At 38.5% G+C, this 72,089-nt stretch overlaps 2 protein-coding genes across 2 annotated transcripts in view; one reads left to right on the forward strand and one right to left on the reverse strand.

The window, feature by feature from the left end:
- The window catches only part of usp34 (ubiquitin specific peptidase 34), a 96,800-nt gene extending 92,958 nt beyond the window's left edge, over positions 1-3,842 (forward strand). The window contains exons 77-78 of the mRNA XM_038278007.1: positions 2,075-2,231; positions 2,313-3,842. Of these exons, the coding sequence (XP_038133935.1) occupies positions 2,075-2,231; positions 2,313-3,034 (879 nt within the window). The 3' untranslated portion in view covers positions 3,035-3,842. The remainder of the gene's footprint in view (positions 1-2,074; positions 2,232-2,312) is intronic.
- A 2,485-nt stretch (positions 3,843-6,327) lies between these two features.
- Positions 6,328-54,688, reverse strand: LOC119778700 (protein dachsous). The gene is made up of 36 exons (XM_038278048.1): positions 54,569-54,688; positions 53,647-53,833; positions 47,917-47,988; positions 47,565-47,725; positions 46,212-46,259; positions 46,045-46,122; positions 45,246-45,332; positions 43,878-43,985; positions 43,667-43,780; positions 43,408-43,501; positions 43,187-43,305; positions 42,866-43,039; positions 42,464-42,592; positions 41,756-41,911; positions 37,027-37,207; positions 36,132-36,325; positions 35,379-35,750; positions 33,588-33,716; positions 32,892-33,047; positions 28,182-28,362; positions 25,899-26,032; positions 24,483-25,427; positions 23,363-23,488; positions 20,823-21,074; positions 20,254-20,352; positions 17,032-17,204; positions 15,099-15,250; positions 14,078-14,385; positions 13,868-13,978; positions 11,170-11,355; positions 10,404-10,501; positions 10,164-10,319; positions 9,839-10,024; positions 9,693-9,767; positions 9,575-9,614; positions 6,328-7,127 (listed from the first exon to the last, which is right to left on the reverse strand). Exons 1-36 carry the CDS (start codon positions 54,686-54,688, stop codon positions 6,972-6,974), a joined length of 6,057 nt encoding a protein of 2,018 aa, XP_038133976.1. The 3' UTR covers positions 6,328-6,971.
- Positions 54,689-72,089: the final 17,401 nt, after the last annotated feature.

Below are 72,089 nucleotides of genomic sequence, written 5' to 3' on the forward strand. Positions count from 1 at the left end.
CCTTCCTTCCTTCCTTCCTTCCTTCCTTCCTTCCTTCCTTCCTTCCTTCCTGTATAGTTTATCCTTCCTTCCTTCCTTCCTTCCTGTATAGTTTATCCTTCCTTCCTTCCTTCCTTCCTGTATAGTTTATCCTTCCTTCCTTCCTTCCTTCCTTCCTTCCTGTATAGTTTATCCTTCCTTCCTTCCTTCCTTCCTGTATAGTTTATCCTTCCTTCCTTCCTTCCTTCCTTCCTGTATAGTTTATCCTTCCTTCCTTCCTTCCTTCCTTCCTTCCTTCCTTCCTTCCTTCCTTCCTTCCTTCCTTCCTTCCTTCCTTCCTTCCTTCCTTCCTTCCTTCCTTCCTCCCTTCCTTCCTTCCTTCCTTCCTTCCTTCCTTCCTTCCTTCCTTCCTTCCTCTATAGTTTATCCTTCCTTCCTTCCTTCCTTCCTCTGTAGTTTATTCTTCCTTCCTTCCTTCCTTCCTTCCTTCCTTCCTCTATAGTTTATTCTTCCTTCCTTCCTGTATAGTTTATCCTTCCTTCCTTCCTTCCTTCCTTCCTTCCTTCCTCTATAGTTTATCCTTCCTTCCTTCCTTCCTTCCTTCCTTCCTTCCTCTATAGTTTATCCTTCCTTCCTTCCTTCCTTCCTTCCTTCCTTCCTGTATAGTTTATCCTTCCTTCCTTCCTTCCTTCTTTTTTTCCTTTTTTTCCTTTTTCTTCCTCCTATTTGTTTATTTCCTTTCCTTCCTTCCTTCCCTTTTTCCTTTCCTTCCCCTTCCTTCCCTTTCCTTTTTTTTTCCTTCCCTTTCCCTTTCCCCTATAGTTTTTTCCCTTTCCTTCCTTCCTTCCTTCTTCCTTTTCCTTCCTTTCCCTTTCCCTTTTTTCCCTTTCCCTTTCCTCTATGTTTATCCTTCCTTCCTTTCCCTTTCTTCCTTCCCCCTCTATAGTTTATTTTTCCTTCCTTCTTCCTTCCTTCCTCTTTTTTTCCTTCCTTCCTTCCTTCCTTTTCCCTTTCCCTTTTTTCCTTCCTTCCTTTCCCTTTCCCTTTCCCTTTCCCCTATAGTTTTTTCCTTCCTTCCTTTCCCTTTCCCTTCCCCTTCCTTTTTCCCCCTTTCCCTTCTCCTTTCCTTTTTTTCCCTTTCCCCCTTCCTTCCTTCCTTCCTTCCTTCCTTCCTTTCCTTTTCCTTCCCTTTCCTTCCTTCCTCTATAGTTTATCCTTCCTTCCTTCCTTCCTTCCTTCCTTCCTTCCTTCCTTCCTTCCTTCCTTCCTTCCTTCCTCTATAGTTTTATCCTTCCTTCCTTCCTTCCTTTCCTTCCTTCCTTCCTTCCTTCCTTCCTTCCTTCCTTCCTTCCTCTATAGTTTATCCTTCCTCTTCCTTCCTTCCTTCCTCTATAGTTTATCCTTCCTTCCTTCCTTCCTTCCTTCCTTCCTTCCTTCCTTCCTTCCTTCCTTCCTTCCTTCCTTCCTTCCTTCCTTCCTTCCTTCCTTCCTTCCTTCCTCTATAGTTTATCCTTCCTTCCTTCCTTCCTTCCTTCCTTCCTTCCTTCCTCTATAGTTTATCCTTCCTTCCTTCCTTCCTCTATAGTTTATCCTTCCTTCCTTCCTTCCTTCCTTCCTTCCTTCCTTCCTTCCTCTATAGTTTATCCTTCCTTCCTTCCTTCCTCTATAGTTTATCCTTCCTTCCTTCCTTCCTATCTTCCTTCCTTCCTTCCTTCCTTCCTTCCTTCCTTCCTTCCTTCCTTCCTTCCTTCCTTCCTTCCTTCCTTCCTTCCTTCCTTCCTTCCTTCCTTCCTTCCTCTATAGTTTATCCTTCCTTCCTTCCTTCCTTCCTTCCTTCCTCTATAGTTTATCCTTCCTTCCTTCCTTCCTTCCTTCCTTCCTTCCTCTATAGTTTATCCTTCCTTCCTTCCTTCCTCTATAGTTTATCCTTCCTTCCTTCCTTCCTTCCTTCCTTCCTTCCTTCCTTCCTTCCTTCCTTCCTTCCTTCCTTCCTTCCTTCCTTCCTTCCTTCCTTCCTTCCTTCCTTCCTTCCTTCCTTCCTTCCTTCCTTCCTTCCTGTATAGTTTATTCTGCTCTAACTGTTCTTTCATTTCAGGACCTGAGGGCTCTGGTGTTGCTGCTCTCCATCCAGCCTCCTCCAAACATTGACCCCGCCCTCAGCCCCGCCCTGCAGGAGCTGCTGGGTCGCTGTCGTCTTTGTCTCCAGCAGCGCAGTGCTCTGGAGCTGGAGGCCAAGGACCATAAGTCCAAAGGTACGGAGATCAGAGTCGCTTCCTCCGTGGTTTCCGTTCAGGACGCTCTGCTGTCATTGATTGGTGTATTGACTGTTTCAGGTGAGGATGAAGGAGCGACGCCCGTGAAGCGCCGCAGGATGAGCACAGAGAACGACCGTGTCGGGGATGCCGCCGCTCCCCTCTGCATGGCCTCTTCCTCCTCAGCTCTGCCCGTCTGCAGTGAGTCAAAGCCTGACCACCAGGAGGCGCTGACGCCCACCAGCACCTCAGACACCGAGACGCGGGACTCCTCTTCCTTAATTGACCCTGGCACCGAGCAGGACCCTCCCTCTCCTGAACCAACGCCGGCTACTTCTAGAAATCTGGACTCCTCTTTAAAAGAGGAGAAGATGGAGGCCTCCTCATCATCATCCTCCTCCTCCTTCTCCTCCTCATCATCTTCCTCCCTGCTGCAGGAAGTAGGAGAGGGATTCGTTCAGGGGGAGGAGCCCGAAGGGCAGCAGCCCGCAGAGGCAGCCGAGGAGCAGGAAGAGGAGCGGCCAGAGGGACGGAGAGGAGGACCGCCGCCTGCCTCCTCTGGAGAGACGGAGGCAGCGGCTAAGAGCGGCGCCAGCTCTGCTCCGACGCCCCCAGAGGACGCCGCCATGCCATCAGCCCTGGGGCTGGTGGGGGAGGGGACAGACGGGAGCCACGCCTCTCCCTCCCAGGTCATCCTGAGTGGCGCCCCCCCGCCTGACATGCTGGACATGCTTCACAGGACGGTGGAGGCCACCATTGCCATAGTTACCAAACTGTCTGCTAAAGCGTCGCCGTCTTCATGATATCATCAGCTGTCCTTCATCCGCCGCCCATCGGTTTCTTTTCCTCCTGTGCTGTTTCTCCGCTGCTCTTCGTTGCCTTCTGCCGACGTCCACTCAGTCGGAGCGTAGAGCTTCCGCGGCTCCCGACATGTTTCCTGGGCGCCAAGCAGCCCCGCCCCCCCCCTCGTCGCACAAAGACCAACACATCATACGAGCTGCGGCACATTTTTTTCAAAGGGCAAAAAAAAAAAAAAAAGTTTAGTTTTTGTGCGTGTTTTATACTGAGTTGTTTTTGAAAGTGATTTTATTTTAGGTTTGCTGTAACGGGGAAAGGTTTACACGACTTCTGTCTCCTCCGTTTGTAATTTAATTTTATTGCATTTTTACTGTCTAAAAATGGTCGTCCTCTGTGCCAGTTTTGTACTTTATGAATTAGGCAAAAGGAAAGTTGCCTTGACTTTTTTTCTGTGGTTTAATTATCCAGAAACAAAGTTTACCTGTAAATGAATAGAACCACAAGAAACTTGATTCTGTAAAGAATCCACTCTAGTTATTGCCTGAAGGTGTATATGAAAAACTATCAAAGTATATATAAATATCTTTATATATATATATATATGTAAAACTATATATCTATATATAAATATATAAAAGCGGTGCTTTATTTGACCGTGGTGAAAATAAAGCCCCCCCATGTTGGACCAGCTGGAGCTTTTATTTTATTTTACAGACGTACATTCCACAAGCTGTTGATTATTTTGCTTCTTCTGCTGTGTTCTGATCTTTATTTTATTAGAGAATAAATTAATAAAAACAGTTTTAATATGAACAATGATGCGCCGACATTCATCCTGACTTCTTTTATTTCTTCTGCATAAATTCATTAACTATTCAGGTTGAATAAATTTATGCTCCTTCATTAATTCAAAACTTGTCATCTGAAGGCAGTTGAAAAATAATTTTTATTAAATTGTAACGACATATTATCTAAATCTTCTTTCATGCAAGAAAAAGCATCTGATTGCATCGAGTCATAAACTTTGCATGATTCGTTTCTCATGAATGATTATGGCGTAGACATTTGCTTTTATAATGTTTTTGAGTCTTCAGCATTCGGCACCGTTTACAACAAAAGAGCCTTTTTTTATATTCAGTCCAGCTAAAAAAAGAAATTATTTAGAGCCGCAAATAAATACTAAAGATTCGTCCTTCTTTAAAAAAATCTCCATGTCAAAATTTAGGTTTTAAAATAAAGGAAACATCTTGAGAAAAGCGAAACCTTTTCAATGGGTTGCTGAAACGTTCTTGCATAATGAAGCTGTTTTCATCCCTGAACAGCTTCATTTTGCTTCATGTTTCACTCAGATTTTTTTGTGCAGGAATCACCATTTTGTTCTTGTTAACAATGTTAAGAATTTAGCATTAATGAAGAATAAGTTGGTCGAATGAGATAATTACAGATCTTTTACAATTGTGGTAACGTTGCTCCGCATATCCATCTGGAAACCTTCAGTTGAAGTAATTTTGGGAAGGGGCGAAAATACTGGTTAGCTGATTGGCCTATGTTGGTGATAGACGGGCCAAATAAACCAATCAGATCAACGAAGCATATGACGTACTAACAGAGCGACGACGAAGAGGAGCCAATTGATAGATCAAACTCTTGCCGAAACCAGTCGGGAGAAGAGCAAAAACATCTTTTCCTCTGAGAAAAGCCTACAGAGCAGTGTTTTGCTCTTCTTTCAGTGAAGAAATACTCTGTAATTCCGATAAAACTTGCTCGATAGCCACGCTAACGCTAGTTTCATCGGCTGAAGCCGCCACGTTCTTTAGACTGAACTGTCGCGCTTCTCGTTGCGTCACACCTCAACCCGCCTCAAAGCCAACGCTGATTGGATGTTCGTTTGGTGAACGGCTCCAAATTTTCTTCAACAGAAAGTAGCCAGACTGATTTGCGAGTGAAACCTTGAAAGCTCGCGAGATCAGGATGGTCTCACGAGGCTACAGTTTTGGGGGGTTGAAATGACCATAAAAATAAAATTCATCCCTCTGAGTTCTCAGAACAAACTGCATCAAACGTCTGCGTGTTTTTATTTTTTTATTTTATATTTTTATGAAGGGCATTGCTCCATGGGAGGCGTGGCCTAGTGGTTAGGGCATAGGGCTTTGAATCCTGTGGGGAGTTGTAAACCCACTCCCACAGACTGCCCCTCTGGGTCTCTGAGAAATGACCCTTAACCCCACATTGCTCCCCGGGCGCTGCCCAATGGCAGCCCACTGCTTCCCAAGGGAATGAATTAAATGGAGGGAGTATTTTGTTGCTCTTTACAGTGTAATGACAATAAAACCTTTATAGGGAAAACCTTTCCCTATAAAGGGAGCTGTTAGGGCGGACTTTTATTTTTTTTCCCTCCAGCGTTTCATTGTCCGTTTGGACAGATGAACACTACTTTTTACAGTGCCTGCACCATCTTCCTTTCCTTGTAGGACATTTTGAGTCCACTACTTTTATCCACTAGACATTTTGACTCTCATTTTATAGGTAGTGACCCTTCAGTGTAGGTAGGTAGTTTCATGACCTGAACCCTTTTTATTTGTTTTTTTTTTAAGGAAAGAAACTAGTCCTTTGTGTGCTTTTTGCAACAAAAAGTTGAAAATCTGCTGATTTCATAAAAGGAAGGGTCATGATTTGGAGAACTACCTGGTACCAGAGCATTTGGGTCTATTGGCTCCAAAATCTAGAATATATGCAGGAAACATCAGCTTTGTATGTTGTATAACATTTTAAACTTATTGTAAGCTGTGTTTGTAGCTGCAGGAACAGGAAAATTAAAAAAAATGCAGCTGAAATTTGTAGATTAAAATTCTTAAGAAAGAAAAAGAAATTCAGCAAAAGATTATAACTGAAAGAAGGTGCTTCTGCAAACATCAGCTTAGTGGTGAGAACATTTCTGAAACGAGTCTTTTATAACTTAGCTTGAATTATGTCATAACAGTTCATCATAAGGCCCTTATTGCATGGTAATCAGCCCTGTTCTGATCTGGCAAGGTTCATTCCTGCTACTTTCCAATAATGGAGAGTAATCAGTCAAATTACACACACTTTAGTTAAACAGTAACGTTATGAATAAACCTTGAGGAAGAATGTGGCTTGTTATGGGAAGAAGTATATAATGTCAACAAACACCCCTCACTCAGGCATTGTGTGGCCTTGCAGGAAAAACAGACTGGTAGAAGTTTTAATATGATGAAGCCGAGCCTTGTTTACTGCAGCGTGTGAAAGTCAGCCTGATGCTGAATATAATAACATAAATCAGGACACAGTTCTCAGGAATATTTTTATTTAAAACCTTTTAGATTATTTACAACAACCAATAACGTCCACAGAGGAAGAACGTCTAAAATATCAACCCACTTCTGTAGGTTCATTTGCATTTCATGAATTTGAACATAAAAATAAATGACGGGCTTCTCGATTTACACCCAAAGTGTTAATTTACAAAGCAAGAAACTATTAAAACTGAGCGTGAACATATTCCTTTAAATTACTGCAGCTTGCTGATTGTGTCATTTTATATAAACTTGATTTCCAAACCGCTTTGGTGCCTAAATCTTTGACAAAACAAAGGAGAAAAATGCCCATTGATCCTGGAGCGATTTGAAACACCATCATACAGGGCAGAGTGAAGTGGAAACTCCTTATTCACTTTTCCTCCAGACGACTTATTGGAGCTTTGCATCAATGTAAAAAAAAAAGCCTTTATATAAAAGACTAAACTAGGATCCATGTTGGGAAATCTGTCCTTTCTTTAATTAAACCAGAGACAAACTTAAATGCTTTCTAACGTACAGTTCTGCTGTGTTTGGAGAAAAAAAAAAAAAAGGTTAAAGTCACAGAGGTCATTTATAACGTTATAACTGTGGGGTTTTTTTGCTTGAAAACGGAGAGATGTTCACATCAGAGAGCAGAATCCAGACTTCCACTACTCCCGCTGTTTCTGCGCTCGCTTAGATTCAGACTGTCATTGTCCTTCTTTGATGTCCTCCTGTCCTCGACCTTTCCGCCCCACTGCACCGTCTCTTTGTCTCCTGGTTTGTTCTTATCGGAGTCCCACTGCAACACAAACAGCTGATCAGCCACTAGTTTAACCCCTGAAGCCCAGTGGGCCCGGTACAGGGCCCAACTGACACCCACACTGGAAAAATGATCTAGAAATAAGTAAATATTTCTTAAATTAAGTGTATTTACCCTTAATTTGAGTAGTTAAATGAGATAGTTTGCCAATAGAATGAGAATTTTTACTCTTAAAATAAGATAAATAGATAATATGCACTTGAAATAAGACAATGTAATTGTTTTTTCTTATTTTAAATATAAATTGTCTTGTTCCATTGGCAAATGTCTGACTTACCATCTCATTTCAAGACAAAAAGCACTTATTTTAAGAAAAAATGACTTATCGAGATTTTGATTTTTTTCCAGTGCACTCATGTTTATCTATTTATAGAAAAGGCCAAAACGCAGTCACATGGTGTTTCATCCACACGCCTTTCAAATGGGGCTTTAAAATTTCAAAAACATGTTTCAAAATGATCTTTTCACAAGTACTTTTTATTTTTATAGCAGTGTAAACAAATAAAATGAGATTTAAAGTTCCAACTGACATGTGTGACTCTGCGGGAGTAATGCAACAGCAGGTATTCATTTTTAGCCACACCCACTAATGGCCGCCATAACTGGAAACTAAAGGCTCACACCTTTCAAAAGAGGGATCGGAGGTAATTGTGCGAACACTTCAGGTGATGTAACCGGCATGCGTTACATAAGTGATATTTTTGGTAAATTTCAATGAAATAAGAGCTAAATCTTAGGAGAGGAGGCTTTGTCTTATGCAGAAGATCTCCAATAATGTAAATCAGCCTATTTGTCTGACCAGATTTCATTTTATGAGTGGAAAAAAATCACATTTCCGCCTAGCACACCGCCCACTAAAACCTTTATGGAACAAAAATGCTTCAACTTATTCAGTCCAAATCTGCTTAAGGTTTGAGATGTGGATCTATGAAGTCTGAGGGTTCATCCAGAGTTTCAAATGGGGTTTTGTGGTGTTTTGCAGTGTTTATTTTGTAAAACTTTCATTTTTTCTTTGTTTAATCACCTATAAATCAGACATGGTGACATTTAAAATAGTGGTTACATACAGAAAGCCCATATTCACTGGAAAAAAATCGAAATCTAGATAAGTCGTTTTTCTTAAAAAAAAAAAAAGAGACATTTTGCCAATTGAACAAGACAATTTACACTTAAAATAAGAAAACAAAATTGCATTGTCTTATTTCAAGTGCATTTTATCTAATTATCTTATTTTAAGAGTAAAAACACTCATTCTATTGTTCAATTACTTCCTCAAATTAAGGGTAAATACACTTAATTTAAGAAATTTTGACTTATTTCTAGAAGGTTTTTGCAGTGTTCTTATCTTCAGCTACCACAGTACACTGGAAATAAGTAAAAAATTTCTTAAAATAAATGTATAAACGCTTAATTTGAAAATGTTAATGAGATAGTTTCCCAATGGAATGAGTCATTTTACTCTTAAAATAAGATAAGTAGAGAATATGTACTTGAAATAAGACAATGCCGTTGTTTTTTCTTATTTTAAGTGTAAATTGTCTCGTTCCACTGGCAAAATGTCTCTTTTCCCTTCTCAATCGAAGAACAAATGCACTTATTTTAAGAGAAAAATTACTTACCTAGATTTTGATTTTTTTTCCAGTGTATACACGTCAGATTAAATATTATCAATGTGCAATTTTATTATATCTATTATACTATATTCATTGGTCGTGCTGTTCTTTTTAGCTCTCCTTGCAGGTGATGAAACAGACAAAAGACGTTTCATCATTGTCTCCCTTTTATCTCCTCTTTCTTTCATCTTTTCTCCTTTTTCCTGCTTTTTCTTTCTTGTACTACTTAGATTGCAGTGTCCACACTGCAAAAACGATCTAGAAATAAGTAAAAAATGTCTAAAATTAAGTGTATTTACCTTTGATTTGAGTAGGCAAATGAGATAATTTGCCAATAGAATGAGTATTTTTACTCTTAAACTAAGATAACTAGATAATATGCACTTGAAATGAGACAATGCAGTTGTGTTTTCTTTTTTTAAACCTAAATTGTCTTGCTCCATTGGCACTATGTCTCTTTTATCTCCTCAATTCAAGGACAAATGCACTTATTTTAAGAAAAAAGGACTAATTTAGATTTAAATTTTTCCAGTGCATATAATCTGTAATACTCCCTGCATAATTATGATAATGTTATTTATATGGCGATAGCCGCACTGCTCCACTTGTGAAGCAAAATCTGTTGGGCTCTTTTTGGCATCAAGACAGTTATTCTTATTGCCACATTGCCAGACAAAATTCTGTCACACAAATTCAAATAACTCTAAATTATAGTTCGGGATCTGTACTTGCTTTAATTACATATCTAATTTCAGACCCTCAGGGATTACTCTCCACTTGGTTTGACAGTTTTATGGAGATTTCTTTGCTCACCCTCACAGAGGATTCCGATTGCTTCCTGAAATTCTGGTTCCTGAAAAAAAAGATAAAACATGTGATTATAAAACGAGCTTCTTGTGTTGAAATGTGCTGCAGCCTGAGGAAGACTTACGCGTAACCAACGGAGTGGCGGTTGCTGGTCAAGCTCTCCTTGTCCAATGCCTTCAGCTTCTTGCTCCTTTTATACCTGACGGCATAAAAAGGTTGAATTTGATTCGCTGTTCGAACGAGAAACCCCAAAGCAATCAGAGTTCTTACCTGACGGCAAACACGGTGGCAATGATCAGTCCCACGAGGCTCAGGCCCAACAGAACGCCCAAAGCGATGACTACCGCCATGTTTGAGGCGGGGGTGGTAGAATCTGTCACTACGTCAAAATCAGGCTTCTCTCCAAACAACAGATCCAGCTCTGCCTTCAGCTCATCAGACTCGCTTTGCAGTTTCCTGGGAAATAAATGCCATTAATACTTTGACCTTCAGTCATATAGCAATAAAATCAAAGGTTTAACAGGTCAGAGTTTTCCATCACATTTAATATATTTCAATAAAAAAAACACTTATGACTCAAAGATTAAGCTCCTACTTCTGGACTTCTTCAGCAGAAACGGCTTCTGTGTCATCAAGAGCAACAAAGCTGACCAACGTCCGGTAAGAAGCCCTCAGCGTTCGGGTGTCTGATCCATCAGAGCTCCACACCTGGATTATATTCACCGTCCAGCCCAGAACTTTACCCAAAGATCTAAAGGAAAAGAAATCTGCGTTTTAACAACAGGAATTTTTAAAAATAAGTCTGGAAATTAACAGAAATTCTACATGAACCTACTTTTCAAGCTCTGGAACCTTCTTCTCCACAACGTTAGCCGGCCGATTGATAGCGATGGTTACAACATCACTGCTGCTCGCACTTTCCTGAACTTCAATCTGCAACAGAAGGATTAATAGGATTTTACTAGACCAAAATAAACAAACAAATAAAAACATTAGAAAAATGACCCCTAAGCTTCATTTTACTGTACTTCAGCTGACTGCTCTTATATTCAGGTGATCATAAATACTTTCACTCAATCACCTTTTAGAAATTTTACTATTTCAGCTTCACTGTCAACATGGCAGCTGTTCTAAAATACACATTACGAAAAAACTGAAATAAAAGTAAGTCGATTTGATCTGAGCAGATAGGTAAGGAAATTTGCCAATGGAATTTTATTATTTTTAAAATAAGGAAAAAGCTGATTTTATTATCTGGCTTTTAACACAACATGAGAATGTGTCTTCTTTGAGTTTGTGGTTTCTTTCACTGTTCTTATTTTGGTTGAACTTGTTTTAGTTATTTATTTTATATATCCATCCATCCATCCATCCATCCATCCATCCAGGAACTTGGAGTATCCAGTACCAATAATATTTAGGAATCACTTTTGACAGCTACGTATTTCGTAAAGACTACGTTTATATAAAAGGTGTATTTTTCTGTATTTTGAGCTGGTTTATTTGACATTTCAAGCTGGGACATAAAATGTCCTCTGATTCTGGAATGACCCAAAGAAATACCACAAATATAGCAAGAAGGGTGAAAAAAAAAACCTTACCTTTATTGTGGCTGTAGCATCAAGTCCTTTGGGATCTGTAGCTTTAACTTTCAGAGTAATTTCTTTGCCCGTATTTGCAGCTGAAACCACATAGACCAGGCCTGAGGCTGGATCCACGTCAAAGAGGGAGTCCTCCGTCAGACTGTAGACCAGAGCGCTGCTGTGTCCAACATCAGGGTCAAAGGCCTGAGGGTCAATATTCACTAAATTAGAACATGGTCTGATAAATATCCTTCATTGGATTAGTGACAAACTACCCTTAAACTACCATTTTAAACTGCCTTTTAAAAATATCCTTAATCTGGAAACTTTAATGTTATTTTGTATACACAGAGTGTAGACAAAATGAAATTTCGTTTTCATCGTAAGGCTCTCATGACATTTCCAGTCCTTAAAGTGCAGCAGTGATCAAATGTAAACAGCATGGGAGAAAAAAAACATGGTGCAAAAAAAACAAAAGCATTGATATGGAAGTTCGAAACATTAACATAAATGGTGCAAATATGCAGTTTCCTGGTTTAGTGTTATCAGCGTGATGCAGAGTCTGAGACTCGATTTAGAGTTTTCTCAACAGAGTTTTAGAGAGATGGATGAAAATGAAAACTGAAATATAAAAATCATATCTCTCCTATCCTGGCTTCTCTTCATTGGCTTCCTGTTAAATCCAGAATAGAATTTAAAATCCTCCCTCTGACATATAAAGCCTTAAATGGCCAAGCGCCATCTGATATCAGAGATCTGATTGTTCCTTATGTTCCTAACAGAGCACTTCGCTCTCAATCTGCAGGTTTACTAGTGGTTCCTAGAATTTCTAAAAGTAGAATGGGAGGCAGATCTTTTAGTTATCAGGCTCCTCTCCTGTGGAACCAACTACCAGTTTTAGTCCGTGAGGCAGACACCCTGTCTACTTTTAAGGCTAGGCTTAAAACTTTCCTTTTTGATAAAGCTTCTAGTTAGAGTGGCTCAGGTTATCCTGAGCTATCTCTATAGTTCTGCTGCTATAGGCTTAGACTGCTGGAGGACATAGGGACCCCCTTTTTCATCATTCTGTTTCATCTCTATTCTCCCACTCTGCAGAATCTCTAACGTTCTGCTCTCTCTGCTTTTTCTCATAGTAGCTTCATCTGGTCTGTTCCTGTTTGGCTGTGACTCCATCCTGGAGAGAAATATCAGCTGTGCTGCTGCCATCAACACCTTTGTTCATAGATGTTGGAGCTTGGCCTGTTTTTCAGTGTAGTCCTGTTTCTCTGACTGTGACTAACTGGATGTGCTCTCTTTGTCCTCTGGCTCGGAGCTCGTCTGCCTGGCTGTGTGTATCCTGGACAGGGCCGCCTTTTACAGCTGCTTTTTGTATTTCTGCTTCTGTCTCCTTGAACCCCAGTCGGCTTCTTCCTGTTTCTTCCTGTTAAAAGGGAGGTTTTCCTCTCCACTGTCGCTACAAGAATGATTAGTGTGAGGGATTGCATTCAAGTCAATGAGCCAATGCAATCAACTGGTTTTCCTTACATAGAAAACTTTGAATGAATCTGACTGGATGATCTGGTTGAATTGTAAAGTGCCTTGAGATGACGTGTGTTGTGAATTGTCGCTATAGAAATAAACTAAATGGAACTGATAACAACATCACTTTTATCCACACCATTTTCATTTAACCCTATTTTCTGTATTAAAATGTTTTTATGTGATATTCTAACATTAAATTGTGTTTTTAATAGCTGTAGCTACGTGGCTGGGGAAGCTAAAGCCATGTAGCTACATCATAAAGCTAAATGGATCCAAAAGCTGAACAGGTTTACTAGGACTGATTGGGTTCCCTTTACACTCAAAATAATAATGCAACCACTTTTGGTATTTACCTAATCATATTTAGTGACTTTAACACAATTGTTTTATGTCCTACCCTGCTTACATGAAACAACTATGTTAAAGTAACTAAATATGATGCCAAAAATGGTTGCATTATTTTTTTCAGCGTACATGGACCAGGATTCATAACTGATACATGTGACTATAGGGTGTCATTCAGTTCAGTTTATTTATATAGCGCCAAATCACATCACATGTCATCTCAAGGCACTTTACAGAAACTAATCAACCAGATCAGACAGTCAAACTGATTCAAAGTTTTCTGCCAAAGGAAAACCGGTTGATTGCTCAACTCAAAAGCAATTTCTCACTCTAAGCTTATTGTAGCGACAGTGGAAAGGAAAAACTCCCTTTGAACAGGAAGAAACCTCCAGCAGAACCAGGCTCAGTGTGAGCGGCCATCTGCTGAGGCCGACTGGGGTTCAATCAGGTAGAACAAAACCTCTGAGTAAACATTTAATGTCCCATGAAATCTGCCGCCCGTGCAGGATAAAGCTGTGTCAGCTGGATGTTTGGACATCATTTAATGTTAGTCATTTTTTCTAATTCCTGCGCTGTTTCTCATCTGATGAGGGAAACATGCCAGGTTGTCCTCAGTGGTCACATGATGAATGGAACAGAGATAAAAGATGGTGAGTTTCCTTCATTCCTGACAGTCAGATATGAGTCATTTTAGAAGACACGGTGACCATGAAACTTTAATGGGCTACTGGGAGGGTTTCAGGTCAAAGTTCACAAAACCACAGTGAGTGCGCCTTCGATCACACGTCACTGACGAGATAAACATCTTTTTCCAAACCAGTGGAGGCTGGTTGGAGGTGTATGTATTTACCTTGACCTGGATCACTGGGGTTTTGTACGGTGCAAAGTTGAACACAGAGGCTTCATATTCCTCTGAGGCGAACTCTGGAGGCTCATTTACATCCTCAACATGAATTCTGACCTAAAAAAAAAACAAGAAATATATATTTTTATCTGAGAGCTGCAATAAAAGAGCTTTATGATCAAATTGCTGTCATGTCCTTCAGCTAAAATTAGTTACCAGCGTCACTGCAGATGTTGGTGGCGTCCGTGTGTCCACGGCTTCTACCTCCAGGATGTACCACTCCTGCTGCTCTTTGTCAAGCTCTTCTTCCGTCAAGATTTCTCCATCGCTGGTGATGGAGAACAGGTTGGTGTGTGTTTTCAGGGCATAGGAGACCCCGTACAGGGTGCTTCCTGAGTAGGCCAGGACCTGCCCCACTGAAACCTCTGCTGGCTGGTTCTCCTGCAGGCTGAAGTTGTAGGAGGAGCTCTGGAAGGCCAAACCTTCTGCCAGACTGGCAATCCTTATATCCACCATCACACGAGCTAAAAGGTGAAAGGTCATAGTCAGTCAGTGGTTCCTAGCTTTGGTCCAGTATTCATGACCTGCATGCGTTAGAAGCCGCTCTGTTTCAGAACTCCTGATTTAAAGGATTGCATAACCTCAATGATGTGCACCGTTTTCTTTTACCAAGATTAGATTCACTACAATGCTACCAATCTGCTGCACAAAGGTAACAAAAGAACAGCGGGGCATCATTTTTGCTCTAAGAGATTTTAAAAGAAAAAGTCCAGTCATTTCAGACAGTGGAGAGGAAAAAGTCCCTTTTAACAGCAAAACGAGGCTCAGTGTGAGCGGCCATCTGTTGAGGCCGACTGGGGTTCAAGCAGACAGGATAAGGAGGGTTAAACGCAGAGGATGTATTTACCATGTAAGAACAAAATGAAAAATGTTCTAATTCACTGTAAACGACCTTAAGTTAGCTTGACAATACAAGTTTTCAGGGTTTTGCTGAGCTAAAGAACCCTAAAGTGGAGATCCACTCTGCAGGAAAAGCTGCTGATAGGACTTAAACACCCTGCAAGTGGATTGGGTCTGTAATCCTCTCCTGCAGTAAACATCAAATTCCTGACCTGGAAGATGGTGTTCATGCAGAGCGTGAGGATGAGACGATTTAAGATTTGCTGTAGAGCTCAGCAGCTATGTCCTCATTCATCAAAAAAATAAATAAAATCCAAGCAAGAGCAACGGTGCTAACCCGTGGCGCTGAGCGGAGGAGTGCCATGATCCGTGGCCTCAGCGGTCAGCAGCAATCTGGTGTCTTCAGTCACATCAGAAAGGTCAGAGGTCAGTGTCACTTCCCCTGTTTCACTGTTTAGAGCCAAATATTTGGAATTTCCTTCAGAAAATCTGTAATCCCAAAAAAAAGAAAACGCCCCTGATTAGAACATGTTTTTTAATAAGAAAGTGAAAAGTTAATTCAATAAGAAGTTTATGTATTTGAACTACAGGACCTTGGAGAGGGCCTATTTAGCTGCTATGTGACAAAGAAACACAAAGTAATAAGGAGCTGTGGAAATGACAGAACATAATTATCAGTTTTCCGAATGTTTTAACATAAATATCTCAAAATATAAAGTGTTTTGATCTTTGATGAAACATTGCTTTTTCTAAACCATGTTTGGTTGTAGTGAGGTATTTAGTTTTCATGTCTTTAACATGTTTTCTGTTCTACGCAGCAAAAGCTCATCATGAATAATGATCAAAAAATCATAAAGGAAAAAAAAGGGAGAGAATTTAGAGCAGGAATGGAAAAAGAGAATCTATCAAATTTTCTGATGAAAAATACAAGAATATGGAAAAGAAAAGGTAAATAATATAAAATCTATATGTTTCTGCTTTTATTTTAAATGATGTCAGCTTTCGTCCTCCGTAAAGCTCATTCTGATTGGATAGAAATTTGAGCAGACAAAAATTTGGGAACGATGATTAATTTGGTGTTGATTTAATATGTCTGTATTAAATTTTAGCAGCTTTATCACTTTGCCCCTCAGTCTCTAACACAGAGGCTCCCAAATATTTAAAAACAATAGAAATGCAACATACTGGAAATTCCCCCAAAATACATAAAATAACCTTTCTGTGTTTATTTATAGATATAAACTAACTATATTGACTTTTAATTAGATTTATTTCTTTAAAAGACATTTACCGTAATAATTTAATTCATTTTTGAATAAAATTTTTATTTATTTAATTGGTAATTTAATTATTTAATGCTGAATTTTAAAATATAATAATAACAATGTTTTAATCACGTTGTATATAAATAAATACAATGAAAAAGAAAGACACAAAATAATAAATAAATGTTAAAGCTACTTATTTTTAATCCATTCACATTCACATTTCATACAGATGGATTCTGTTTGCTGATTTGGCATTTCTGAAGCAAATCAGTTGGACTTTAATTGAGGGGTATTACAAGAGAGGGGGATAAAGTTTATTTATTTATCAAACTAAGAGCGCTTTAAATGTAGTTCACCATAATTCGCTGGTGTACATTCCCAGTCATCCAATTCAAAGTAATTCCAAAAAAGTAAAAAAAACAATCCACTAGACTTTGTTTACAAGTTTGAAGACGTTTCCCTTCCCATCCAGGAGGTTTTTAAATTCAAAACGTCAGAAATAGCGTTGAGTTTGAGGTTTTATACAGTAGCCCAACAAAGGCCTGTTTTTGTTTAGAAAACACGCAAATCGAAGCAGACAAGCAGGTTCATCCCTTGGAATGGGGGTCGTTTGACTTCTTTTGCTAGCCAGCAATGCACAATACCTGTCTATGTCTCTTAAAAGGGGGTCGTTCAAGGGAATTGTTGGCCTGGCTGAACAGGCGTGGTCTTCTGCTCTCCAGTGATGGGGTTTCAAAGGGTTGGACCTGTTCGTCTGTTTCAATTTGCATGTTTTCTAAACAAAACCATGGCTTTGCTTGGCTACTGTATAAAACTTCGATATCAACGCTATTTCTGACATTTTGAATTTAAAAAGCTTCCTGGATGGGAAGCAAAACATCTTCAAATTTGGAAAAAGTCCAGTGGATTGTTTTTTTATTTATTTTTTGGATTCACCATAATTCCATACTTACTGTTGGCCTACAGATGTGGTCTTTAGTGAACATAAAGCTTTGAGCAAACCTGTAGGTGATGAGCGAGTTGTTCCCGGCGTCGGGATCCGAGGCGCTCAGCGTCAGCAGCAGCTTCCCCTTCTCTGCGTCTTTCTGCAGGATGCTGCTGTGGTAGCTGCTGGGGTTGAACTGCGGTCTTTCGTCATTGACGTCGGTGAGGCTCACTCTGATAGTGGCGATATTCTAGAACACAAGGTTTGATTTAACACAGTGGTTTGCACACTGACACAGAATGGCTGCTCGGACCAGCTAGACTCTCTATTGGCTTGTGTCACTATGAGTGCAGTAGGAACAAAATAAGACCAGATTGTACGAATTGATAATAAAACCATGAATCAACCATTTAAAGGAAAAGTTTGGTCATATTTAGCATTCAAACTTCTGAAAGTACTTTAAATATAAAATTATTACATACTGTTCAATCAATTAAAGTGTTTTTAATTAAGAGTAATTTTCTTTTTAATGTGTTTTACTAGAGACATCCATGGTTGTCAAAGAGCACTACTGCCACCTATGCTTATGCATTCCCACTTATTGTTTTTCTCTTTTTATTTTTCTGACTCTATCTAGCCCCGCAGTTTTCAACTGATTTCAACAATCTTGGTATCAAAACGTTCAGCTTGTTCAGGAGAATCCTGCTATGTCTTTTGATAAAGATATTTTTGTAATTTTCGCGATATTCAGCTTTTTCTGTGTTTTTTTTGTCCCATTGAAATGCATGTAGAATTCTTACATTTAGGCAAAATTCAGTTAAAACATAATCTTTGACTTTTAACTACTTCAGCATACTTTCAGCTAGAAACACCATTCAACTTTTAAAATGTTTCCGTATCTTTCTGCTATTACTCTTTAAGTCGGCTTTTTCTAACTTTTACAGTTTTGCTTCTGTGATGCTTCAAACTTTAAAAGAAAATGTAAAGATTTTCAGATTTATAATGGAAGTCTATGGACGGCATTCTTCAACTGTCAGAGTGCGTGCTCTAGCTTTTGAGCTTTTCTGATTTTTCCAAACAAATTCTTCTCACTCCCTCATTTTTCTCTCAATTGAAATACATTTTACATCAAAACGTAGGGATTTTTCTCAGGATTCAGGAAATGTAACCCTCATTTGTGTGGCATTTACAGTTTTCCTGCAGTTTGGCCCAGACCACGAAGAAGTCCACACTTCCCCAATAGAAATTCAATGAGAGAGTTTCCAAAAATCACATCTGAAAATCCAACACGACATATGTTTTCGTATCGCTCCCATTTCTAAACTGTTTGATGTACAAACATGAAACTTGGTATAGAACATCTTCAGACCCTTCTTGCACTCACATTGAAATCATTTTTTCAATATCATTTATGGTTTAGCTGTTTAGCTGACTTGTTCGGGCATAGGAAAACGTTGATTCTGAGAAAATTCCTCATACTCATAAAAAACAAATTTTTACATCGTTACTGTGGCCAAATAGTTTTTAGTAGAAACATGAAAGTTGGCACAGTCGAAGCCGAAGGATGGCTGATGCCAACGGTGAAAGAATTTTTAAAATACCTTTTATGGTTTTGGCTCACCACTCGTTTGTTCGGAGGGGAAGTTTTGCTTTTGAGAGCTCAGCTCTACCATGGAGCTGCATGTTATTTAATGAGACCAGCAGGTGTGACAAACCTTTCTATTTCTCCTTATCATTAAGGTTGTGAATGAGCTACAGCCATGAAAGTTACCCCAGTCTGAGACAAAGGATAGCTGTCGCTTAGACTGAAAGAATTTTTTAGATACTATTTTCGGTTTGTCTTCAGCACTCGTTTTTTCTGAGCTGTTTTTCCCATTCAAAAAAGCCTAAGAGGAAAGGAATGATAATGCAGCGATTTTCTCTCTGTCACTGACAGGCTTGTTAAGAGTTGTCAAGGTAACCGGGCTTTAAAGGGATTTTAGCTCTGCCACTTTAAACAGCACATTTTAATCTAATGGAGGGAGACAACACTGATTTAACATTTGGAAATGGATACTGTATGACTACTGGCCATGACCCTTCCCTTCACACACAACCCTGGTAGACTTTCAAAATAAAAGCCCCTACATTAAACTCATATTTTTTCCCAGCATATGGCTCAACATTATGACCCAAACTCAAACACTTTTTAAAACTAGACTCTAGGGGGCTTTTCAAAACACACCCAACAGCAAATTTCAAAATAAAAGCCTCCCATTGCCACTTCATCTACTGCCCTAATAACAGAGGAAAAGAGTGATTTACCGATTGGAAAGTCATCCAGTATCACTGCTGGTTCTGACACTTTTCTCAACACACAACCCTGCTAGACTTTCAAAATAAGACTCCAGTGACCCTAAAAAATAAAAGCCTCTATATTATACTCGTGTATTAATTGATGCAAATGGCTCAGCATTATGACCCAAACTCCACCAGCTTGTTTTCTATTAGACTCTAGGGACCTTTTAAAAAACACAACCCAGAGCAAATTTCACAATAAAAGTCTCCCATTTACACTCTAATACAGCATCTATTTATCCATAACATGAAAAACCAGTGATTTCACATATTGAAATGGATTCTATGTCACTGCTGGGCATGACCCTTCCCTTGACACACATCCATGGTAGACTTTCAAAATAAGACTATAGGGACTCTACAAAATAAAAGCCTCCTCCTTATGCACACTGATTCATTGTGCCATATGGTCCGTATCTATGACCCGAACTCAAGCAATTTCTTTAAATTACACTACCAAGGCCTGTTGACAATACACCTAAGTGCACATTTAATAATGTAGCTCTAACATTTCCACTGTAATAAAGCATCTGCTAACCTCGTAAGCAGATGCTGTACTCCTGTCAACTTCCAGGTAAACAGATACTTTTGGACTTTTTCTTCTGTTTAAAAAACTTTAAATATTTTGCTTTTAAGATGAGTGTGTTTCTGCTATTATTCTGCCAAATGATTCTACCCTACCAAATCTTCAGATGATTCTACTGTTTTCTGCTGTTTAAGGTTTCTGATTACTTCCTATTGCATTTTCATATGTTCTTCCGGTATTTTCTGTTTATTTTCCTTTATGTAGTTTCTTTAGGTAATTTTTCTTTTTTCATTCAGCATAAAAAAGCATTCCCACTTTGCTGTTTCTCCGAAACAGCTTTTTCTAGTCGTTTTAGGTATGCATAATGATCAATTGATTATTCCTTACTGACCGGACTTTTCCTCTAAATGGAGGCTGAATTGCAGCCATCTCTCACCTCTTTCTGAGGGCTGCCTTTATCTGAGGCCTTTAGAACCAGGTCATATGTTTCAATGCTTTCTCGGTCCAAAGAACCAACAGCCAACAGCATCCCATCCTGTAAAACAAGACACCTCATCAAGATCCACAAACCTGGAAACAACAACATTCATTTTAAGAGAAATCTCTGGCTTTTTGCTGAAATTTGAGAACTTTATAACCATGCTGCTGTCATTTTTACATCTCTGATGTTGCTGCTATTTTCAAATATCCATTACTGTAAAAATGTCCATTGCTGTTTATTGGTTATTTATTCTCCAGGTGCACAGTTTTATATTGTTAGAACACTTTACAGTATTTTATTGTTTATCTTTTAACTCTTCACTATAATGTTATTGTTAGACATTTTTCTAAGGTCCACATTTGTGTAACAATTTTTTCTATAATCTTTTTTCTGCTGTAAACACCAGAATTTCCCCATTGTGGGACAACAAAGGGATTTTCTATTCTATTCTATTCTATTCTATTCTATTCTATTCTATTCTATTCTATTCTATTCTAAATATGAACTAAACCTCAAAGACTCACCTCTCTGAATCTGAAGAGGGGGTTGTGGGAGGCAAGCGAGAGGGTGACCTCTCCATTCGGACCGATGTCTGCGTCTGTGGGCACGATGGTGAATATTTCCCCTGGTTTCTCTTCTGAATAATCCCCCTCAGGGAACTCTAAGGGGTAAGGGATGCTTGGGAACTGTGGGCTGTTGTCGTTATAGTCAAGGACGGTAATTTTGAGCTGAGCTGTGGCGCTCAGACCGCCGCTCGCCTGATCCACAGCTACAACCTGAAAGAGGAAGGATTTACGCCTTAAACTTTACTGGGAAATATATTTATACTGAAAATGAAAAAAAGATTTTGTTAAAGTAAAACAAAAACAAAACAAATCAAAAAGGAATAACACTGCAGAGATTCTCTGAGACGTACAGCTCATGTTATCACAGTAAGTGTGCAGCGGGTGGAAAGTTTATCAGTATTACTGGATACTTGTTTATCTACACATTTGTGTCCTTAAGCTGTTTATTTAATAAAGTTGAGGAAAGCCAAAAACTTTATGGATATACAGCTGCCAGAGATAAACACTCCTCTGTACTAAGTCCAAACTGGGCGAGGTACTGCTGCCCTCAACACGTCACACAAACAAATGTTACTAGCTATTCTACAGTAAGAAAAAATATTTAAATTAAATTAAAAAAGAGGATTGAAAGAAAGTGAAGTCCAAACATGCAACGCTGATAGAAATGACAAAAAAAAAAAAAAAAATACAATAATAATAATCCAAGAGCTCTAGCTCTACAAGTCTCAGTGTGTCAGATTTCACAATTAACAACAGGACAATAAAAAGAAGGAACAGGTACAGTTTGTTTGGAAGAGTTGCTAAGAGAAAAAATGCCTTTGGAAAAAAACAATACGGCAATAAAAGCTGCATCTAAATGATCTATGGCCAACAGAGAAGGTGCTTTGAGCAGACAAGGCCAGGGCTGGGATTTCTGCTTCCTGTAATGCAGAGTGACAGCATATCCGCACCTCAAATGCTTTATTATCTCTCCCATGTGGTGGAGGGGAAATAGGGTGAAGCTTGTTTTTTTTAACCTGTAGTTCTCTGCCAACTTGGATGACTATAAAGTCCTTTTTCCACCGATAATAACACCATATGTCGAACAGCTGAAGGAAAGATGTATAATGAATAGTTGGTAAAATGGCTCAACGCTTAGAGCTTTTAAGGTTGCTGTAATTAAACCTCTGCTTAAGAAACCGTCTCTTGACCCAGATGACTTGGTCAATTATAGACCTATATCCAATCTTCCTTTCTTATCTAAAATTCTTGAGAAAGTAGTTGCCAAACAAGTTTGCGATCACTTCCACCATAATGAACTTTTTGAAGAGTTTCAGTCTGGCTTTAGAGCTCATCATAGCACTGAAACAGCTCTGGTGAAAGTCACTAATGATATTCTCATGGCCTCATGTATCTGTGCTCGTCCTGTTGGATCTCAGTGCTGCATTTGATACAGTTGACCATAATATTCTTTTAGAAAGACTTTAATATTTTGTTGGAATTAAAGGAACAGCACTAGACTGGTTTAAATCGTATCTATCTGATCGATTTCAGTTTGTTCACATTTATGACAAATGTTCCACATGCTCAAAGGTTACCTGAGGACTACCAGAGGGATCAGTGCTAGGACCAATTCTCTTTACTTTATACATACATGCTCCCAATCGGTAGAATTATTAGAAAGCAGGGGATTAATTTTCACTGTTATGCTGATGATACCCAGCTATATCTGTCTATAACTCCAGATGAAGCTAACCCATTACATAAATTACAGGCATGTCTTTAAGACATAAAAACCTGGACTAAAAACTTGGATCTGCTGGAGGTTTCTTCCTGTTAAAGGGGAGTTTTTCCTCTCCATGTGTTGTGAATTTGGCGCTATATAAATAAACTGAATTGAATTCAATTGAATTAATAATTAACAGTGTAGAATCAATTCTCCATTTTGGATGCCTGAGGTAAAGGGGTCTTGTACTGTATTATGACTTTGCAGATTTCCATGCACTGGCTGCAAAAACAGGTGTTCTAATTCGGTTATTTTATTTCTTTTGACTTATATTTTAAACTGTTAACTGAGGTTTCATCGGTTTAATTTTGTGGTCCCGACTGTTTTATTTGCTTTACTACCTGTTTTTATCTTTACTTGCTTTAATTCTGCTTTAATTTTTCCTTTATTTTATTGTTTATTTCATGTAAAAAACTTGAACTTATTTAAATGTTACTTAACTTTATTTATAACAAGAAAAGGACTGGAGGTACGATGCTGCACATAGGCACCAGGTGTGAAAAGAATGAGGAAACGTCAGTGTTTAGGTTTAAAAAAGTGCCAAAAAATATTGGATTTCATGATTTGGGACCTGTGTATTTGAACATTAAAATATGTTTTTTATTATTATATAGACCCAGTAGATAAACGCTCATGATTCATAAACGTAAATCTGAAATGCGGTTTTATTTTCAATAATTGTAGACATTACAGGAAAACCAAAACACATGCTATACAGAAGAAACCCCCTCACCTGTAAACTGTAGCTGTCCCGTGTCTCTCTGTCCAACGCTGAGTTTATCTTTAGTGAGACAACCCCTTGTTTATTAATGTCAAAAATATCGCTGGTGTAGACGAAGTGGCCATTAGAGAATCCACCCTGAGCAGGAAGAGATGTGTGTTAATCATCCATCAGCGACTAAGCAGTAATACTTCCTTCTTAGAAATGAAATCCTTCTGCGAATCTGAGAGACAAACAGCAACAGTTCCAGCAAATCAATTCTTCATTATGAAACACTTTTATGGCATCTGTTGCTACTCCTCTGTAACCCTAAGTGACTCTAACCTCTGACCCCTCAGATCCTATCCCACAGCTAATTAACATGCAACAGATGGTGATGAAGATTCTCAGTCATTCAGGTCATAATCATTCCAAAAATGTTAGAATTATAATAGCAGGAAGTAATCAACTCAGCAACAACAAAGCAGCGATAGAGTTGATTCCTTCCTATTCCTTTCTTCCTTGCTATCATCTCAATCCTCATCACCATGCAGGGGACCCCTTACGACTCCCACCTTTCAGAGGCATAGACCAGTATCGGGTAGTGCAGGCTTACAAAGACCTCTACAACTCCCCATTTCTAAGGTGCGGACCTGTTCTTTCGGTTTGCATGTTTTCTAAGCCTAAACAAGGCTTTGTTGGGCTGCTCTATAAAGCTTGGAACTAGCTGTGGGTCTATATACGGCTGAGGCGGTGAGGATATGGGGGCAACTTTGTGCAACAACGGAGGGACATGAGGGCCAAAAACAGCGGGGATCCAGGTGGAAAAAGGGTCCCAGCGTTCTCGCGCACCTCATTCTTCTAGCTGGTCCATCTCTCACCAGTCGCTTTCCACAATGGTGGTCAGACAAACAAAACAAGTTGGTAAGGTACCAAACATGAAATACGCATAGAGTAGAGTGGATGTAGATTTGACCAATCAGAGGCCTCCTGTCTGCGGTCACCTACAATTTTGAAGAGGTGCACCAGAGTGTTACCGGCAGGGGTGGGGGGCACATTTGCATTCACTGTGAAAGGCACGCAACCACCTGGTTTCTGAGTATAAATCAGCCTTCAGATTGGGATAAGGCTAACAGCAGCCTCTGTAACTTACCTCATCTGCGTCAGTGACCTCCAGCGTAAGGATGGATGCGCCTCCTGCCAGGTTCTCAGAAACCTCCACTTCATAGCTTCCCTTACTGAACATAGGAGGGTTATTGTTGACGTCCTTCACCTTCACCACCACTGAGCTGTTTCCAGACAGTGAGGGCGAGCCGCCATCTGAGGCATGAACCGTCAGAGTGAACAGTTTGACCTGGCTGTAGTTCAGAGGCTGGGCAAGTTTTAGGACCCCGCTGGCAGCCTCCAGCTCAAAGGCTGCAGGCACGGACGGAGGGTCTTGCTGGGAAATACTGTAGGTGACTCTCCCATTCACACCGTCGTCCTTATCAGTAGCTGATAAGGAGTGAAGGGTCGCTCCCACCGACTCTGTTTCTAAGACCTCTAGCTGATACTCCTGCTCAGAGAACTTGGGTGGGTTATCGTTGACGTCCGTCACTTGGACCTGCAGCGTGGCGGTGGCAGACCTGGCAGGACGACCCTGATCTTCAGCCACCACCAGGAGCTCGTACTCCGCCGTCGTCTCCCTGTCAAGCTGAGCGGCCAAGCTTACCAACCCAGAAACAGGGTCGATGGAAAACCTCCCCTCTCCTCCTCTCAGGGAGTATCTGATCTCCTTGTTGAAGCCGCTGTCTTTGTCTGTGGCTTTGATTTCCGCGACGTTGGATCCAACCTCTGCATTTTCTGGGACAGACTTGGACACATTGGAGGCAAATTCAGGGTTGTTGTCGTTAATGTCAGTGACTTCGACCTTCACAACTGCAGTGTCACTGGTGGTGCCGTCACTGATGGAGATCTCCACTGAATAGTTGTGTGGAGCTTCATCGTAATCCAGCTTCACTTTGGTTTTGACTTCACCGCTTGATGAGATGGAGAACTTGTCGCCTTCCTTTGTAACTGCAAGGGTCACAGTCTCAGGAGGGATTGCCAGGAAACGCACCTGAAACCAGCAAAAATTTTCACATATCAAAAGCTTTTGCCTTCCATTACAGACCTCTAGTGTGGCCCCACACTGGTAAGGCTCAATACTCTCCATTATAAAATCAAAGTGGGAGGCTTACCCATAATGCAGCAGCACTTTTTTTTTATAGAACCATAACGGTCAAAATTGCAGCTTCAATGGAGCAATATTTCATTGATGCCCATTATTTTTTCCGAAGGAAATGTTTATGTAATTAAAATTTCAACAACTACAGGCTTTTCTTTTAAAATAACAGATATTTTTGCATCACATGGTCGTTATTTGATTGGTTTTAAGCTTTTTCATCTGACTCTGTTACTCCAGCCTTTGACATCAGGCTGATTTCCAGGCTAGCATACCAAGCTCACATTGTAGATTAATACGACTGGCCTTGCTAAAGACCTCTTCTTTCATTTGTGTGAAAACCTGTTTCTGAAATGTTGAACTTACATTCAGAATGTGAACTCCTGGATCCTGCTCCTCCACTACTGTGCCTTGGTAGAGTTTTTCTAAAAAATGAGGCTTTAAGGTTCCAGGAGCAGTAACCATCACTTCTGCTGAGGCGGAACGAGATAATCTACCTCCTGGTAGAGAAGAGAGAGACAAACAAATGAAAATGATTTGGATATTTTTTGTTTTATGTGTGTGTTTTGTCTCACACATGCTTTTAAAGATGGATTTAAGAAAAAAACGAAAAACAAAAACGTCATCAGGAAGCAAATTGATCCATAAATAAACTCTGTCATGCAACAGCAGGTAAATGATTTACAACTGGCTGCAATAACTATTTTATAACCTCTATAAATTTGCAATTTGCATTTGTTGTTGAATTGGGGAGGTAAGTGAGACACTTTGCCAATTGAGCAAAACAATTTGCTTTGAAAATATAAAGAAAAAATAATTGTATAGTTTTATCTCAATACTTATCTGGCTATTCATACAGGTGCTGGTCATAAAATTAGAATATCATGAAAAAGTAGATTGATTTCAGTAATTCCATTTAAAAAGTGAAACTTGTATATTATATTCATACATTACATACAAACTCATATATTTCAGATGTTTATTTTGTTTAATTTTGATGATTACAAATGACAACAAATGAAAATCTCAAATTCATCATATCAGAAAATTAGAATATTGTGAAAAGGTTCAAAATTGATGGCCCCTGGTGCCACACTCTAATCAGCTAATTAACTCAAACCACCTGCAAAAGCCTTTAAATGGTCTTTCAGTCTAGTTCTATAGGCTACACAATCATGGGGAAGACTGCTGACTTGACAGTTGTCCAAAAGACGACCATCGACACCTTGCACAAGGAGGGCAAGACACAAAAGGTCATCGCTAAAGAGGCTGGCTGTTCACAGAGCTCAGTGTCCAAGCACATTAATAGAGAGGCGAAGGGAAGGAAAAGATGTGGTCGAAAAAAGTGTACAAGCAAGAGAGATAACCGCACCCTGGAGAGGATTGTGAAACAAAACCCATTCAAAAATGTGGGGGAGATTCACAAAGAGTGGACTGCAGCTGGAGTGAGTGCTTCAAGAACCACCACACACAGACGTATGAAAGACATGGGTTTCTGCTGTCGCATTCCTTGTGTCAAGCCACTCTTGAACCACAGACAGCGTCAGAAGCGTCTTGCCTGGGCTAAAGAGAAACAGGACTGGACTGCTGGTGAGTGGTCCAAAGTCATGTTCTCTGATGAAAGTAAATTTTGCATTTCCTTTGGAAATCAAGGTCCCAGAGTCTGGAGGAAAAGAAGAGAGGCACTTCATCCACGTTGCTTGAAGTCCAGTGTAAAGTTTCCACAGTCAGTGATGGTTTGGGGTGCCATGTCATCTGCTGGTGTTGGTCCATTCTGTTTTCTGAGGTCCAGGGTCAACGCAGCCACATACCAGGAAGTTTTAGAGCACTTCATGCTTCCTGCAGCTGACCAACTTTTTGGAGATGCAGATTTCATTTTCCAACAGGACTTGGCACCTGCACACAGTGCCAAAGCTACCAGTACCTGGTTGAAGGACCATGGTATCCCTGTTCTTAATTGGCCAGCAAACTCTCCTGACCTTAACCCCATAGAAAATCTATGGGGTATTGTGAAGAAGAAGATGCAATACACCAGACCCAACAATTCAGAAGAGCTAAAAGCCACTATTAGAGCAACCTGGGCTATCATAACACCTGAGCAGTGCCACAGACTGATCGACTCCATGCCACGCCGCATTGCTGCAGTAATACAGGCCAAAGGAGGCCCAACTAAATACTGAGTGCTGTACATGCTCATACTTTTCATGTTCATACTTTTCAGTTGGCCAACATTTCTATAAATCCTTTGTTTTTATTGGTCTTCAGTAATATTCTAATTTTCTGATATGATGAATTTGAGATTTTCATTTGTTGTCATTTGTAATCATCAAAATTAAACAAAATAAACATCTGAAATATATGAGTTTGTATGTAATGTATGAATATAATATACAAGTTTCACTTTTTAAATGGAATTACTGAAATCAATCTATTTTTTCATGATATTCTAATTTTATGACCAGCACCTGTATTATTTATCTACTCAATTTGAGGGTAAATACACATAATTTCAGACATTTTTACTTATTTCTAGATTGTTTCTGCAGTGCGGGATATTTTTTAATCCTTCACATGCTGAATAATAATCACAGTTATTAGCTCCCTGGTTGGAGTGTCTGAGGTTTTTCTATTAAAACTGATGTGATCTACCGTCTCTGGCTGTGATGAAAAGATGGAACTGCAACTGCCTGTCGTCCTCCAGTGGGATGGTTTTAGCCAGAGTGATCTCCCCAGTGCCGCCATTGATGGAAAAATATCCGTCGCTGTTCCCAAAATCAATGGAATATTGGATCTCCCCATTTATTCCATCATCTGGATCTTCTGCTTTGACCTTAATGTTGATAAAAAATATTATATGTAAATTAAAAAAAAGAAACACTTCAGAGCAGCAGATCGCAAGCATTTCAGCCTATAACTCAAAAAATAACAATACAAACTGGTGACCCCCTAAACTAAAAATACTTAGAAATAAACCTGCTATATTTATACACTGCCTGGCCAAAAAAAAGGTCACCACCTGGATTCAACTAAGCAAATAGGTAGGAGCCTCCTATTGGATAATTACTGCATGGGCGATTATCTTGCAATGACTTGCTTCTCATTTCCTAAACAACCATGTCGAAAGACACATCCTGTGGTCATGGAAAAGATGTAAGTCTGTTTGAGAAGGGCCAAATCATTGGCATGCATCAAGCAGAGAAAACATCTAAAGAGATTGCAGAAACTACTAAAATTGGGTTAAGAACTGTCCAACGTATTATTAAAAACTGGAAGGATAGTGGGGATCACACTTAAACGTGTGGTGAGATCAAATCGAAGAAAAACAACAGTAGAACTCAGGGCTATATTTAATACTGAAAGTTAGAGCATTTCCACACGCACAACGCGAAGGGAACTCAAGGGATTGGGACTGAACAGCTGTGTAGCCGTAAGAAAACCACTGATCAGTGAGGCTAACTGGAAAAAAAGGCTTCAATTTGCTAGGGAGTATAAAGATTGGACTGTGGAGCAATGGAAGAAGGTCATGTGGTCTGATGAGTCCAGATTTACCCTGTTCCAGAGTGATGGGCGAATCAAGGAAAGAAAAGAGGCAGGTGAAGTGATGCACCCACCATGCCTAGTGCCTACTGTACAAGCCTGTGGGGGCGGTGTTATGATCTGGTTTGCTGCAGTTGGTCAGGTCTAGGTTCAGCAACAGTATGTGCTCAAAGAATGAGGTCAACTGACTACCTGAATATACTGAATGACCAGGTTATTCCAACAATGGACTTTTTCTTTCCTGATGGCACAGGCATATTCCAAGATGACAATGCCAGGATTCATCAGGGTCACTGAAAGACTGGTTCAGGGAGCATGACACATCATTTTCACACATGGATAGACCATCACAGAGTCCAGACCTCAACCCCATTGAGAATCTTTGGGATGTGCTAGAGAGGGCTTTGCGCAGCGGTCAGACTCTACCATCATCACTGCAAGACCTTGGTGAAAAATTAATGCAACCCTGGATGGAAATAAATCTTATGACATTGCAGAAGCTTATCGAAACAATGCCACAGCGAATGCGGGGCGTAATCAAAGCTAAAGGCGGTGCAACAAAGTATTAGAGTGAGTGACCTGTTTTTTTGGACGCAACTTTTTTTTTGGCCAGGCAGTGTATATACAGTTAAAAAATTATGTTCAATTTTTAAAAATTATTTAAATTAAATTAAATAATCATTTTAATGTATTCTTATTTATTTAATGGGAAACTGAATGATCTTATTGTGACTTTTTGAATTCAACTGTAGATTTAATGTTAGAATCGTGTATTAGTTGAATAAACAAATCTACATCTACGTTAAAAAAACTAATGGTTTTATTTGTTTTAATCAATTTAATTTCTTTGTTTTATTCTATTTAACTTTTTTATACAATTTAAACTTTAATTGGTATGTAGAGCATTCTGTCACGGGGCTTTATAAATAAAGCTGAGTTGAGTGCCTGAGGTGGTTTGCATTTATGAATTAGCAAACCGCTTGTGTAAACCTTTGGTTGTTTGCCTTTACTAATATTCAGATAATATTCTAATGACCAAATTGCTCATATTCATTGGTAATGGCTATGCTAATTTAAACATTTAGCCTACCAAATTGAAAGTGATTTTCTAAATTGGAAACTCAACTGCAGTTTTTGCGTCGCTTTTAGAAGTTTTGAAAGTGAGTTACAAATTAACACACAAATATATCTCTGGTCTTTTTGGCCACAAAAGAGACATAGTACAAAGCAAGATGGTGGAAAGAGATTCTTATATCAATGGTAAAATAATATTAATAAAGAAAAAACTTTAGTACAGCCTACAACAAATTTATATAATGCAATACATACCATCTTTATACACTTAAACCAAAACAACAACAACAAAAACTAATTTAAATAATCAACATGTTTATAACAATATAAAATATTTAAAGAGCCTGCAAAGAGACATGTGAGGATTAGGGGTGGGGTGCAAGGCTAAGGAAAGCTACTCCTCACAACAAGGCTTTATTCCCTAATGGCTTAGAACCTCATTTTCCTTTAGCGATCACTTTCAATTGGCCGTAGAACACACAATCTGCTCATTTTAATGGAGTGGAAACAAACTGGTGTGCATGTCTTAGAATTTGAATAGCAATTTTTGTAAATTACCTGCAACCTGCCCACTTATTGCATTAAATAAAAAAGAGACACGTGAGGATTGGCGGTGGGGTGCCGGGCTACTCCTTACAACAGGGTTTTATTACCTCATGGCTTAAAACCTCTGTTAAGTTTATTCAATGCTGATTATAAAATTAATGTGTGTTTATGAAACATTTGTGCGAGGGGATGCTCCACTCCTGTCTCATGATTCAGTCAGGAGACCATCCTGCCTTGTCATTCTGATGGAGTATTCTGTCTTCATGAACTGATCAATTGTTCTGTCAGAGCAATACTCTGTTTATAACCATGTGTCATGTTCTGTTAATAAAATGCTCTGCGAAGGAGGTCCAGTGGGAGACAGTGTGTTTGAGTCTGGGGTTCAACTGTCTCTCCTTTCTGCAGAAATTGTATCCATAATTGTGTATTTCAGTTCTTCTTTTGCAAAAACCTACATTTTATGAACCCGACATTTTGGTGCCAAAACCTGGGAGTCAAGATCCAATTGTCCAGGACCGTGTGGGACCAAGGCCAAGAATCTGTCGACAGCCATCCTCCCTTCGCCGGACGGGGCCAGTTTGGTCCAACCCTGCCCTGGGCATCTTGGTGACGACTCCAGAGGAACTGATTCTACACGAAAAAGGGTAAGCCTGAAGCTTTTTATCAAAAGTTGGTCTAGGACGATTTAAGTTACAGCTGTAATCGCAAGAATATTTGACGAGACCAAGTCTTGTTGACGGATATGGCATCTGGGTATTCTGTGCGTTAGAGTATGGGACTCTATGTTGTTCTCAAGATAGTAAGGTTTGCAGCTGCCGCAGCAGGGATATTTGACGGATACGACATCTGGGTATCCGGTGCGTGCGAGGACCTGAAGTTGGAGACTCCAAAGTGTACACGTAACGATAGGTGTTTTGTGTCTATGTTGGTTAAAATAAAAAAATATAATAGCCCTTAAAATAGGTGGGGTGCAAGGCTACGGAAAGCTACTCCTCACAACAAGGCTTTATTCCCTCATGACTTAGAACCTCATTTTCTTTTAGCGATCACTTTCGATTGGCAGTAGAACACTCAATCTGCTCATTTTAATGGAGTTGAAACAAACTGGTGTACATGTCTTAGAATTTGAACAGCAATCTTTGTAAATTAGCCGCAACCTGCCCACTTATTAGCCTCGTGAGACCATCCAGATCTTGCGAGCTTTCAAGGTTTCACTCGCAGATCAGTCTGACTCTCCGTTAAAGAAAATTTGGAGCCGTTCACCAAGCGAACGTCTAATCAGCGTTGGCTTTGAGGCGGGTTGAGGTGTGACGCAACGAGAAGCGCTACAGTTCAGTCTAAAGAACATGGCTGCTTCAGCCGATGAAACTAGCGTCAGCGTGGCTATCGAGCAAGTTTTATCGGAATTACAGAGTATTTCTTCACTGAAAGAAGAGCAAAACACTGCTCTGGAGGCTTTTCTCAGAGAAAACGATGTTTTTGCTTTTCTCGCGACTGGTTTCGGCAAGATTTTGATCTATCAATTGGCTCCTCTTCGTCGTTGCTCTATTAGCATTTTATTTGCTTCGTTGATCTGATTGGTTTATTTGGCCCGTCTATCACCAACATAAACCAATCAGCTAACCAGTATTTTCGCCCCTACCCAAAATTACTTCAGTGGAAGGTTTCCAGATGGATATGCGGAGCAAATCCATCTGGCGGAGTCAGGTTACCCACTTATTGCATTAAATAAAAAAGAGACATATGAGGATTGGGGGTGGGGTGTGAGGCTGCTCCTCACAACAGGGATTTATTACCTCATGGCTTAGAACCTCATCTTCCTTTAGTGATCACTTTCAACTGCCAGTAGAACACACAATCTGCTAATTTTAATGGAGTGGAAAGAAAGTGTTTGCACACCTTAATATTTGAAAAGCCACCTTTGTAGATTAGCCACAACCCACCGACTTATTGCATGAACTGAAAAAAAAAAGCTATTTAATTTTTGTCCCCCTTATTTGGAATCTTTAAAGATCAGGCCCTTGGTGGCTTGTTTATCCCCCTTTGGAAAACTCTGCTTTAGAGAACTGCATTTAACAACTGATTGTATGGAATCTATCAGTTATTCAGTGGTTCTGATTTAGACATAAGATGAGATGTCTGACTAAAGAAGAATAGATTGAATGTCTTCATTTAAACACAGGTTTATGTGAACTGCCTCACCTGGACAACCGGCATCCCCACCGTCTGATTTGCAAACACCTTTCCTTCATACATGCTGCTGGTGAAGTTTGGGCTGTTGTCGTTTTCATCCAGGAGGTTAATGGTGACTTGGGCTGTTGCACTATGGTAGGGAGCATCGGTCTCCTTTGCTTCAATCTTTCAAATAAAAAAAAACAAGAAAATAAATCAAGACAAAATATACAAATACCACTATGAAAGAATTTAATAATCTACTACATATGCTTGGAACACACATCAAATCCATTTTTTTTCTGACTAGTTCTACCTCTTAATAATTATTTAATTATATAACATTACTAATACATTTTCAACTCTTTCCCTTATTCTCTCCCACCAGAAACACATACACACGAACAACTCAGCTAATAAAACATAAAATAAGAATACGGATAACATTATCTTTCTCACAACTTAAGTTTTGTTGGACAGATTTTCTTTTTCCTATTTGAATTTTAATGTGTAATCGTTCTATATTATATGTAAATATTATGTATTTTATTATGTTTTGTGTTCTTAATATTGTTCTGACAAGTATATAATTGTGGAAATGTTACTTGGATAATAAAACAAATAATTTGTATCCATCCTTGCTCATCTGAGAGAACCAAGCATCACATAGTAAAAGGCGTGGCTCAGTAGAGCTAATCCTGAGGGATAATCTATAGTTCTATTCACCTGAAAGACAAATGCTTTGGTGACTTCTCGGTCCAGAACTTCAGGGTTTCTCACTCGGACCGTCCCATCAGGGCTGATGGAGAAGGGGGTTGATTCTGGAAGAATTTTCAAGGTTCCCACAAATCCTCCCTGAATAGAAGAAAAATCATTAAATAATACAACTTTTATTCGCCCCACCTTTGGTTTTCAAGAATAACCCCAGATATTTTCAACAGTTGAACAAAAGAAAGTAAACTGCAGTAAATTACATAGTAATGAGTGGAAAAAAAATATTGAAAATGATTGTCTACATTAAACCACCAAACTGTTTATTTAGCCACAAATTATACTCCAAGGCTGAGTTTATCTTTAGTGAGACAACGCTTTGTTTATTAATGTCAAAAACATCGCTGGTGTAGACGAAGTGGCCATTAGAGAATCCACCCTGAGCAGGAAGAGATGTGTGTTAATCATCCATCAGTGACAGTAATACTTCCTTCTTAGAAATGAAATCCTTCTGCGAATCTGAGAGACAAACAGCAACAACTGACTCTAACCTCTGACCCCACCTTTCAGAGGCATAGACCAGTATTGGGTATTGAAGGCTAACAAAGACCTTTACAACTCCTCATTCCTAAGGGCCAGAGCTATTCTTCCGGTTCAATTTGCAGTTTTCTAAGCCTAAACAAGGTTTTGTTGGGCTGCTCTATAAAGCTTGGAACTCAATGCTAATTCAGACATTTTGAACTAAAAAACGCTTCCTGGATGGGAAGCAAAACGTCTTCAAACTTTTAAACAAGGTCCAATGGATTTTTTTTTTTTAACCTTTTTGGAAAAACGTATAACTGAGTTTCTGATGAGGAGGGATTATTCAACCTGGTGATACAGTTACCATAAAAAGGTGCTTGTAAATACAACCAGTAGTAAAGATGTGCTGAACATTAATAGTCAATAAAGGAGCTTTAATTCTGTGGTGAATTTGACTGAAGTTGAAAACCTGCTGACTCAGCAGGAGAAAGGTTTGTGCAAAATGAAGATTAAGTGTTTATTTGTATATCATTTTTATTTCTAGTGTAAAAAAAAGATGTAAAACAATGATTTAAAACACACTGATTTCTAGTGTGCTCCTGTTTCCTATAGGAGCCTGTGCAGCTTAGCAACCGGTTGTCCAGTTGCAAATGTCTCTAGAGGGAAGCATGTTGGTCTGCAGGCTTAAAGGCTGATTTATACTCAGGTTGTCTGCATGTTAGTCGCAGTTAATGAAAATGTGCCCTTGTGAGCCTGTCAATTTTGATTTATGCCTAATATTGAAGCGTGGTCTGCTGTACGTTATTCCACGCCACAACGCAAGAGGGACATTCAGGAACTAGCTGTGGGTCTAGATACGGCCGAGGCGGTTAGGAAGTGTGGGCAACTTTGTGCGACAACGGAGGGAAATTAGGGCGAAAAAGAGCGGGGATCCAGGCGGAAAAAGGGTCCCAGCGTTCTCACGCACCCTGCTCTTCTAGGTGGTTCAACTTCACCAGTCGTTTTCCACAATGGCGGTCAAACAAACAAAACAAGCCGGTAAGGTACCAAACAGGAAATATGCATAGGGTAGAGTGGATGTAGATTTGACCAATCAGAGGCCTCCTGTCGGTGCTCACCTACAATTTTGAAGAGGTGCACCAGAGTGTTAGCGGCAGGGGTGGGGGGCACATTTGCATTCACTGCGAAAGGCATGCAGACCACCTGGTCTCTGAGTATAAATCACCCTTCAGAGTGGGGTAAGGATAACAGCAGCCCTGCTAATCATGAACTTCGGTAACTAACCTCATCTGCGTCAGTGACCTCCAGCGTGAGGATGGATGCGCCTCCTGCCAGGTTCTCAGAAACCTCCACTTCATAGCTTCCCTTACTGAACATAGGAGGGTTATTGTTGACGTCCTTCACCTTCACCACCACTGAGCTGTTTCCAGACAGTGAGGGCGAGCCGCCGTCTGAGGCATGAACCGTCAGAGTGAACTGTTTGACCTGGCTGTAGTTCAGAGGCTGGGCGAGTTTCAGGACCCTGCTGGCAGCCTCCAGCTCAAAGACTGCAGGCGCGGACGGAGGGTCTTGTTTGGAAATACTGAAGGTGACTCTCCCATTCGCACCATCGTCTGGATCAGTAGCTGATAAGGAGAGAAGGGTCAGGAAACGCACCTGAAACCAGCAAAAGTTTTCACATATAAAAAGTTTTTCTCTTCCATTACAGACCTCTAGTGTGGCCCCATACTGGTAAGGCTCAATACTCTCCATTATAAAATAGAAGTTTACCCATAATCCAGCAGCAGTTTTTAATAGAACCAAAACAGTCAAAATTGCAGCTCCAATGGAGCAATATATTATTGATGCCCATTATTTTTTGAAAAAGAAATTTAAATTTCCACAACTGCGGGCTTTTCTTTTGAACTAAAAGATATTTTTGCATCACATGGTTGTTATTTAAGTGGTTTTTAGCTCTTTCAGCTGACTCTGTCTTTGACATTAGGCTCATTTCCAGCCTAGCATACCAATCACACAGTGTAGATTAATACGACTGGCCTTGCTAAAGACCTCTGCTTTCATTTGTGTGAAAACTTGTTGCTGAAATGTTGAACTTACATTCAGAATGTGAACTCCTGGATCCTGCCCCTCTGCCACTGTGCCATGGTAGAGTTTTTCTATAAACTGAGGCTTTAAGGTTCCAGGAGCAGTAACCATCACCTGCGCCGAGGCGGAACGAGATAATCTACCTCCTGGTAGAGAAGAGAGAGACAAACAGAAATGACAATTATTTGAATTTTTTTTGTTTTATGTGTGTGTTTTGTCTCACACAATTTTTGTAAAAATGGATTTAAAAAGAAAAATAACGAAAGACAGGAAGGCAGAAACTTTCCTGTCATCAGGAAGCAAACTGATCCATAAATAAACTCTTTCTTGCAACAGGAGATAAATGATTTATAACTGGCTGTAATAACAATTTTATGACCTCTATAAATTTGCAAACCGAGAACAAAACACCTAACATGACAACACCTCTGAAACAGTTTAAAGGACATTTCTACACACCAACTATTATACACAGCAAAAGACTGAAAGTTTTCTTAAAATATGCAGATTTGTTGTTTAATCGGAGAGGTAAGTGAGACATTTTCCCAATGGAGCAAAACCAATTTGCTTTTAAAATAGAAAAAATTTATGTATAGTTTTATCTCAAGAGTATATTATCTATAATCTTATTATACAAGTAAAAATACTCATTCCCTTGGCTTATAATATTATTTATGTACTCAAATTGAGGGTAAATATACATAATTTCAGACATTTTTACTTATTTCTAGATTGTTTCTGCAGTGTGGGATATTTTTTAATCATCCACATGCTGAATAATAATCACAGCTATTAGCTCCCTGGTTGGAGTGTCTGAGGTTTTTCTACTAAAACTGATGTGATCTACCGTCTCTGGCTGTGATGAAAAGAGGGAACTGCAACTGCCTGTTGTCCTCCAGTGGGATGGTTTTAGCCAGAGTGATCTCCCCAGTGACGCCATTGATGGAAAAGTATCCGTCGCTGTTCCCAAAATCAATGGAATATTGGATCTCCCCATTTATTCCATCATCTGGATCTTCTGCTTTGACCTTAAAGTTGACGAAAAATATAATATGTAAATAAAAAAATGAAACACTTCAGAGCAGCAGATCCCAAACATTTAGACTTAGAGACTTAGACAGAACTTTATTGATCCCTTGGGAAGACTCCCTCTGGAAGTTAAGGTTACCAACAGCTTAAAGGGCAAAAAAGTATTAAGTTAAATTAAGTTAAAATTAAGCAACAAAAAAGTATTAAGTTAAATTAAAATTAAGCAAAATACAAATACAAATAAATATGGGGGAAGTTACTCCAGAGAAGCAGCAGACACAACTGTGATACATTCAGGCTCATTCCCAAAAACATTAATAGTTCTAGCAATTAATGGACAGGCAGTTAGACTTATATGCGAATCAGGAGCCTGTAATACTTGTGGTAAAGATAATGTAAATGCTAAAACCATCTAAAAGGCTAATCTTTGTCAAATCAGCAAATAATCAAACATCCTAGGAATGCATGTCAAGGGCAATAGAAATAGAAGACCTTCAAACAGGAAAAAGGTTGCAAGGTTGCATGTTTTTGTAGTAATATCACTAACTCACCCCATTAATCTGTTAAAGTGAGACTTGGTGGAAAATTAGTCATTGCAATTTTCCCCACGCTGGGGGGAATGAAGGCTGTATGAATAATACATGTAATGGTGTTGCAACTAAATCCTTCTGTGTTTTATACAACTTGCTTAGCGTTTTCTGTTCCATGTCTATTTTTCCAACTATGGAAACAGCCTTATAAAATTCTGTTCAATGTAAAACCCCAGGTTCAAGATTTATCATGTGTTAAAATAACTCAGCATTCTTTGCTATCACAATTTGATAAAAATGATTTCAAAGATACTCCAAATGCTTTGTGATCTACAGGAAGAATTGATGTAGGACTGTTGACAACTGTAGATTCAGTTAAAATAGTTCCTAAATCAGGCCAAGGATAAAACAATATCTGCTAAAATGTAAAGCAAAGGACAGTATAAAACCAGTTATAAAAATTTTATCGGGTGCAGAAATAAGTCTGTTGTTTGGGCCATGTTATTTCAGAAGAAGGTAAAAAGCTACAAGAATGTCTTTTTAGAATTGTGCAATTACTGCAGGGCTTAGATTCCACATTATGAAAAAAAAACTCAGCTTTTCTTAAGTTTTTTTTATGACACACTAATAGCTACGTATGTCAGAGTAGCAGACAACAATTCACAAAGCTGAATGTAGAACTTTTCTCAGCAACTGTCTTAGCTTTGTAAAATTATCAAAAAACCGTGCATCCAAATAGTTGACGGTTAAGCAAGTTATATGACCTCTGTGTTGTTACAGTCTCATGGTGATAGGCTCATACCTGTAGTGTCCTACTGTTAAGGGTTAAAGACAACCCGTGGAAACAATAGTTCCCTCATATTCTTATTTTTTATCTTTATTATATTGTGTAGTTGGATGTGTGTATATATATATATATATATATATATATATATATATATATATATATATATATATATATAAAACTGTAACTTGAGCGTGTAACAAAAGTAATTTCCCTCTGGAATTATTAAAGTATTTCTGATTCTGATTCTGATGGAAAGCAGCAGCTATTTTGAGCCATGAGTTTATCATGTCTCCAGAGGGGGGATATTGAGTATAGTACAACAAGTATTTAATCCAACTGCAGGATTAAATAACTACTTCTAAAATTTTTGCAGAGCATGTCTCACATGTTGCGAAGAACATGTAATCTGCCCAGAGCTCCTTTTGTTTTCCCTACAGGAAGGCCTGAAGGCTGGAGACCGAGTGCTGATTAAAATCATCAAGGGGAAAATTGGGCAGGTGTGAAAGACCCTACATTGTGCAACTAGCAACTCCAACCGCTGTGAAGATCCAGGAGAGAGACACTTGGATCCACCAGAGTCATTGTAAGCTGATTAAAGACTTTCCCCAACAGGAAGCCCAGTTACCTTCACAGGGACCCCACGACTAAGGTAGGGATCTGTGGTGAGGCCCAGTTACAAAGGGGTTAAGCAATTTAGAGCTTTTCGTCTCAACGCTGGTGAAGAAACCAACCTAACCCAATCCCTTAGCGTCCTGGTTAGTGGGTGCTTCCTTGGAGGGACTGGTGAAGATGGGAAAACTAAAGTGGCTCTGCTGTCTGATGATGACCATTGGACTGGTGCTCTTAGGGACTCAAACTGACTGCCAGAAACAAAGGAAAAACCAGAATGTTTTTTGATGGATCCACAGCAAGTCATCCCTATGGTGCCAATATGTGGTGGCAGCATTCCAAGCGCGTAGCTGAAGGTTTGAATAAAACGGACTGTTATGTTTGTACTCATACAGACTGCTCTGGATGAGTTGAAGATTTAAATAGGCTTTTACCTACTCAAGGGACAGATTTTTGAAGCTTTTTACATTCTTGATAAATCTTACATTTTTGCTTAAGTTTTACATTTTAATCCTTTTTATATTTTTGTTTTGTTTTTCATATTGATCTTTGATTACTGAATTCCCTATCTGCAATGCATTTATAATGTATGTAGTAAAAATCTTTTTAGGAGTGCTATGTGCTAATGTTTATATGCACAACAGGAGGGAATGTTAGGTTTATTCAATGATGATTATAAAATTAATGTGTGTTTATGAAACATTTGGGCGAGGGGATGCTCCACTCCTGTGTCATGATTCAGTCAGGAGACCATCCTGCCTTGTCATTCTGATGGAGCATTCTGTCTTCATGAACTGATCAATTCTTCTGTCAGAGCAATACTCTGTTTATAACCATGTGTCATGTTCTGTTAATAATATGCTCTGCGGAGGAGGTCCAGTGGGAGACAGTGTGTTTGAGTCTAGGGTTCAACTGTCTCTCCTTTCTGCAGAAATTGTATCCATAATTGTGTATTTCAGTTCTTCTTTTGCAAAAACCTACATTTTATGAACCCGACAACCTCATCTTCCTTTAGTGATCACTTTCAACTGCCAGTCGAACACACAATCTGCTCATTTTAATGGAGTGGAAAGAAAGTGTTTGCACATCTTAATATTTGAAAAGCCAACCCACCGACTTATTGCATAAACTAAAAAAAAAATAAATTTAATTTTTGTCCCCCTTATTTGGAATCTTTAAAGATCAGGCCCTTGGTGGCTTGTTTGACCCCCTTTGGAAAACCCTACTTTAGAGAACTGCATTTAACAACTGATTGTATGCAATCTATCATTTATTCAGTGGTTCTGATTTAGACTGGGGATTTATATTTCGGCAGGCATTCACTTTTGGGGATAACACCGGGATCTGGACGGGACACAATTTTTTTCTGTGGGAGTGGGACGGGACAGGAGTGAAAATCCACTCCCGTCTCAGACTCTAGTCTGAAACTTGTTTACCACGCTTTGGAAACGCACAGCACGATCACGTGACCAAACTCCCGCGGTAGATAATAAAGTCTTAAACTCACTGCGAGTAATTCTACATCTGGGCTGCATATCTGCTGCTTCACGTGAACATGAGCCGAGCCGCACCATCTCTCATTCACAAACACCGCCAGACCATGACACATATAATATGGAATATGGTAAATAGAATTATAAAAATATCTAAACACTGTGGCTATAAGGCATGCAATATAATAGACCTATATATACAGTAAGATATTGAGGCTGTAGAATGATAATCCCTATGGTCTAATGTAATAAAAAAGTGATAAAAAAAAATAGAAAAACATTTAAAGCTACAGTGTGTAATTTTCAGCGACATCTAACGTCCAGACTGCAGACTGCAGCAACATAAACATCTCCCCCCCACCGCTTCTCCCCCCCAACAGTACGGCGAGCGTTACGGGACAAAATGTCTTCCATGACGTCCGCATCACCTACCTTCTCAAGTGATGAGGTTTGTTTACATAGATTATTTTACAGATAGTATTTCATTAGTCTGTGTGTTCAGTACCGTCTCAGTTCATCTCTCTCAACTTGCCGTAGTTACTTTCGAGCGTAATGGGCGATCTCGCAATCGCTAGTTTGTTGGCTCTGCGCTGCCGCAGCGCAAAGATGTCTGCCTCCATGGCTGCGAGACCCGCTCCTATGTAATTATAAATAACGAATTCTAAGGCAACGCAAATATTAAGGTTAAGAGGCTGAGCTCGTAGATGATGATAAATAACATAGTTATGTATAATATATTACATTTCTGACTGTATATCCCTGTAATTATTACACACTGTAGCTTTAAGGCGAGAATAATAAACTCAGCCACAGCTGGGATCGAACCCTCAACCTTCAGAACTGCAGACCACTCACCCTACTCTCTATGCTAACTGCTCGCAACACGTAACACCCCTCCCAGTTTGCTATTTGAGCTATCTAATCCTGACTCATGGGACGCCGAAATGGACTCAGACTGCCACCTAGTGGCTATAGTAGTCACATGTTTTTCACGCAATTCGTGAAACACGGGGAGCGTGAGTGAAGTGTCCATTTCAAACCAGCGCCCACTGTAAGATGAGATGTCTCACTAAAGAAGAATAGATTGAATGTCTTCACTTAAACACAGGTTTATGTGAGCCGCCTCACCTGGACAACCGGCATCCCCACCGTCTGATTTGCAAACACCTTTCCTTCATACATGCTGCTGGTGAAGTTTGGGCTGTTGTCATTTTCATCCAGGAGGTTAATGGTGACTTGGGCTGTTGCACTATGGTGGGGAGCATCGGTCTCCTTTGCTTCAATCTTTCAAATAAAAAAAAACAAATAAATAAATTAAGGCAAAATATACAAATACCACTATGAAAGAATTTAATAATCTACTACATATGCTTGGAACACACCTCAATTCATCTTTTTCCGACTAGTTCTACCTCTTAATATCTATTTAATTATATAACATTATTAATACATTTTCATCTTAACTCTTTCCCTTATTCACTCCCACCACAAACACATACACACGAACAACTCAGCTAATAAAACATAAAATAAGAATACGGATAATATTATCTTTCTCACATCTTAAGTTTTTTTGGACAGATTTTCTTTTTCCTATTTGAATTTAAATGTATAATCGTTCATTATATGTAAATATTATGTATTTTATTATGTTTTGTGTTGTAAATATTGTTCTGATAAGTAAATAATTGTGGAAATGTTACTTGGATAAAAAAAATAAAAATAAAACAGATATTTTGTATCCATCCTTGCTCATCTGAGAGAACCAAGCATCACATAGTAAAAGGTGTGGCTCAGTAGAGCTAATCCTGAGGGATAATCTATAGTTCTATTCACCTGAAAGACAAAAGCTTTGGTGACTTCTCGGTCCAGAACTTCAGTGTTTCTCACTCGGACCGTCCCATCAGGGCTGATGGAGAAGGGGGTTGATTCTGGAAGAATTTTCAAGGTTCCCACAAATCCTCCCTGAGGAATCATTGACAAAAATAGAAGAAAAATCATTAAATAAATCAACTTTTATTCGCCCTACCTTTAGTTTTCAAGAATAACCCCAGATATTTTCAACAGTTGAACAAAAGAAAGTAAACTGCAGTTAATTACATAGTAGAAGGCAAAAAAAAGATTGTCTACATTAAACCACCAAACTACTTCCTTTTAAATTTTTATTTAGCCACAAATTATACTGTTTTACAAAATTCCTTCTTAAAAATTGCATATAAATTATACTGTAAAATCCACCTGGTCCAAATCAGTGACAACGGCTTTGAACACCACGGCGTCGGCGGGGGAGTTCTCCAGCAGGGAAACGTTGTACTTAGGCTGATCAAACTTTGGAGCTTCGTCGTTCACATCTTCTACTGTGACAGAAACAATGGCTGCAGCCGTTTTCAGTAGGTCATCCGTCTGGGCCGCCTGCAGACATCACAATAACACCTGGTTGGTTCTATCTATGGCCCAAAGGCACATTACATCCAGTTTTATACTAATTCATATAACAAATGACAACTGTACATTCTTTATATTCTCCCACTGGCTGGGTGTAAATGAAAACATAATTACCTTAATGTTGACAGAGATCTCACCGCTGTCCATGTCCTCCCTGTCAAAGGCCGTCACCACAGACAGAACTCCAGTGCCAGAGTTGATGTTAAAGTTTGCTTGGTACTTGGCAGGAGAGACTAAAAAAAACAGATTATTGATTCATCTGCTATATTTCTACTAATGGAAAAATGTCTGCAAAAGCTGAACTCGTAGATTAAACACAGATGGGCTTGCCATACCAGAGCTGATGCTGTATACAACAGTCATGTTGATTCCAGAGTCTCCATCTTGGGCCTTTATTGCCTCTGGTGTGATTTCACTAAGTTGTCCATCCTAACACACATATTTAAGACCAACACTTCTATGTTAGGTCTTTTGAAAGTAAACCAAACAGTTTTGTATGTAAAACTATGTGTCTATATAGAAAATGGTTTATTTAAAAAGACTATGTCAGTGAGTCAGTGGTAAAACTCATGCAACTGCTGGAAAGAGACTCACCTGGTTCTCTGAAATAGTAGCCTGGTACAGACTGTGGCTGAAATAAGGATTCAAGTTATCATAGTCTGTAACAATTATCTCAACAGAGGTTGTGTTTTGCCGTTTGTCTACGTCCTGCAGAAAACAATGGAGAGTCGATTTATCACCAAAAGATAAAGAGGAGGTACTTATGATGGAACTAAATGAATGAAGAATGTATAAATATGCTTACCTTGGCAGTGACAATAAAATTATACTTTGGGGCAACATTGTAGTTGAGTCGCCTCTTTACCCTAAATACCCCCGTGTTTGTTATGTAAAAGTCTTCAGATTGTGGTTCCTGAAAGAAAATGTTAGCATTAAATGAAATTGTAAATTGATCTCATAAGTGAAAACAAATAGAATGGCTGGAAAGTAAAATGTTTGTTTTTCATGTGCATTAATGTGGTAGGAAAAAAAAAACAATTCCCTTTTAGATACATTATGAGTGCTGAGTTTTATTCATTCGGGCCTCAGAGCTGCAAGGCAACAAAGTGTCTGAGTGAGAGGAGTGTTTAAGATAAAAAAAAAATAATAGTTCTCATAACAAGATAGACTGTTTCTCAGGGATTATTTCATAAGTGTTATTTTCCAAACTGTCTGTCTTTGTTTGAGTAAAGATGTTTGGAGACCTTCACAGCCTTTCTACAGGGTTTTATTTAGGGAAAAACAAATGCTGTCTAGTTCAGAGCATCATGCTGTGAGGGCTGATGTGTCTTGTTCTTTTTTCTTTGCACAGTTAAATAAAAAGCCAACTGAATGAAATCCATTGCTCTAAGTGGAGTGAATAGCTGACTACCTTTTCCCCACAGTAATTAAGCATGCAGTTTTTTCTATGTTTATCGTAAAGGTATAGTGGAGGATGTTCTTTTTCCAGGTAGATCATTAAAATAATTGATCCTCCTAATTGTCAATCATTCTGGTGATATGTTTACCTAAGGCCGTCCTACGTGCGTGTCCCCATTTTGACTTACCGTGGGGAGTCTGACATAGTGGAAAAATTACAAATATTCTATTGCAAAGCAAACTTGTATGAGCTATGAGAACACTAACCTTTAAACAAAGCGTGCACGAGGCAAAATGGGCTTGTGCATGCTTTCACACGCGTTTCATAGACGTTCCCTCTTGGGAGCGGGTACAGGGTTGTGCATGTGCATTTTTTTTTAAGTAGAGAGGGCGGGTCTTTTCAAAAATTCCCCCAAATCCTCCACTATACCTTTAAGCCAGTGTTGATCTTTTAATGGTTTGTTCAAAATAACGTTGACATTTTTTTCCAGTGTTTTTTTTATTGATCTATTCATTTACACACTTAAATCCTACAGGCAGACAAAATTAAATGGTCTTTCCCATTACTGATAACTCTTGGTTGGGTTGTCAAGATATTTATCATGTCTCCATCATCATGCATGATCACGTTGACCTGATCATATGTTCTTTAACAAGTTAAGCACTATATCTTTCTACATGCTATTATTTTCTATTTTCTAAAATGATTATTGAAATAAAAATATGTTTTGCAATGGTCTTAAAATCTAAATGCTGTTGATTTTAATGTCCTTACAAAGGAATATTCGAGGGTGTTGAATTGAGGGCTGCTGTCTTTATCAACAGCTGTCACTTGAAGAACCTTAGTCTCAGGGTTTGTAATCTGAAAGAACAGACATCAGAATGATTAAAGCAATTCATTAAAGCAAACCAAGAAAAACAAATCATACAATTACTTCTTATTGGTTGAGATTTCATGACATAATGACATGAAAACCTAACGACGTGTCTATTTTTAGATCAAAAAAAGGGGTCAGTTTATACAGCGTTTAATCCTCCAGGGAAGGAGAAATTGGGAATATCTATAAAAGAAAGAAAGTGCTTGGGAGAATATTAAAGAGATAAAGCTTTTTTTTCACTTGGTTGTTTCTTTGAGAAGAAAGGTAAGCAGCTGAAAGCAGTTTGAGTGAAGATGTCTCAAAGTGGAGGCAGCAAATTGGAGCTTTATTCTGACAACGTAGACCCAAGTTATAGCTCCCAATCCTCTGACTTAAACAGTCCCTTCACTGCAAAAATGTCTAAGTAAGTCAATTTTTCTTAAATGAAGTAAATTTTTTACTGATTTGCGCAGGAAAGTGAGAAACTTTGCCAATGGAATAAGAAAATTTACATTTAGAATGAGAAAAAACAACAACCGCAACCTCTTATTTCAAGTGCATAATACTGATTATCTTATTTTAAGACGAAATACTCAATCCATTGGTAGATCATCTTATTTACCCACTCAAATTAACTGTACATATAGTTATTTGAAAAAGATTCTAAATATTTTAAGATAGTTTTTGCTTTGTTTGTAATAGATCAAAGTGACTTACCTCTGAAACTGTTGCGTTATAGAAACTCTGCTGAAATTCTGGGCCGTTATCGTTGATATCATTGACTGTCAGTCGGCGCTGTAAAAGCAGAATGGGAGAAGCTATTTCATGTTGCTATTTAATCATTTTTATAATCTCTATGCTACAGTTATTCTAATTTTACCCACCTTATTATCCTGGCCACACACCAACTTGTAGTACAACACTCTATCACTCTGCAACACAAAAACATAGAAGGATTTAACTTCTGCTGGAACAGGTTAAAGAGCAAAGCTGGACATGGGCTGAAAGGAAAAGGCTGTCACTTCAGCACAGATCAGTCAAGATATACAAAAGTGCTTTAAAGGTATACTATGCAACCGGTGTTGATTTTCCAGCGAGGCTCCCCCCAGAGGGCGAAAGTAAAAGTGCACTGTCGTAAATATGCACAGCTGTTCTCCTGGTTTCTCCGTCAAGCCAGGCGCGGTTGTTTTGAGCTTAGCAGACAGGCGAACGCAACGAATGACTAATGCTGCGTTCACACCGCAGCTGGCGCGACAGAAGCAGCGAGTTTACATGCAAAGTCAATGGTTAACGCGCGTCAAGACGCAGCAAAAGGTCCCGCGGCGCGTTTTGAGCAGCAGGCGCAGCACGTCTGAGCAGCTGAAGCAGTGCGTCGGGCGCGTTTAATCATCTGAAGCAGGGAGAGAGACACAGCGCTGATGATCAGAGGCTATGATCTCTCCTCTTAAACAGTTTATTGACGCCTAAATTAACTTAAAATGCAGAAATCTGCCGGCAGAATATGCAGTTTGGATTATTTAGATGAAAAACACCTACCAGCTGCCGCGGTGAACCGCGAGGAGGCGACCCGGCCAGAGGCTGCTGATGAAGGGATTCCTTCTGTCGGCGCACCGCTGGTATGTGGGGGTCTGAGCGGCTCCGACAGAAAAAATATTGAAGGCAGGATAATAATCTGAATGAACTGACTGCACTGATTACGTTTTCAGGTGTATTTTCTCATTTAAACACATATTAAAACTACTTTATTCCAAATGATCACAGCAAATATAGCTGCAAGGCAGAGAAAGGATAGTGAAGCTACAGCCAGAGCAGCAAAGCTGCTTCAGCCGCGCGTCAGAACTAACTGGTACAAGCAGCAAAAAGGAAGCAGCAGACGCGATTTTGCTGCTTTTGCTGCGTGAACGTAGCATAACTGCACAAAGATCGCCACTGTGCTAGCAACGAGAATGCTTTTAACTGGGGGGTGTAGCAGTTCTCGCCGTAAAGCAAGACTGACTCTCACGAGACTTCTGAGCCTGTGGGTGCGGGTCGGTGCTCCTGCAATTGCAAGTGCAGTATTTCCCCCACAGACCACCAGGGCGGCCGAGAATACCTTTGTTCAACCTGAAATGACTCATTTAATAATCCAAAACGTTATGGAACACATTAATTAACTGAAAAATGTTGCATAGTGTGCCTTTAAAACAAAAATATTTAGAAAACTTCATTTTAAGTAGAATTAAAATGGGACAGTTTACATCAGCCAGTTTGTCTGCGTCGAGTGGCTTCTTGGTACGAACAGTTGCTGTGCTTTCCCCTGGAGTGTAGATCAACTCCAGAAACTGAAGATGGTCGAAAATGTCCACCTCCAGGGTCAGACTGGTACCAGGTGGAATACCAGTCACCAGCTCCACATCACCTGCAGCAGCAGGTGATAAACAATCAGAAAAACTGAATCACTTGGAAATGTCCTTATTACTCACCTAATTCACAGTATATGTAACATTAAATGATCTGTTTTTTAATGATGAAAAATAACAGACTCAAGCAATGCATCAAGGTGGCGTTGGACGAACCGTGATACTGATTAAGAAGTTTTAAACATCTCACCTGAATATTCTTCATCCACAGCACCCAGATGCTTTGCTTCAGAAACCGAAACACAGTTAATGGTTGTAGTGCCTACAGAAAAAGAGAAAAATCAGTTAGTTTATTTTAACCAAAGTTCAGTGTATTATATGTGTAATGAATATTTATTATGATAAAAACAGCATAACTTACACCCAAAAAGGGTCACACATTCCCATTGTTATGAATTGCATGAAATTCATGGTTACCTTTATGTGACTTAAACAATAAATAAATAAATAAGTCATATATTTGAGATGAAAACAAATCGATTAGTATTAATTTAAGTATACTTTATTAAGAGCAAATACATAAACCTCAATAATCAGTTTTTCAAAAAAGTAAGCTTTATTAAAATAACCGATATGTAAGGTTAACAATTATTATTATTAATTATTAATATGCTTAGATGTGACTGATACAATATCCTAGAAAGTTTTTTTTTTGAAACAACAGTTTATCTCCATTGTAGAAAAAAAGAAAAAAAGCAAACCAACGTTTGTGCATCTGTAGTAAAAAAAAAAGAAAATCTACCCTTTTTTAGCACCAGATCTTTTTGCACTGGGGCAGTTCAATTTATGCACAACACGTGTGATCTCAAGGCATTTACATAGACAATTCAATACATAGATTCACTCCTCAAATATGTTTTTTATGTGCAGAAATCAATGTCTACAATATCCATGGGTTTCCATTCCAAAAGAAAGTAGCACCTATGAGCTGTGGATTGGATAATGTCAACATTGTCTCTAAATAAAATAGAAATAAGTAAATCCTAAAAACATAATGAAAAAAACAGTCTACTGGATATGTTTTCTAAGTTTGAAGACTCTTCCCATCCAGGAAGCTTTTTCAATTCAAAATGTCAGAAATAGCGTTCAGTTCAAGGCTTTGTAGAATTGTTAGTCTGTAATACTCGAAACCTGTCTATGTCTCTGAAAGGGGGCGTGGTTAAAGGGGATTGTTGTTGTCGGATATTACAGGCTAACAAAGAAACAAAGCGACCCCCACGGGAGAAGGGGTCCGTCTGACCCGTTCGTCCGTTTCAAGTTGCATGTTTCTAAGCCAAAACAAGGCTTTGCTTTGGTCCACTCTAAAAATCCTTGAACTCAATGCTATTTCTGAAATTTTGAACTGAAAAAGCTTCCTGGATGGGAAGCGAAATGTCTTCAAACTTGAAAACAAAGTCCATAGAAATGTTTTTTTTTTTTTTTTTACTTTTTTGGAATGACTATGACCTGAATGACTGAAAATGTTCACCAGCAAGTAAATCCTGATTAGTCCTATAGGATTAACTCCCGAAATGACTATAGCTCATGTTTTATTTGACATAATCTATTTTTCCTATCAACCATTTACTCTTTAGTTTACACTTAAAGTGGAAATATAGTAAGAAAAAAGTGTGTTGGAGGTGAAATACCCCAAAAAGGTTCCTCTACCTTTCATTTGTTTTTGGCATGTGATAATTTTACGCTTTTTCTTTTTATAATCACTGGATATCAAGTGTATATTTACACATCCCAAATTAAAAAAACATTTTTTTTAAAGTTTTTTTTTTATACTAAAGTACTTTACTTGTCCAGAGCTGCTAAGGACCCCCAGTCCTCCCCACCTTAGGTTTGCTATATATTTGTGAAAATTGCAGTGAGGATAAAAGTATTAAACTCTCAGAGTTTGTGAAACTGTAAGCTACAGTGTTATTCCCAGCCGAAACCCAGTTCTCAGTCTATGGACTATGCTAACAAAGTCCATAGAACGACACTTACAAGCTGGTACTAGATCGAAAAAACGTTTTAGGTTAGTTAGGATTACCAAGATAATTTCTTTTTCATTAGTACTAGCAAAAAATAGTCCAATTTTTTTTTTTTTTTATAAAGGCAGACAATCTACAGTAGGGTCAATCTACAGTAATCCTATTGTACAAACAGGAAAATGAATAAACACATGCATGCTTTGCTGTCGAATCAGAGAGTTCATGAAATCAGCTGGGTTTCCTTAGTTAGATTTGCTTTTAGGTGGAATTGTTTCTGTAAAGTGCCTTGAGATGATGAGTTGAGAATTGGCTCTACATAAATAAACAAAATTTAATTAAACTGAATATGTATTTAAAAAATAAATCACTGAAGACCAAATTTTTATAGAGCACCTGCTAAAAAAATTTACATACATGCTATATGTATAAATAGATATGCTATCTAAATTTTTCATACATAGATCTGCTTAATGAGCAATTTGAATATGTTGAGTAGTTAATCTTATCTTAAGTTATATACAGGTCCCCTAAATGACAACAGGGACACTTAACATATCAGCTCTACCATAATACAGCAAAATTAGCATGGAAAAGAGCATGAATTATGTGATTATCTGTAATGTTGGTATAAGAATGTCAAAATGAATGACTATTTCTTTTTGAGTATTTTTGCGAATTTATGGTTAATATACAGGTGCTGGTCATAAAATTAGAATATCATGAAAAAGTAGATTGATTTCAGTAATTCCATTTAAAAAGTGAAACTTGTATATTATATTCATACATTACATACAAACTCATATATTTCAGATGTTTATTTTGTTTAATTTTGATGATTACAAATGACAACAAATGAAAATCTCAAATTCATCATATCAGAAAATTAGAATATTGTGAAAAGGTTCAAAATTGATGGCCCCTGGTGCCACACTCTAATCAGCTAATTAACTCAAACCACCTGCAAAAGCCTTTGAATGGTCTTTCAGTCTAGTTCTATAGGCTACACAATCATGGGGAAGACTGCTGACTTGACAGTTGTCCAAAAGACGACCATCGACACCTTGCACAAGGAGGGCAAGACACAAAAGGTCATCGCTAAAGAGGCTGGCTGTTCACAGAGCTCAGTGTCCAAGCACATTAATAGAGAGGCGAAGGGAAGGAAAAGATGTGGTCGAAAAAAGTGTACAAGCAAGAGAGATAACCGCACCCTGGAGAGGATTGTGAAACAAAACCCATTCAAAAATGTGGGGGAGATTCACAAAGAGTGGACTGCAGCTGGAGTGAGTGCTTCAAGAACCACCACACACAGACGTATGAAAGACATGGGTTTCTGCTGTCGCATTCCTTGTGTCAAGCCACTCTTGAACCACAGACAGCGTCAGAAGCGTCTTGCCTGGGCTAAAGAGAAACAGGACTGGACTGCTGGTGAGTGGTCCAAAGTCATGTTCTCTGATGAAAGTAAATTTTGCATTTCCTTTGGAAATCAAGGTCCCAGAGTCTGGAGGAAAAGAAGAGAGGCACTTCATCCACGTTGCTTGAAGTCCAGTGTAAAGTTTCCACAGTCAGTGATGGTTTGGGGTGCCATGTCATCTGCTGGTGTTGGTCCATTGTGTTTTCTGAGGTCCAGGGTCAACGCAGCCACATACCAGGAAGTTTTAGAGCACTTCATGCTTCCTGCAGCAGACCAACTTTTTGGAGATGCAGATTTCATTTTCCAACAGGACTTGGCACCTGCACACAGTGCCAAAGCTACCAGTACCTGGTTGAAGGACCATGGTATCCCTGTTCTTAATTGGCCAGCAAACTCTCCTGACCTTAACCCCATAGAAAATCTATGGGGTATTGTGAAGAAGAAGATGCAATACACCAGACCCAACAATTCAGAAGAGCTAAAAGCCACTATTAGAGCAACCTGGGCTATCATAACACCTGAGCAGTGCCACAGACTGATCGACTCCATGCCACGCCGCATTGCTGCAGTAATACAGGCCAAAGGAGGCCCAACTAAATACTGAGTGCTGTACATGCTCATACTTTTCATGTTCATACTTTTCAGTTGGCCAACATTTCTATAAATCCTTTGTTTTTATTGGTCTTCAGTAATATTCTAATTTTCTGATATGATGAATTTGAGATTTTCATTTGTTGTCATTTGTAATCATCAAAATTAAACAAAATAAACATCTGAAATATATGAGTTTGTATGTAATGTATGAATATAATATACAAGTTTCACTTTTTAAATGGAATTACTGAAATCAATCTACTTTTTCATGATATTCTAATTTTATGACCAGCACCTGTAAGCTACTATTAAAACCTCAATGGACGTTTTAATTGATAGTACTGACATTCCATTTTAAGTATCACTACTGCCACCCACAGGTTTAGAGTGGAACTGCTTTTTCCGGTGGCTCTGAATTACATCCACATAAGAACAAGAAGTCACATGTAGGCGTAAGCCCCCCCAGCTAATAAGAGACATAAATATATATTTGACCTACTTTCTTAACATATATTTAAAGCCAATGCTATAGATAAAAAAACAATACCTAGACAAAATACTCTAATAATCCACTGACGCCAGACATTATTTGTGATTCAAAGTAAATCTGCTTCTGTTGAAAGTTCTGTTCAGACGCCCTGTCTGAGTCTGTTACTTATTATTCAAATTTTTTAAGATAAATGAAAAAAAAAATATATAATTCAGTTTGGTGCTGGCTCATCGCGTTGACAATTCAAATGACTTTACAGTGGAGTCACAATCACCATATTGTTTTCTCAAACACGCATATCTTCTACATTTCTCTTATACATTTCTCTAAGGTCCATAATTGAGTGACCATTTTTCTATAATCTTTTTGCTGCTGTAAACATCAGAATTTCCCCATTGCTGGACAATAAAGGGATTTTTTTATTCTATTCTATTCTATTATAGAACCTATAAAACCTATAAAAATCTCTATGGAAATTGAACTAGATCTACTATCTATTCTATTATAGTTAGATAAGCAGAAGGGAATTTAGATTTAAGTGCCTTGCCCAGGGGCACATGGATATGAGACATTGGAGAGCTGGAATCAAACCCACAACCTTTAGGAAACAGCAACTCTTCCAGCTTATCCACAGTTTATGGATTTGAGGAACCTCAGATTCCGTTTTTTCAGTTACACAACCATACGTTTCACAACAGAGCGGGGTTATAAATAAATTTAAGATTTTAAAGGAGTATAAATAGCGAGAAAAAAATACACCTAAATAAATTAAGTTAACAAAGTAGATCAGTCAAATTTATCGTAGAGGCACATTAGTTATTAATGCTTGCAAGAATAAGAACAGACAGAGATTGATTAAACCAGATACCTTTTTATAGAAGGAAGAAGGTGCCATAAAACTACATACAGAGAGAAAACAGCAATAAAAACCCAACCCCTGATTTCTAAAGGAGGCCAGTTTGCTCTGAAATAAGCAACAATAACAAAACTATCATATCAGGGCAAATCTCTACTTTTAAAGAGTAAAGGAAACCAGAGTGATCTGGAAGTGTGCACATATTTCACGCTGGACATTTTTATGTAGAGTGTACAATTTAGCACACTCAAAATAACAGCCAGAATCCTGATGAAAGCCACAGTTGGCTTTAACAACAACAGGATAGCCAATTTATATAGTTTAACTAACGTGGGATAAAGAAGACACGGCACCAGTAGAACAAGTGGAGTGTGTCCATTTTGAACCTTGAACCTAATAGATAAGGAGAGACTTCTGTAAGGCTGAAACATTCAAATGAAAGGCTCTACTTCCTGTTCTTGACATAAAATATTGATATAACACTAAAGAATTTAACCTTAGATTTAATTCTAGACCCTTTTTTATAACCTCATTACTCTCTGGCCTTCTGCTTTCCTGCATTCAGAACAAGCCTGTAGACACAGTGTTTATGCAGATAGTCTACTCACCTATCGGACTTCCATTAATGACAGGCAGCCACACAGCGACAACAAGAGCGACGCATATCCGACTCCAACCAGCGCCGTCCATGTTGGTGTAGTCGTGTTCTCCCGTCCCGACAACTGAGCTGATCAGGTGAATCTCAGCTGCTATGAGTGATGAACAGTTTCCATAACCCTCCTTCCAACCAATAACCTTTTATGATGGGCTATAAAATGTTACAGTGATGTTGGACAGTATCAAAGATCAAGGTACACGAAGAGTTGCATTTCTTCTAAACAGAATCTATTACCTTTCATAAAGGCCTGAGTGAAAATAATCCTCGCTAACTTTAGGTCATTGTATATTTATTTTACATCTCAAAAATATGAGCAGTTTGTTTGAACAATGATGTTATTTTAAAGTGTTTTAAATTCAATAATGCCATAATCATTGCACTTAATTTTGATGAATTATACACCCACTCTGAAGATCTAATATTCCAAAAGATTTGGACGTTGAAGCTAACTTTTGTTTACAGTAATGAAGCTTAAGCGAAAATTCAACCTGGAAGACTCTTATCAGCTACACCCCAACCACTTGTGATGCCCCTAATTCAGCTCCAGCCAATTTGCCAATTTGTAGCCACATCGTTGCCAAAGCCAATCATCTTTCAAGATCCCCTTTATTTAGCTCCTGGCCCTGCTTTTCTCTCCTGCACACAGGCAAACTTTCACCCACCTCAACCCAATCCCCTACCTCATTCTCAGTTCTACTCACCCTGTGGCTTATTCCACCACCAGAGTCCGGGACCAGGGGAAGACGAGGAGACCAACATGCACCGGGAACAGGTCTGACTTACTGCCGGCAATGTGAACCAACCTCCTGCTGTGGTCACATAGAGAATGGACAACCCGTAACAGAAACCTGTGTCAGCCAAGATAGTTTTACAACATCCAGAGCCTTATAGTACTCAGGAAGAATCTCATCCACCACCAGAGCCTTGCCACTGAAAAGCTCTCTAACTACCTTGGTTACTTCAAGCTTGGCTGCTTGGGGGAGTGGCGGCATAGTGGTTAGGGCATAGCGCTTTCAATCCTGAGATTGTGAGTTCAATCCCCCACTGCAACAGACTGCCACTCTGGGTCCCTGAGCAAGATCATTAACCCCACACTGCTCCCCGGGCGCCACACAATGGCAGCCCACTGCTCCCCAAGGGGATGGGTTAAATGCAGAATGTTAATTTCATTGCTCTGTACTTGTGACAGTGTAATGACAATAAAATTGAATTATTTATTTATTTGTATGATTGAAAATACCTCTAAGTCCCCAGCCTCCTTGGAAGACCTGATGATGGGATTGAGGAGATCCTTGAAGTACTCTTTCCATCACCAACATACCCAATCGAGGTCAGCAGCTCCCCACCCGCAATGTAAACAATGTTGGTAAAGCACTGCTTCCACCTCTTAAGGAGTCGGACAGTTTGCCGGAACACTTTCGAGGCTGACCGATAGTCCTCCTCCATGGCTTTTGCCTCTGTGACCACACATGCTTCAGCATGCTAGGCCTGCCGGTACCTCTCAGCTGATTCCAGAGTCCAATTATTCAGTTTTTCAATTCAGTTTATTTCTATAACGCCAATGCACAACACATGTCATCTCAAGGCACTTTGCAATTCACCAGATCATACAGTCAAATTGATTCAAAGTTTTCCATCTTAGGAAAACCAGTTGATAACATCGACTCATTGACTCGAATGCAATACCTCACACCCCCAACTAGCTAACAAGGCCAGGTAGGCCTTCTTCTTGAGCTTAAAGACATCCCTTACTTTCAGGGATTGCATCTGCGACAGACCCTAGAGACTTTACGAACACAGCTACGAATGGCCACATCAACAATGTTTCCCATTCTACTTTTAGAAATTCTAGGAACCACTAGTAAACCTGCAGATTGAGAGAAAAGTGCTCTGTTAGGAACATAAGGAACAATCAGATCTCTGATGTAAGATGGAATTTGGCCATTTAAGGCTTTATATGTGAGTATTTGAACATTCAGTTTTCAGCTCCTGTAGATTAAAGACAGTATGACTAACAAGAAATAGGTTTTATTTGTCCTTGTGGGAATTTTCTTGACATTTCCTCATTTGTACCATAAAGTCGAATCAGACAGAGAGGGTATAAAGGATTTCATTGTTTTCAGATATGAGTCAGGAGAAGGGCAGGAAAAACTTCACACCATTATGCGCTTTGCCTTGGTAATTAAAGGACGGTGGCTAAGATGAACAAACACATGGCAAATTTATAAACAAATAGAAAGTAGAAATGGTAATTCAATCATAAAAATAGAGGGTTGAAAACAAAACTAAAGGTGTTATGGTTTTCGTTCTGTTCCAGCTTTATCTCTGAGTTTTCAGTGGTCTAACCCCCTGAACCCTACGGACCCACCGGCGGGTCCAGCTGCTACGTGACCTCGTAATTCTACCAAACCCCCAGTATTGATGTAAAAAACATATTTGGCACAGTTTGGTGTCATTTATGGATAAATGTGCCAAAATGGCCTCTCCGCCTAAGAAATTTCTCACTAATACCATTCTAAAATAAATATGATTCATCTGATTGAGTCCAAATTTGGTATATTTTTATACAACATTTAGATTTGAAAGTCTGTACTACTTTTTTGTGCTATAAATAATAGTTTGGTAGTGTTTTGCAATGTTTATTTCAAAGAAAATTTTGGCGAGGTTCAAAAAATGCAAAATATTTTGTATTTTGTCCCTAATATTTCAGGCAGGGTCTAATTTCTGTTCTTGTATTCTAGTTATTTTTGATTGTATTTTTGTTCTTTTGTTCAAACCTGCTCCCAATCTGCTAATTAGCCTGGTCTTTGTTTCTCTCTCCTATTTATTCTCCTCTTTGCTGCTCACTCTTTGCTTGTTTGTTGTCATTTCTTTGCCCCCTTTTTGTTAGTATTACTGGTTCTCAGTTTTTGTGGTTTTGTGGATTTATGTTTTGGGTTTTTGCTTCTGTTGAACTTTTTGATTAATTAAATATTCAAGAATTCACTTCAGCTTTTTGTGTCTGCATTTGGGTCCTGACAAACCTCCACCCCCACCTGACAAGAGGTTTTCATTTTACCATCACCATCATAAATATAATGTATAAATGGTAAAGATACCAAATTTAAATCAAAACATAAAATCTTTACAAACTAAATCTAAACAATTTAGAAAGGGAAAATAGATATTTTATTAAGGTATTAAGCCCACTGTTATGTAGGTTAGTGTAAGTCACTCGTAACATGACTGGGCAAGTTAAATGAAAAATAAAGGCTAGGTTCAGGTGTTAGGGTTAGCGCTAAACTAACTTGGCAGTGCAATATAAATGAGTCAGGATAGGGTTAGGCATGAAGAACAGTGTTGTTAGGCATACACCGACATGGCAGAGCATTATGATCTAATTATTATAACTTTGGAAGAGGCCCCTCCCGGCTGGGTGTGGCCTTTTTGGATACATTGGGAAGCTTTAAATAAATCGGGGCCATTTTACTGTTCGCACAGATATGGCTAGGAGTAGACTGTAATTTCTGTTTATATCAGTAATTTTGTTAAACATGACTGGAATAAATTCTGCTAATTCTGAAAGATGTTTTCTTTCTCTTTGTACACTATCTGAGATTCATTCCTCCTCAGATTAGAACCAAGCGATCAAACACCTTTTATAAATGGCTTAGATGCAGTTTATAAATGAATATAAAACATGGATGAAACGATCTGTTGATTATTAATTAATGGTCTCTTTAACATTTATAAATTATGTTTTTTTGTAAATTGTTACCAACTATACAACACAAATGCTGAACAAGAGAAAGTACTGCCATCATAGAAAATAGAGAGAAGTAAAGAGCAAATGTGCAGCAAATAAAACAAAAACAACTTGCTGCTAACACATAAAAGTTGCCAGAAAAAAAGGAAAAGAAAAAGTGCTGCAAAAAAAATGTCAGTGAATGAAATGTCAGTTTGGTTTTCTTTTTCTCAGAGCTCCACAGTAAACTGGCCTGGTTTAGAAATCAGGGGTTGGGCTTTTCACACTGTCCCCTTTGTGTTTGATGTTTCTACATTATTCTGTAGAGGCCGAGGAATAAAAAGCTTGCACATCTCTGCTAGGAAAGAAGAGGCTAATTAGATCACTGGTTTGATCAATCTCTGTCTGATATCATTCTTGTAAGCATTAATAATGAAATAAGGAATGTGTCACTACAGTTATTTCAACCAATCTCCTTAACTTTATTTATTTAGCTGCATATTTTAAGATATTAGGATATGCCCCCCAAATAAACTATATATTTCTTTCCATCCATCCATCCATCCATCCATCCATCCATCCATCCATCCATCCATCCATCCATCCATCCATCCATCCATCCATCCATCCATCCATCCATCCATCCATCCATCATCGTCTGTCTGTCTTTATATTTGTTCTTCGTGCTCCTTTAACATGTTTCTATGTTAAGGTGATGGAGATGGAGGCCAAACTTTAGGTTTAGTTTTACCTGGCAGGTCTGGGTATTTTTCTGATACTTCAGTGTTTAATCTGAAGAAAGTCATAAAAGTTAACGATTTTATGTAATTTAAGAATAACACTGTATTTATTTGCAAATACCTAAAAACAAAAATGTTCTTGGCAATGGATGAAGAGAAGGCAAGATACGTTTATTTGTATAGCACAATTCAGCGCACGGACAATTCAGTGCTTTAGATGAATTAGATTGAAGAAAAATACAAGTACCGTAGTATAAAAGCATATAAAGATAAAAAAAACATGTGTCAAACAAATAAAACAGTAGGGTCTCATTCTTAAATTAATAATACCTCAGTTAAGGGTTCAACTTCAACAGCCAAAGGCAGCTGTAAAACAAATAGGTTTTTAATTCTCACTTAAAAGTTGTCAGCCTTTCATCTATTTTCCAGTCTTCTGGAAAATTTGTTCCAGATCAGTGGAGCAGAGGAACTAAATGCTGCTTCTCCCTGTTTGGTTTTACTTCTGGGTGGACAGATTGGACATTATTCCTTCAATCCTGGAAATGTTCTTCAGGTGATTAAAGGCTGACAAAGAAGCTGCCTTTATGTGCCTCTGAAGTCTGTTGTGACTCAAAGTTCTACTTTTTTTTCTGTTGCTATAATTATGTATCTATTATTATACATATATATATTTTTAAATAAACCAAATTAAGTTAAACAGGAAAAAAAAGGTTAGAAATGTCTGAGCCGGAGTTGAGAACCAGTAAAATATGAAAATATATAGGGTCTCCTGAGAGGAGCCAAATGTAGGACAGACAACACAAAACAACTAAGTGTTGGAACCTATTCAAATTGGTGGAACAGGGCACATGAAGTTAAATTAAAATAATTGTGTCTATAAATCAATAAATATTTAAGATTTTTCATTATATGCTCGAAACTCTTCAAATCTGAGCGTATATAGCTAATATAATCCAATCTTAATGACAGATTTCGAGTGACATACTTGATCAACATTCATTCCTCTTGGTTGAGTACATAACAATATTAGAGTATTGCTTGAATTGTTTAGTTGATTTTGAATAAAGAAGAAATCGCCTTAAACAGAAAAGAATCATCCAGCTTAGACCAAAATATTCTTAATTGCTATGACATACCCACAAAAGCACTGACATTGGAGTTTCTCTTTTTTATTTTTACTTTTTATGTTAAAAAATGATAGAGAAAATTCAGGAACTATGACTTTACAGGTAAGTAAAGTGCATTATATGTCACATTGAAAGTGGATTATTTTAAAAAAGGATAAAGGGTTATTTATCTTATTTTTATGAGCCAAAACGTTGTATTCTAGCAGGAATGTTATATTTTTACCACCTGTGTGAATGAAAGGGTCCATCAAATTTACAGTCAGCAGTAAATTAATCAGCACTGAGATTGTCACTAAAAGTTCAGGATGTTGCCTGATATGCTATTTACAATCAACTAGGTGTGGCAGAGCATATAAAACAAATTATTACCTCATGGAATTTCTGACAAACGTAAGAGACACGATATCTTCTGATCCAACTACAGATAGATCTGTATGCATAATCTCACTGGGGAATGTTAAGGCCATTTAGCTGCTCAGGGTTTTGGTGAATTTCATATCTTGTTTTTCCTGTTTTTTACCAACACATAAACCTGCTAGTAACTTTAAATTCCAACTGCAACAACTTTCCTTTGACCTGTGTCCCAAGGGACTAACCAGCAGTTTATCAAGGCCTTTAATTTATTATTTGGTGACTATTCATGACAGAAAAAAAAACATTACGCAGTACGTAGAAAAAATATCACCTAAAAAAAAAAACAACAACAAAAGAAACAAATAAGGTTATGGTGAAGTTATAATTACCGTATCTGGATAAATGATCTCTAAAAATGATTTTTCTCTTTAGACGTTTGGCAGTCATAAATTTAAACTGTTTCCTAGGTTAGCATTCAAATTAACTGTGTACTTTAGATTTCTTTTTATTTGAATGAAGTTGCACATTAATACATTTAAAAAAAAAATCTGTTTAGTTCAGGCACAGGCGTAACTTTCTGAAGGACTGGAATGGACATGTCGCCATCAGTAATTTCAATACATTTTGGCCCTCAATGACTTTGGCCCTCAACAATATGTGAAACAAATTTCTAAATTAGTTTTTGCTGCTTTGGAAGGAGGATAATCACTGATGTAGCTGAAAGGGAAAACATTCATCAATCAATCCACATTTTTCTGGATTGATTGATGAATGAAACTGAAATTGTGTGCATACTAGATAGGCATGATATATTGCTGTTGACATCGGAATCGGCTGTTATTGATCCTTTTTTTTATACATTAATGTCTAACTACTCATACATATAAAGATCAGTGTATTTTGGTTCTTTTGAGCTCATTTTTGGAAAATACAAACCCTACTGAATGTGTTTGGAGTAACTGTGGGTCCATCAGCCAACACACTTAGTGTCCCCACCAACTTTCATCACAAAATTACACCATAGAGTTGTAACTTTGTGACAGTTGAGGGGATTCAGATTAGTAAGTAACTTGCTCCCAGGAAAAGAACCGGTGGGGAAGCCTCGAGGCGCAACTGCCTTTTTAGGGAACATAACTTCCTCATTAAACAGCTTTAAACCTGGGTTTGAATGGAGACTAAGCCATTCTCAAGCACATAGGAGCTCATTTTGAGCCTGGATCCAGATTTATTTTTGATTCTGTTCATGGTGGAGGATCCTGCTTCACAGCAGCAGGTTGAGCCAAACATCCTCTAAATGTGCAGGGTCATCTTTGAGCACGCCATTTCACTTTTCTTTCACCAGTTCACCGCAGTTCTTCCAGCAGTCCACACTTTCTCTGCTCACTTTTTCTCATCGTCTTCTCCTTCTTTCCCATCGCCCGGCTTGCCACAGGTTTGCCTGCTGTGTCTAAAAGTAGTAGCAGCAGTTTATTTTTTCTTTGACATGACTTGCCTGTTACCTTAGCCTTTCCTTCTTCGCTAATCTTCTGTCACCAATTTATCTTAATTTTCTACTCGTACTCATACTTTTACTCGTCTTTAACTCGTGTCCTCTTTATTGGATTTATGTATCCATTCAACCAGAAATCCCTCTCCCCACAAAATTTCTCCTGCTTTGCTGGGATATGCTTAAAGCATATTCACTTTTATCTGAGATCTCGTTCTTTCAGTCAGGGTCCAGATTTCCTGACCATAGGTAAGGGTAGGAACATAGACTGTACTGTAAATTCAGAGCGTTGCCTTGCTGTCAGCGCTCTTTTCACCACAACTGACCAGTGCAGCATCTGCAGCATCTTTTTTTGGTCATTACACAGTCACAAGTACAGAGCAACGAAATTAACATTTAATCCCTCCCCTTGGGGAGCAGTGGGCTGCCATTGTGCAGCAAATGGGGACCAGTGTGGGGTTAAGGGTCTTTGCTCAAAGAACCAGGGTGGCAGTCTGTGGGAGTGGGGCTTGAACTCAACCTCTGGATTCCGGGGGCCTCCAAAATCCAAAATCCCCAAAGGAATTGGCCAGTTGTTCCCAACTGTTTTGTTCAAGGAGTCCCCAAACCTGGAACAGAGAAGCCACCTTCTTTTATTCATGATCATACTTAAATTGTTACCTTTCTCACTGTGGGAAAACGAAGGATATTTATGCTATATTTTTATTGTTTGAAATCTTTAAATGAGTTTACAATTAAGATTTACTGTATCCAGAGAGTCACCAATATCATGACACATTGTGCAGAAAGACTGATTTAAAGGGTATGCAGCTAGAAATGTCTGTTTTCTCTTGATTTTCATTAGCTTACAGGAGGGAGTTGTAAAGCAGATGCTTTATCAAAAGATATTTTTTGCTGCCATCTACTGACAGAAACATGACATAGCAAAACCTGAAGGTTCTAGGCTATATTGAAGGTTTGAGTTACCACTCAAATGTTCATTGAGGTACCCACCTTTCTAAAAAGTTTTGAGATGGCTTTTGAACAAATTGACTGAGTAAAGTAAATGCAAGCATAGAGGCGACTCATTTCTTTGATGGGTGCTAAAGCTTTAAAGGATCTGTCTTCTTGGGTCCTGTAATCCGCTGGTTCTGACCTTAAAACTGACTGTTTGCAGGAGTGTAGGGACTGAGCTGGCCAGTGATGTGTTCAATAGCCTGCGTCCACGAAAAATAAAATAAAATAAAAAATGCCTGTCCTGGGACATATCTGAATGTCAAAACTGGGATTTTGAAATCTATTCTAAAAGGGAATGTAAAGATCCCTATATATATATATATATATATATATATATATATATATATATATATATATATATATATATATATATATATATATATATATATATATATATTCAGTTCAATCAATTATTCAGACACAGACTTTTATTGTGCTGACACAGACGTGCATGCATTGACAAACACAGCATGGTGCAACTGGTTTTCCCTGATTTGATGTCTCCTGTATAAAGCACTCACTTTACCGACACCCTCACTCCTGACCAGAAGAGAAAATTTAACAGGCAAGTAAAATATTTATTTTTTGAACATTTTTACGATGGGTTTCATCTAGGGCGGTGGTGGCCTAGATAGCATAGGGCTTTGAATTCTTAGGTCATGAGTTCAATCCCCCACACTGCTGCATGGGCGCTTTAGTGGCAGCCCACTGCTCCCCAAGGGGATGGGATAAATGCAGAGAATTCTTTTTGTTGCTCTGTACTTGTGACAGTGGAGTGACAATAAAGTTGAATTATTATCTAAAATTTTTTGTTCACTTCTATTTAAATTTTAATCAAAAAAGTAGTACCCACACAATTTAAGAAGTGTTAATGACTGAGTTCATAATTATGTCCCCCCTACCTAATGTTTCTCTTTTTTGTACAGCATAATGCTACCCGCATTGTCAAAAGCAGTTGTTTTCTGTGTTTTTTTTTTGTTTGTTTTCTGTATTATGTCTAGAGTTAGGTTTGATTAAAGTACTTATTATTCATAGGTTACTTCAATTTTTTACTTGGCTTTTTTATAGATTGAAGTTTCTTCTATTATTGTTACACACAAAGAACATGTCTTGTAAATGGAAATGAAAAACAAAAGGAAAACCAAAAACTAGTGTTAGTTAGGTTTTCATTCTGTAATTATTAAGCATGTTTTGTAATTCTTGATGTTTGGGATTTTCCACAGTTCTGTTTGCTTGCTTTTTGCCAGGTGTTTTCTCTGGTTTGCTTCTCTTGTTCATTTGTTGGTGTTTTTATTGGTTCTGTTCTTACTCTCCCCAGTTATCATTGCTGTGTTTTTCCCTGGTTAAACATTTTAAAGAGAGGTTACAATTAAGTGATTGATTCTTTTTACCTGTGTTTCCAAAGTGTCTGCACCTGTGCCTACCTCTGCCTAAACATTTTCTATATGGTTAATATTAACTGGACTCTCTGTTTTATCTCTTGTCTCCATACCTGAGTTATTTGCATATTGTCTCTCAAGTATTGTTGACATTCTCATTTGATAAATATGTTCATGCAACAGTTCAGTCCATACCTGGAAATATTCACCACAGAGCGGTTATGGGAATGGTCCGGTCATAATCAGAATTCAAACTTCTGAAAGTACTTTAAATATGAAATTATTCCATCTTGTTCAATAAATGATCAGTGTTTTTAATTAAGTGTAATTTTCATTTGAATGTGCTTTACTGGAGGCATCCATGTTTGTCAAAGAACACTACTGCCACCTACTGGTTAGTGACGTCACGGTGCGGTATCGGCTGTTGATCAAGTCCCAGTGCTGTATCTGGTGTTTGTCACAACGCGCTATTATCCAAGTCATCTTGAAAACATTCTTCTTCCAAATGTTGGCTACATATTACGTGTTTTTTCTCTGGCCAGAAGTTGGATGGCAAATCCTCCCTCTTCAAATTGGCGATCCAACGACCAACCCGTCCGTGGAGGATCAGGAATCAGAAAGGTGAAATAACTCTTTTTTTTCACTTTTACCCGATGTATTCCAGCATCCAGCTGCCATGCACGTGGGCATTGTCAGTTTCACTATAGCTCTGGTGAATTTCAATGGTGAAGTCCTCTGGAAATCTTCAATAATTGTTTTTTTTTCTTTTATAACAGTGTCCTGTCTGGCAATGTGGCAATAAGAATAATTGTCTTGATGCCAAAAAGAGCCCAACAGATTTTACTTTCATAAGTGGAGCAGTACGGCTATCGCCATAGTTTTCCACTTGAGTTATGCATATTAATAGCTTTATTATAATTATGCAGGGAGTTCTTCAGGAAATCTTCAATAATTGTTGTTGATTGCAGATGTGTCTAGTAGTTCCCATTGATTTAGCTTGTAAAGCGGGGAGAATGGCGCTAGGCTTACCGCACCGTGACGTCACTGCCGGAAGATGGCAGGAGGGAGGGGCTACTATATTTGGGCAAAAATGGCCGCTCCCAGACTCAGTGATCTCTATGAAAATTATTGTATTTATTTATTTATTTATTTTATTGATTAAAGCAAAATTCATTAAATCACTGCGAAAGTATTAGTTTTAGGTATAAATAATGATCCATTGACTATTGCTTGCTGACAGGACTTCTCCTTTATAGGTCCAGGATGTGATGGTGTTAGCTTTTATTACTGGGATTTTCACACAAAGCCAAACAGGTTAAGAGGGACCGCCTGCTGAGTAGCCTCGCTCAAACTCCAACCATCAACATCCGGACCGCACCCCCTTTGAAGACAATAGTTGTTTAGGACATTCTTCATTAAGCTCTCGTCTCCCATTCCATGTTTCACCCACCTGCATCCCATCTCTCCCTTCTTTCCCAGACTTTGCCTTTCCCACTCATCCTCTGGCTTATTCCACCAACCGTGCCCCGGGGGAAGTCTACTCTAATCCTTATGCTAAGTTATTCATCCAAGCACATGTCAACTTGCAGCATCCATAGTCTGAGCACCAAAGAACTTCTTTTTATTCATCTCAATAAAATCGTTGACTGTTTTGCTCCATCTGAGTCTCTCCAGGTTGAAATAACACAAAATCAACAATAACTCATACAACCACCTACTAGAAACAAGGCATGCCATAAATGAAAACCTTTGCATGTTATTGCTGTATTTTGTCAATTAAAGAGTTAATTAACTGATTTGCCTACAGATGGCGTCCATGAGCTGGATGTCTCTATCACTGGCTGTGCAGCTTTCAGCTTTTCAGACTTTGGCTGTTGTGGACCAGAACCAGCTAAATGATCTTGTACAACAAATCCTCAGCATGTGAGTGAGCTTTTAAACATCCGCTAGATAAAGTGTTTTTTTTTAAGTTTTATATACCAACTAGAGACTGACACGGGAGTGGATTTTCACTCCTGTCCCACAGAAAAAAATTGTGTCCCGTCCCGATCCCGGGCCAGAGTAGAAATCTAAATCCTGTCCCGTCCCACTCCTGGTGAAATTACTCCCACTCCCATTCAGAATGACTCCCGCTCCTGTACCACTCCCATTCTTGTTGTCTTCAATAAGATTTCTGCCAAGCTTGCGTTGCAAATCAAACTTTTCGAAGTCGAGTTCGCCACTAACTGTTGGTCCCTCCATTCTTGTTTTTGAGCGCGGGTGAAAAACTCAGAGGGGAAGCACTGTTGGTTTTTGAGTCGTGTAGTTTTTTTTGACTCTCATTATAGTGTAGGCTTCAAGGAAAAAAACTACAAAATGGCGGCGCTAGTACTGGATTTTTTTTCTTTCCATTTTATTCTATTTTTTGGCATCGATCCTAGTTTTTTTAGTTACTATTGGTTTGCTCCCACTCCCATCTGCTCCTGTTAATGTTTAATCCTGTACCGTCCCAATCACGTGAACGTTACTAATACTGACTCCCATCCCACGGGAATCCCAGGACCCGTGGGATTCCCGAAAAAATGTCAGTCGCTAATACCAACAATGCAACTTTACTGCTTCACAGCTTTCCAGACCTTCACGAGTTAAATTAATCTTTTTATAAGTAAAAAAAAACAAAAAAACATTTCATAACGGGAAGAAGTTAATTTTCCATTTTCTTGTTCAAACATCTTGTGATCAGCATGTAACTTAATTGTCAAAATTCATTTAATAAGCAAGTGCGCTTACACATAATCATGTTTTGATGCTAAGCTACAGGCCAAGTTACACTGTAATAAAGCTAGGATCACAGCCCTACAGGTAAGTTCCTGTTTATAAGCCCACAATATTTTGGAAAAAATGAAAAGCAGAAATAAAATTGGAACAAATATTTCATTTTACTTATTCAGTGTACATAATTTGGTTATTTGTTGAAGTAACTCTCATCTGATAACTTTGCTTTTAATAAAGCATGTGAGTGAATATTGATAGAATTCCAAAAAAGCAAAAAAAAAAAAAAATCCACTGGACTTTGCTTCAATGTTTAAAGATGTTTCAATTCCCACCAAGGAAGCTTTTTCTAGACGGGAAGCAAAAAGTCTTCAGACTTGGAAACAAAGTCCGGTAGATTCTTTTTACCTTTTTTTTTTTTTTTTTTTTACATTTTTGGAATGACTATGACCTGAATGACTGAGAATCTTCACCAGAATGTTGATAGAAAATCAAAACAAATGAAAAATGTGTTTGTTTTTTACTGGTATTGTTCTCTGAAGGCTAATACAGCTTTATCTTCATTTAAGAGGAGATCCCCCATGTTCAGTCTTGTTGTCAGCGTCCCATTTGACTATAAAACTAAAACTTTTGATATTTACCAACTCCCTGACCAAAGCACTGTGGTTAATGAAACCATGATAGGTTGCAATGTGTACACTGGCCAAAAGGTAGTGGGAGCCACAGTTTTAAGATGGCCGGATGTTCTGGATCAGTGTCTGAATGGACCTGTTCAATGGATTGATGTTCTGCAGAAATGTCCTCCAGGGGTCAGGACTTGGAGGGATGTGTCCAAACAGTGTAATAGAAACATCAAAGACGGCAGAGCGGACCATGCAGAATATCGAACCATACAGCACATGCATAACTTACTCAGCAGACACAGACAAGATGACCTTTTGCTGTTTTTCGTTTATGCGTCCCCATGTCCGCACAAATGTACCAACAAAACTCACACGGCAAACATTCTCCAGCAAATACAGCCTGTTGAGCAGCTGAAGAATTTCGCTTTTGTGTTTTCTAAAGTTTTCAGGCCACGTGGGAGCAAACCTTTACCTGCTGGGGAGATGAAGTCAGCTTTAACTGAACCTGGAAGCACAATCGGTCTGGAAAATATATTCCGGTGTGATAACCCGCATGGTTCTTTGCGCTGTGTGAGCTGTTCCTCTGGTAGGGAGGTAACCCCAGACTGTTATGTTGATCAACATTCTGCTCAGCAAAGCAGAGAATAGATGGAGTCTTCTCTGACTTTTGGGATTTGTTTTAGGGACTCCGTATCATTAGCATAATTTTTAATTGCTGTTACCAGTTATTTCTTATGTCTACTATTTGTGGTTCAGATATTTTCAAAACTATTTTGCAATAAATCCACTATTCTTTTTACAACTTCCCTCAACATATATTAAAATGTTTTGGGCCATAAACCATGATAATTTTGGACATCAGGGACCAGTGATATTAACTGTGATCATTGGTGTAGGAGTATGCAGTTTCTCTTAGTTGTTGGAGTATTCTCTACAATGTCTGCAGTCCCGCGTCCCTTCCAGACACATATAACCCTGCACCCCGTGGTGCTTGAGGAGAAAACAATCAACTTAATGTCAAGATTTAGTTTTTAGGTTTTTGTGAGGACCCAAATGCAGAGGCTGACAGGCAGGGGTGAGTTCTTAAAAGATTTAATGAAAGATCAGGCAGCAAATCAGGTATCCAAAAATCCAACATAAAAATCAAACTCAAACCAGAACCATGGAGACATCAGGGGAAAACCATCAAGGAGCCAGGGTGAGAAAAAATAAGACGAGGAACCAGCAAAGAGGGACTGCAGAGGGAGTGTATTTATGGCTGACTGAACAAAGGCAGGACTAATGAGCTGATAAGGAGCAGGTGGGAGTAGAGCTGATGAGGAAGCCAAGGGAAAAGAAAACACAACGGGGCAACAGAGGACAGACAAAGAAAAACCTAAGGAACCTAAATGAATCCAGACACACAAATAAAGCTAGAAAACAAGGAAAAACCTGGATGAACTTGAAACTGAAAACTTAGAGAAAAATAACAGAACCAAGATCGTTACACTTCAAGAAACTTTCTTAGCTGTGAGATTCTCCTGAGGATCACATCGGTAGAGATGTCATCTTAGAAGGCAACATGCAAAGAACCATGATCTGCAGATGCTGGTGTAATCTGCAGAGTGGTCAAGGTCTGGGTGGACCTGGTGGCTAACTTCAGAATGCAATTGCTGAAACGACAAAAAATTCTGGCACATTTCTTTCCAAGTTTTCGGTAACTTTGAGGTGCCAGAGAACAGGAATTGGGACAGCTGGAGAAAAGTGAAGCTCCCCTGCTGGGCATAAATCAAAAATATCTGCAACAAGCTCACTGCGACACATTGCTACAGGAGGATAACCAGCCCTTAAGGCAGTACACAGATCTAGCAACCCCATCAACAAAATCATCAACCTGTGAAGGGGAATAAACAAAACCTTTGTCCTCTGTGGAACTGCTCAGCGACACAAAAGAGAGAATAAGTTTAAAATATTCTTTAAAATTTATAACCGCACTACCTGATAATTATCTGCTAAGATAATGCCTTCTTTTGGATGTGGAGAAGTCTATTAAAGTAATCCTGCACAAGGTTCAAAGTATGAAGATGAGAATGTGTGGGACTATTCAGATTTTTAACCCTTTACCGTCTTTGCATACCCTTTAAATTGAGTCCCCCCGTCCCCGTCCCCCCCCCGATCCCTCAGTGAGTTCTGGAAGCGTAATATCTTTATCCAGCCATTCAGCAAAGATCCTGCTACATGGCTGTACTTCTTATTTTGGCATTTTACCAATTAGATGTGTCCTTGAATGATATATGACCTACTGTAAATTAAGGTTAACAAGTCAAGAAAAAAAAGGTAAAAAGCTCATTAAAAGTTAAAAAGTTAAGAAGCCTAATCAATAATTATATTTAGGTTTATAAACTAAAAAAGTAAGTGCCAGTATCAGCATTAATGCCTCTAAGGTTATGTTGGAACAAAAAAAAATTTGTTTTGATCACTCTCAGTGTTTTTCATGAATTTCATAGTTGGCGTTTCTTGGTATTACATTGAAATAAAATATCCATCAAAATATCCATATTTTTTGAGTGTTACAAAGGTAATAAAGTCTTGTCCTGGATCCCAATACACTATTGCCTTGAAATTTTTATTTTCAAAATATTTCACTGAGTGCTCTATAAAGGCTTAGCAAAGCCCAAAGATGGCATTAAAGGTTCCATTTAAACTATCCCCTTTAATGTCAGCATTGTTGTTAAAATCCCCAACTATGATGACCCTGTTAGTATTCAACACCAAATCAGATGAGAACTCTGACCTCATTGTATGACAGTCAGGAGCTTTTTTTCACTTAAATATGTTTGACTTCAGGCTAAAGTATTTTTATCAATACATTATTATATTTTAAATTGTAGTTGTGGTGAATTAATTCCATGTATTATGTGCAGAGTTATCAGTTTGACCATGATTTGAGCTTGATTCTTCAAGATAAACTTTGGTTCTCGAGTACAAAGTCCATGCTAAACTGGATTTCTTCAGCATAGTAGCTTTGTTTAATTGAGTTTCACTAGTTTTTAGTCAAGAGTTTTTAACTGAAATATGTTTAACTTTGAGCTGAATGTTTCTGTTAATAAACTCATATGTGAATGGAAGTTGTGAATTTATTCCATATACGTGGAGAATTGTTTGACCATGATTTGAGCTTGATTCGAACTTTCATTTGTTGTTTTAACACACAGCCAGTAGAGTTTCATAAACAATATAAAGATAATATCTGAATAAATAACATATTTACCACCCCTACTGGAGTGGCATGAAATATACCAGTTATTTAACATATTGTGGTGCCCCTGCTGTTGTGGGCAATACATATATTAAAACTGCACAACGGTAGTGACTTTAGAGATTGCCATAATGCTCAAATGGGACTGTGGCAAACTGGGCGTATATACAATCCTACACAGACTACATGGTGTTCCTGAGCTCAGGCAGCTGCAGCAGGGAATCATTCAACATCTAGTTTTATTTATTAAATAAAGGCCGCTTGTCTCTCCCTACTTAGATTAGAGAGGGGAATGAGGGATAAAAGGAAGGAAGAGGAGAGTGAGAAAAGGGAATAATGGCGCAAAAAGGAAAGGGAGGGGCAAGGGAAAAGAATGAGAAGGAAAATTAGAGATAGATACAAAAGAGAGGAGAAAAAGGAAAATCAGATTCTAGTTGATCAACAATCATACAGAAAGATTTATTGTTTTGAATGTCAAAAATCAATAGAGACCTGTAAAAGTTCGGTTCTACATTCTGTGAACGAATAAAATACACTTTTTATGTTATTTCCAAATAAAAAATGTGAATTTAAATAAAGACTACTTGCACATATTAAGTGTACAGCAGGCCGAGGTAAAAAAAACAACAAACAAAATATTTTTAAGCAGTGAATGTGATTGTACGTTTTTTTCTTATTATAATAAAATGAAGTCTTTTTTCTTTATTATTTTAAGTAGGCCAACCAGGATGCAGCTCACTAAAAGAGAGATCATTCTCACCTGTTAAAATACTTTTAAGATAAAGAAGGACTTTACTGCCCTAGATGTACCTGCTACAGAGGGAATAAAGATATACTTTTTGGGAGTTAGAGTGTTTATTTTTTCCACACTGTCAGACTCAGAGCAGTCTTGTTCTCAAATCAACCAATAAGATGCTCCTCACCTGCTTGAAATCACCATCAGGGGGATAGTTTAAAATCAGATTAAACACACCTCCTTCTACACTCTGAGAAATACATTTTTAAAGTCAAATCAACAGCTTTTTTGAACCTTTGGAAAAAAAACCAGTGTTGTATAAAGTACTGAAATCTCGGAGTCAAGTAAAAGTATAAGTACCTCTCCAAAATATGACTTTGGTAAAAGTCCAAGTCACTGACTGAAATGTTACTTGAGTAAAAGTCTTAACGTATCTGAAATGGCTTGTACTTAAGTTTAAGAATTACTGTAAAAATAGATATACTCAAGTAATGTAGTGAAAAGTATAAGTAAAAAGTAAGTGCAGTTTGAATGACATTTTTTTTTACATGTTGGTAAACTTTGAAGGTTAAATTCACTTAAAATAATATAAACAACCAAGTGTAGGATAAATTTAGACCAAGTTTTATTACTGCTACTGTTATTGACATCATTACAAAAAAAAAGAAAAAAACGGAAGCTTATCTGGTATCTGAAGAGGGAGTCCAGTTTAAAGCCCCTTTTGTAAACGCGGTCAACATGAAGAAAAAAAAGCTGTAAATTACTGTACTTCACAAACAAAAGGCGCACACATAACAGGTGATTTTACAAAAAAAAATAAATGGGAGGGAACCGCAGCTTATTCGGCATCTGAAGAGGAAGACATTTTTTTGTAAAACTACCTTAAAACGTAAAAAATAAGGCAGTGCTGAAATTAAGTGTACATCACACCAGAGAAAAAAGATGCACTTCAGGCCAATTAACTAAATCTTAAACACTTTGTAAACACAAGCCCCTCATCCCCTCCACACTTTTGCCCTTGACTTTTTTCTTCCCCTCCAAATCTTAACCACCCCTTGTGGTCATCCTCGCACATAACCCCATTATCTCTTGAAACTGTAAAATCTTCTTTTCATCTTCAAAAGCCTGCTACAGTCAACATTTAGCTTAGGCTAAATACACCACATGTGGAACTGAAAACAATGCCAAAACAAAGTTCATTTATACAGATAACGTAATGCTCAAGATTGCACAATAGTG

The sequence above is a fragment of the Cyprinodon tularosa genome, unplaced genomic scaffold (assembly GCF_016077235.1).
Source record: "Cyprinodon tularosa strain WSP-4 unplaced genomic scaffold, ASM1607723v1 ctg137, whole genome shotgun sequence".
In the NCBI taxonomy this organism is placed as follows: Eukaryota; Metazoa; Chordata; class Actinopteri; order Cyprinodontiformes; family Cyprinodontidae; genus Cyprinodon; species Cyprinodon tularosa.

Coding starts and splice junctions, on each gene's coding strand:
- LOC119778700 (XM_038278048.1), bottom strand. CDS start 54,688: ATGCCGCCACTCCCCCAAGCAGCCAAGCTTGAAGTAACCAAGGTAGTT. Junction 43,040..43,186: donor AGATCTCTGTCAACATTAAG/GTAATTATGTTT, acceptor TGATGTCTGCAG/GCGGCCCAGACGGATGACCT. Junction 10,502..11,169: donor ATGCTACAGCCACAATAAAG/GTAAGGTTTTTT, acceptor CTTCTGTTGCAG/ATTGAAGTTCAGGAAAGTGC.